We start from the raw sequence: 72,089 nt of genomic DNA, 5'->3' as shown, positions 1-72,089 counted from the left end.
ATATGACAAAGTCAGGGCCTGTTTTTTCACTCTTCAACATCATTATTTCATTCACATTCTGTGACGTGGGTCCTTGCATAAGCTGTGAGTGATTCAACCTGTTCCCATGTGTGTTGAAAGGAGCCTCTTAAGATGACAGGTTTGTGACGTTAGGCACGTGCTGCTCGTATTTAAAGCATGCTTTCACTTTTTCCCTCATTAGCACACGGTCATTGTCTGCAACAGCTGCGTTTTATTTCTAGACAAAGTTGAAATTTATATCAGACAATTAGGACCAATATTTGGAGCACATGAGGGATTTCATTAAACGATGAAGTGATTTCCAACCCACCAACCAACCATCAGAAAAGGGTCTGGGGAAGTTTTTCCATTCTTTCATGGCAAAGTCTTTCCATTGCATTTCTGGGAAGTCATGGAAAAGCCGACCTGACAGCAGTGACAGTAAAACGCCTATGACACCTGTGACATTTTCCAGTAGTCCCGGTGTCAGCCAGCACATGTGGCCAATTTGTGAGCACAACTGGAGGCCAGAATCTGAATATGGGTGTCGGAGAACATGGGGGGACAATTTTCACTGTGATATCCTTCTGAGAATATATAAGGACGTGCCATGAGTACTTCACACACAGCTGGGAGGAACAAAACCTGAAGTAAATGGGATCATTTTAATGTTTTTACAGAACGTCATTCATTGTAATCAGCACTGAAGGTCTGGAACGTTCTCTGGCGGCAAACGAGAGCTTAATTGGTGTCCTCAACTTCTGTGATGCACCCTCACACTGCTGCCTATATTATTCTAACCGTTATGCAATCGTTTGGTCTGTCAGCTCCTTCTGCATGCTTTTACAGAAACACCAAACTTGAACATTTTGCTAATTTGGGACATGTGCGCATTCCTAGTGTATGCTCGTGACGATCCTCGGTCCAAGCATGTGGATTTTTGGCGTTGCTCAGAATGATGTGTTTTTACCAAAAGCAGATATAAAAGTATTAAAAACAAGTATCACAACATCCTGTGATGAGGACAATTTTTTTCAGGTAGACGCTCATGTGATGACTTGTATTGTTTATTGGAGGAAAGTTGTGAGGCGTAGATGACACATGATGTCACCAGAAATAACTGCAAACTACTATCCATTCTAAAATATGAAAATCTACGCTCTGACTTATCATCTAAAAATAAAACGTTAAGCAAAGTGAGTGATGATGTAGGGCGTCACGGTAGTGCAGTGGTCAGCGCTGTCGCCTCACAGCAAGAAGGTTCCGGGTTTGAGCCCCGGCTCCAGCACAGGATCTTTCTGTGTGGAGTCTCCATGTTCTCCCTGTTCCTGTGTGGGTTCTCTCTGGTACTCCAGCTTCCTCCCACAGTCCAAAGACATCAAGAGAGGACGAGGCTGATTGATACTCTAAATTGACCGTAGGTGTGACTGTGAGTGTGAATGGTTGTCTGTCTAGTCTTTGATGAATCCACTTTACATGACAATATCTAATTAAATAAAGTGGTTGCTTCCAAAAAGGCAACAAAACACTTTTTTTGCTTTAACTGCACCGAGGCGTACTACATTTACATCATTTGACAACTGCAATGACGCTCAAGTGCACGTACTCCTGCTAAGGTGGTGTCAGTCAAACACAAAGTCCCAAAAAAAAAAGGTCGCCTGGAACAGATCTGCCCCAGAATTTTAGAATCCCCTCCATGCATTTATCAAAATGTACAAAATAACTTTTAACAAATAGTTTGTGTGTCCGACATATTTTTTGCAGAAAAACAAAAATCTTACAAATGATTTAATCTTCTTCCTCATGAAAAAGTCAGGAACATTGAATTTTGGATGAAGCTCATCTTCCAGAATATTTATAATGTCACAAATTCTGCTCAAATTTTCACGGGGCACATGAAAAATTTGCACCAGCGAATGTGAAAACAGCCTCCTAGTCACACACTGCACATACAGAGTGAAGCTCAAACATTCAACTGTGAGAACAAGTAGAAAAACACTCTTTGGTCCACAGGGGGATTTTAATGGGTTCCTCCTTGGCCCATGGTACGCCCCTTTGCTAAGTTTGGTGAAAATACGCCTCAATGTATTTTACATAATCCTGCAAGCAGACAGACAAATGGTAATGATCACATTACCTCCTTCTAAGAAAGCAAATACTCCAATTTTAGTGCCTCTTTAACAGATAAGAATATTCAAACTGTATTTGTATTCGCTGGCAGCGTTTCGATATTGTATTGCAAGAGAATGTATCACGATATGTCACTGACATTTTGTGCATTTGATAAGATTTACCTCGATGAAGCCAAACATTTTGAATGTGTTTCATTGAGTGGAGCCTTTTCAAAGGGCACATTCTGGAGGTCTTTACTGGCACATTTACAGGCCTTGTAATGAACAACTTTGCGTTCCTAAAAGCCGCGTGGAACGTGTTGAAAAGAGTTGCAGTCGTGCAGCAGAGAAAAGAGAGTTTTAGGTAAGCTGTTTTCAGTTTTAATCCAACAGCATTATGTTTTCTTCTTCTCTGTAAACACACCTTTCCTGATGATTTGTGGGAGAAAGGTGGGGAAGAAAGAGAACACAATAAAAGGTTTGGGCTTTGGCCATAATATGTCAAATATACAAAAGGGTTAGAAAAGAATGAAAGGATGAATTGTCTGCAGAAAAAGCATGATTTTGCCAAGACAGCTGTCTTATAAGTACTTTTGGTGCAAATGTTTCACATAATACAAGTCTGTTGGGCAAGTTCCATGTACACACTGTTCGGATGTTCAAGTGTTTGTACGTGAGTTTCTGGGTCAGCAGGTGTACGTCATGAATGATCTACTTTTGCGGTGAGTTCAACTTAGTCTGGCTGTCAAACAATAAAGTTGTATTGAAAAAAAAAATGCACCAGTGCCTCATTTTTGGCATTTAAATAAAACAGAAATTTGCACAAACTGTTGTCCTGGCTGATAAGAGCGGGGGAGGGTGGGGGCGAGGGAATGAGAGTGGATCTGGATCCCTCCTCATCTCAGGAATGTGTGCGGGTTCCTCTCCAAAAGTGCTGACGTCAGGAGTGGCCTTGGATTAAAAACAGCCAGTTTATAACCAACAGGAAGGGCAGAAAGTCTGTATTATATGTTACACATATTTATGGTTTGAGATCATTTAAATCCAGACTATTTATGAGTCATAGTATAGCTTTTAATGGGCTCTCTTTATAAGTAAATTGATTGATTTAAGGAGGTCTGAAGAATAGCTTTAAATGTCAGTAGCAGCTGTAGGTGAAGGAGACATTTGCTGCTCTTATTGTAAATGGAAAGCTTATATTGTCTGTACAAAAAAAAAAAAAAATCACTGCCAGGTGCTTTAAGGTCAGGAATTTAGTGATGTCACTTGCATTCCATAGTTTAGTGTCATCACATATTTATCTGCGCTCTCACCCCCAAAATTGTGTCATCAACCACAACTGCAGCGAACACCCCAGACTAAATTATCAGTTACAAATCTGAGCGAGGTTTTTTTTTTTTTTTTTAAACTTCATTGGATTAAATTTATCCATCACTGTCAACAAACCATATGCAGTGTCTCGTGGGATACCACGTCAAATAACACTTTAAAGGACTTTTTGCATGACTTTTCAACTCATTTTTGTTGTTTTCCATGAGTCATTTAACGCCCTATGGACTTCCATTGTGAAGAGATGGCGTGGCATGCACCTGTACAGCGACATCATCGGTGGTTATTTTTTTCCAACTTGGCGGCCAAGTGACAAAAAAAAAAAAAATCTCATTTTGCAGCCAAAAAACTGTGTTTCACTCTGAAGACATCTGAGGCTAGAAATAGGCGATGCAACAATCGCTTGACTGCATTGTGGTTAAAATCTGGTTTGGTTTAGGCACAAACACCACTAAGTTATGGTCAGCGTGATATCATAGTTTGAGTTAGTGTTAAAAAATAAATGATTTACAACAGCTGAAAATGTCCCGACATACCTGGTTTGTAGCTAGAATCACAACTAGAAATGTCCTGAGGTTTCGTTGTGTTGATTAGACGCTGGGTTAGTATATGGAGTGGATATTATGGATGGATATGGATATGTCAATTGTTTCTTTACAAGATATTTTGAAGAAGAATCATTTACAAAATCAATGTCCCTTAAGAAGGGACAAACACACACACACACACACACACACACACACACACACACACATTTGTAGAGCTATCCTTGTCAGGGCATTCCATTGACTTCCATTCATATAGACAGGCAAACCCTGACCCTGGCCTTAACTTTAACTTTAATTCACACATCAGCCACAAACTCAGAAATTTCATTTTGTTGCATTAACAACGGTCTTATTTGATCCCCCTGAGGACTAGAGGTCACACAAGAAAAGGTCTTAGAGAAGTAAAAAAAAAAACATCCATACACCTCTCTCTCTCTCTCTCTCTCTCTCTCTCTCTCTCTCTCTCTCTCTCTCTCTTCATGCGGCTGCTTTAAGTAAACATGTCTATACACACAGTATAGCAACTGCAGCTATGGACAACAAAAGCACCTGTTATGGAGCACTTGCAGGTCCAAACAGGTGAGTAAACCAAACACACCTATCTGGGTCCTGAGGGAAAACACTGTTCATAAAGGAGTGATTTAAACAGATTTTGGGTTCTGTTTTCTTTTAATCCCTCATGCAGGTTACGCAGAGAGAGAGAGGTCGATTGACAGGCCCACCTTTTTATGCTTTTGGAAGACAAATGAATTGCAGTTGTCAGGCCTGCCTCTGTCAGCCAAGACTTATGAAATACAGTCATTATGAGCTGATGTGTTTTCATTCATAAGGTCAGTTTGGAAAGCTAACAGACGATGTACAGCGTATTGAAAACGCACAGTTCTCCAAGCTCTGGCGCTGGCAGAGTGAAGGAGAGGGTTAATGACGCCTGCTAAGATGAAAAAAGAGAGACTGAATCAACATTTGAACTTCTTCAATCAAGAGAGCAGACAGCCAACGCCCCTACTGTGCAGACTCCTTACCTTACATAAGTCAGGGCCTGACGACACATCTGGAAATCAGCTCTTCCAACATGAGGCCTCACAGTGCCCATGGCAAAGGCTTCACAAATGGACCACACGTTGTACATCCATTTAGTTTGGGCATATTTTTTTTCAATCTGCAGGCCCCTCTCTTCATATGTCACATCTCTCTGCATTGGATATCTCTGCTTGACAGCTGCTCTGCACAGCATTAAAGGAATTATACCTCATTTTACTGACATGCGGCTACTGACCGAAGACTATTAGCTTTAATGTTGCTACAGGTGATCAGGCCAAAAAGTGAAATCAAGCCTTTAGCATTGTCTTTATCTTAATAAACAGCATGGACAATTTAGCAGAGTAACAGAAATGTCCTGAAAAAGACACTATAACTTGAAAACAGCTGCTGTTGTAAACAAAATAATGAAACTTAACTAAAACAGCCATGTTGTGGACTATAAACCCTGAATCAGTTTCAAGACATATTCTGTGAGGAATCCCATTGTCCTCGTAAAGCCAAAGTGTGCAGCGTTTGTTCTTAATTAGTGTGGTTAAAAGAAAAATCAATGAAGCAGCAGTACACTGAAGTCATGAAATCCCACAGAAAAAGGAAAGAGAAGTTGAGAGAAGTCAAGGATGCACAAGTGAAAGTTTGAAAGTGGTTACTTCAAACATAAAGCACAAAAACAGCTGCTGGAGACGAACAGCGAGTTGTCAAGAGTTGTCATATTCAGTAGCGGGTATATAGTCGAAAATGCAGGTACAAGACAAGAACGCTTTTGTACTTACGATTACTTTTTTTAGAAGAGTCACCTCAGTAGTACAATATTCGAAAAAAGGTGCAATGCAAAAGAATTTAAATTTCCCTGAAGGATACACAGCCCAGTGCAAAGCATTCCTTCAAACAGTCAGGTTTCTATCAATGGGTTTTGATATGCATTTTGAAATACGAAATTAGAAAAGATTGATGGAAATGAGTAAATTTAAAAAAAAATTCAGTTTAAAAAGATTTTACATCCACTTGTGGTGGCTTTGGACTTTTTCATAAAAAGGATAAATGTGCAAAATGGGAAACACAAACCAAGAACTTGAATGAGCTTTGACTCGCTTACGTGACTGACCTGCTGTTTTGGCTGGTGTTGCCTTCATGAATAAGCCTAAAATTTGTCTTCATTGCTGGAAAACATGCAGGATGTCCAAAACCCTTCTTTCTATATAGCCATCAAAGCCATTGGCAAAGTTCAATCATCATTTGTCTGTTGTTGAGTCCTCCAGTAATACTTTATGATCACTGCATTAGTTAGACTTCTTCTTCTGTGGTGCCCCACTTGTTTTCCACTGACTGAGTGGAAATAAGCCCTAAAACACTGGACAATGGGTGGCCTGCTGAATTAACGCGTTCACTATTCATGCTACTATCTGACCTCACACCACCACCTCACACAATATTGTGTATGTGTGTGTGTGTGTGTGTGTGTGCGCACGCATGCACATCAGAAGTGCCGCACAAGCTGGGGGAAAGCAGCACATTCTCACTCGTCAAGTGAAAGGGCAATATTTTTGGTGTGTGTGTTTCTGTGTGTGTGTGTGTGTGCTCACAGCTTGCCGCACAGCTGCCCTCTTCTTACGCACATAAGCACACACAGCCAACCTTTTGCCCTTACACACATTCCAACAGTTCTTACATTAATTCTGCTTGTACCTTTTTGCTGAACCTGCAGCGTCTGCTGACGTCTAGTCGCGCCGCACGCCGACCCCTGGGCTCAGCACCACACCAGCCCGTCTTTGAACTGAGGGCAGTCTGTCTGTGAGCTTGAGCCCTCTGCCACTGTACACTGTGATCCAGACTGGAGGAGTCATCAAGGGAATGTAAACATTTGCTTCTGCTCATAATCTCTTAATTAGACTGAAGTAGATGTATGAAAGTATGATGATCTTGCCCCGTCCACAGGAATTTTCATGGGTTGTGTGAAGTATAATAGCCAAGAGAAAATCACACTGTGGTGGACAAACTTAAATCAGCACTTCGTCAGGATCAAAGACGAGTGTAAAAGTGTGTAAGAAAGTTCAACAGTCACTGTGACCCACACAAAAAAACCTTTTTAAAGTTATCAAAAAGGACTTGATTGTTTCTTAAGACAACATAACTGGGCACGCCACTGCAAATTTGGAATATGTTTTGATGAATAATTGTTCAGCAATATCTGTGAAACCTGTACTGCTTGTATGTAGTCTGGATGGATTTAATCTAAATTGCTCACACATATACATAAACAACATGACGTCTGTTTATTTTAAGATCAGTATGGCTGGAGCAGCGTAGGGGGAGGACACATTATTGGAGCAGATTGTAAAAACTGCGGGAAAAAAATGAATTTTACTACCACAAAAATAAAACAATTAAATAAAAGACAGCGGGGATGTTTTGTCGGGTGACAATCAGGGTGAAATGATGGTTATAATTCTTGAATGGCCAGTTACATTCAAACTTTAAAATAATTCAAATTTGATTATTTCTTTTAAGTGGGAATAAAAGGTTCAGTTTCTTTCAACATTTTATCTCGATGACGCTGACAATTTGCCAACCTTTCAATAAGCGATTGGTACAAAAAGGATCACGGCTGTCGATGAGCTGTCCTCACTCCCACAAGCTCACGTCCGTCAGCGTCTCACGTTTGACCACAACAGAAACATTCAGGCCGCAATCATCAACAAGATTCACCCAACACCTGAAAACTGAAAAAAGGCTGTTTCTCTCTGTCACAATTTCAGTCTAGCCACACCCCCTCTACTCCCAGCAGAGATTGCTAGCATGCTATATCCACTTCCTGCTTCTATTTAGCAGTCAGTCCCTCTCAATCCCTGTCAACTACAGCATCAGGCAGGGCCAGCAAAGTTCCTCACGTTGCCAAATCATTCCGAAACCTTCATCCAGCTCAGATGTCTCATCCAGACTTCTACTGCAACGTCCAGAGTTCACTGACTTCAATTACTGCATCACCTTGTTGAACCACGGATGAGTTGCATGCGCAAATTATATTATATATAACCTAATATATTGAAATTTCTTTCTTGGAAAGTTGTGCTGTGCATCACAAAGAAAAAAAAAAAGACAATTTATTAAATCTCGTGTTTATACAAAATGCAAGGCGACTATAGTGAAAGCCCAGATACTCATGTCATCAACAGATTGTTTCTAGAGTTACTGAACACAGAGTTGACACACACCTACATGCTTGGAACACAAACGTGTTCTCAGAATGCTAGGAACTGTAATGACCCCGGCATTATCAGTATTAATTCCCATTGTTCTGGTCTCATATTTCCATGACTTGCTCCATCCTCCGCAGAGGTCTCTACTTGAATCTGTCTTGCTCACTGTCACTCCTACTCATTTAAAAAAGAGAAATTGTTTAGAAAGCGCTGAAGAAAATGAATAGAGTCCATTCATCTTGATGTGTTTCCACATGTTTGTCCAGCGGATACAATAATATATTGCTGTTTGGATTTCAGAGTACATCTCAGGTCCTCCGTTGCTCAAAGAAGTTGTCGTTTAAAATTCATGAGCACATTTCCATTTCACATTATAGTATGTAGCACTGAATTCATTCAAAAGTGTAACTTAAGCTTTTCATGACACAACGACTTCATGTTTTACTGGTGTTTGGTAAAACTGACCCTTTTTGTCAATTGAAGACCCCGGTGTCTGATACCTGGCAGGCAGGAATCAACTGCCAGTCCAGTCCAAAGACGTGGAACACCAAGAAGCAAAAAAGACGCAAGATGGAAATTCCGAATTGTCCAACTGTCAAAAATACAAGAAACATGTGAACGTTAAAACACGGAGAAACACTGGCAAACTGGAAGGGAACAAAGGGAGGCGGACAGGTCTTATTGGGAAAGTGGAAGCAGATGGACAAGGATGCTCATGACTGGGAGAGCAGGAAAGTTTATGGCATCTTGTGGCACAACAATTAATATGAATAAGTAATGCTGGGATGGAATATGATGGAGATCTTCATCCCCGAAGAGACCGAATGCTTAAATAACAACAAGTGTCTCTCCAAGGAAAAGATTCATGTGAGTTATCCTCCTAGTGCGAAAGTGATGTCAATATCTGTACAGGCGGGGTTTGAATAAACATTTATATTACCCCACTCAGCAAAATACATCTTCCAGACCCTCTGAAGAATTTAAAGTATTTCTCTCAAGTGTGACGAAGCACACTGATTTCCAAGAAAGAGAGAGTGGCCCAAGCTCAGAGACATACCAAAGCTTTACAAGATGGAATTCAGTTTTATGAGAATAATCCCTATATGTGCATGATACGCACAGGGACCACAAAGAATCCACTCCAACACAGCTTTCTCCTCCGTCTGAGCCACAGTGCTCTGTCCTCTGGAAAATTCCATTCAGAGATCCAAGACCATGTCCTGCGATAAGAAACTTGTTATTCCAAATGGTGACAGAGAAAATAACTATTGGGGATTTTTTTTTCTCCCAAATCCAAAATGAGTTATAAACATTACAAGGTACTGTTGGATTTGTTATTAATGTGACTCTCCAGCTACAATTGGCTTGAACTTGAGTCACAGGCTTCACTCCTACACACAGATTAATCAGGTTCTGTCTTGATTGCATTCCAAAGTGCTCAAAGAAGCATATTGTCTTCCCAAAGGAAACAAAAAAGAAGTGAAACTTTGGAGACAGAAGGCTTGACTGTTGTTCCTCAACACTGACTCCTTGTTATGTAACATGTAGCAATGGAAAAGTTAGGACAAACTCAGGAGCATCTCCTCCTCACAAAAGAGTAAGGAATTTGTTGAGTCTAGCACTCAGACAATATGGGTTCAAGAGTGTCATATGAATACTTATGAACAGAATGCAATTACTACTAACATCCAAGTGGTGATGTTGTTCATATCCAGATTCCCAAATTTCACATTGCTTAATCACAAGTTTTGCATTATACACTGTCTTGCAGACCAATCTCCTATACCAGATTGGACCACGGTCACCAATTTCCCAGCAAGACACTATGATGTGCACTGCCTGTCCAACACCCAGCTCTACCTTTATTTCTTATAGTGAATAGGCTACTGTACATACAGCACAGGACAATTATGATAGCGATGCGTACAAACAAGCTGCTCGCCATCCTGCTGGCACAACATGAGTTGTCTGCATTCAGACGTAGAAGTGAGTGCATACCCAAAATAAGATTTAAGAACCCACTAACGAATCTCACTCAGAGGCTCTGACAGGCCCACCAACCCATGGATACAAAGAAACACAAGAGATATGGTTTACCAGTCTGTACTGTCTAGGATAGTAGGTTAGGTATTTAATGTCTTATGACTGACAGAACCTCCAGCAGTATTTCCTCTTCATTTGGCAGTACTGATTAGCAACAATGTCTAAATAAAAAGAAAGCGATGTCTTAGCGAATGTTTGTATTGGCACTTACCCTACAGAGTGCATCGGTTTAATATCAATGCTCGGACAAGGTGATCTTTTTAAAGTAAAAAACTGTGTGCTTTAATGTTAACTTGTGGAGCACACCCTTCTGGTTTATTTGTTTAGAAAAATACCCCACGTGCAAGACCAAACCTATACAAATATCTTTGCTATGTTCATGCAGACATAAGAGAGAGAGAAAGGCAGACGGAGTGCAACAGAACTGTTAACGGAGATATCAATCCCAGTCCTGCGTGAGGATTTCTCTGGCACCATCACGGACACAGGACCCTCCAACCACAAAGGCCAAAGCGAGATGGCACCACATTCATGGAACCACTACAACTCTGCCATATACATATTCAGCAGGAGGAGAAGGAAGAACCAAGACTGGTTGCAAGAATTGTTACACTGGAGCCAGCTGCTGCAGCACAGTGAGCAGAACTACTCAACTGCAAGGCCCAACAGGTTGCTCGACAGTGGGCTACATGGATATTGGCTGAACCTTTTTTAAGCACATCCAACTCTTCACTGACTAGCAAAATCCATGCCATGTATGAGGGCTTGAAGAAAGCTTTCAGCCCAAGCATCATCAATATTGCAATCCTAACACATGATTCAGATGACTTCTTACAGACTGAGGTCACGGATGGAGACGTGAAGGAAGCATTACCATGAGTTCTACAAAAGAGGGAATATAAGCACAGAGTTGGGGTCAGGAATAACAACATTCTACCTATCATGTAAGAGTTCTCTTTAGTTGAACTCCGCAGGGACATCAACATCAGGAAACGACAATTTCATCCCAGAGGTAGTCACAACATGCAAGGGGAAAACCCTTCTCAAACATCTGCGTGATTTCTGTCTGCGGTGTTGGGAAGAAGCGAAGGTTTTGCAAGATGCCACCATCAGCAAAACTCTACAAGAGAAAAGGTGACTGCAGCAACTGCAACAGTTACCATGGAATACCCATCCTCGCCATTGTTGCCGAGCCCTTCACCCATGTGTGACTGCACAGAGTGCGGTCACTTACACAACACATAGTCCTTGAAGAATTGTGTGGATTCAGAAGAGAAAGATGATCAATGGACCTGAAAGTCTCTCTGAGGCAGATACAAAAAGAATGCTGTGCGCTGAGGTGTTCACTGTTTCGCGCCTTTATTGAACTAAACAAGGATTTTGTGTCTGCACTCCCCTCCTGAGGTTGATTACATTTTTCCATGATGACACACAGGGCATTTACCGGTACGACTGCTCAGCTTTGGACCTATTCTCAATATGGAGTGAAGTGAATCAAGGGTATATGCTCACTCACTGCTGTCGTGCACCTTCTACAGAAACTTCTTCAGACTTGTCCATCTCTATGCAAAGACCAAAGTGGATTAAGTACTGAGAGATATGCTCTTTGCTGATGATGCTGCCTTGACTGCGCACTCTGCTGTCAAGGCAAACTGAATCATTATGCAGGCTGCTTTATAGGCACTTGTTCTTGGCCAATATGTCTAAAGTATCCTCAACATCTTCTTCGGTGACTACAGCCTTGAAGTGGTGGAAGACTTCACCAAGCATCTTCATCTAGCAAACTCTCCCTCGACGCCGAGCAGAACACAAGGATCCGCACGGAAGCAACAAAAATGTTCTGCTAAGCAAAGAGGGTCCAAGATAAATCCATGCTGGACACCAACAACAAGCTACCTTATGGCAGTGAAGCACTGACCCTTTACCCCCACCAAGAATGCAGATAATATAAATCGCAGGAGGTCTTGGAGATATATATCGTATGTCAAGCTAACCACATTCTAAGCTAAGCATATTCTCTGCTACAAAAAAGATGTTTTAAATAAAACCCAAAGGCATGAAACATCAAGAAAATAGAGAACAAAAAGAAGAAAGAGGCTTGCCATCACTATTGCAGCCTCATATACAGCATATCAAAGTAAATATCAGAGTGTGCTGAATCTTACCTAAATCTCAGCAAGTAAGCAAATACATGCGATACCAAAGATGACCGAACTATTTGACCAGTCTGTCTTTGTATCTTGTGAAGAATTTTTGGCTCGAAACAACCGGCCCAACCAGGAAGATGAAGAAATTATGCTGGGTGTCGTATACCATCGTTGGGAGTAACAGTTGGCCTCAACAACATAGCGATTTCTCCCATCATTAATATGTAACTTTCTATTTTGATTTTATGGCCACAGGCAGGCAGACACGGTGCCGAGAAAAGCTTAAATATGCATACGGTTTCTTTGCTATTAAGACACACACCAGAAATTCTCTCCATCTTCCACCAGCAGAAGAGAAGTGGAGAGACTAAAATGCATCTGAATGTATCTTACCGTCAATCAGAGGAATGTGCTGGCTTTGGTTATTCGGTGGAGGTAAGCAGAAAAGAAGAAGCAGGTGTGGAAAAATTTTGGGAAAGACAGGAGTTTGGAGAGTTTTGGTTCACCGCGGAGTTACGGTTTCATGTTGATCGCTTCCAGGTATACTTCAGATTTAACATCTCCAGGATAATCTTTTCCTCCCGCGCCACTGATGTGATATACAATTTCCTCCTGCTAGATTACCTGCTACTGGGCATGTTTCATATAAGAACGCTGTGAGGATGGTAAATATTCTTAGGCACAATCACAACCCTCACACCACACAATGCATACACAACAAATGGGATTGACGGCACAAGGCACCGAGTTGCTCCTCTGACATTTGGGGGTCTTATGCTTATAAGTAATGACGAACATATGACATTCATTTAATTTGGGTTGAACAGAATCAGGGATCACACTAATTGACTGGGGGGGGGGGGGGGGTGTATCAGGTGTTCCCCCAGGAATAAAAAGAAGAATGTCTATTCATCACCTCCCCATAGTTTTTGTATGTGATCACCAACAGAGGAGTCAAAAATATAGTGGGGTAAATATTCACTATTACCTTTTGCAATTAAATAATTCTAAGCAAAAGTAAAATATAAATACCTTCTTAATAATTTCTTCTCTTACTGGGTGAAAACAAGCCCCTTCTAATTGGCTATGACCATTATTGGTATCATAGTTATAGTGGATCAGGAATATGAGCAATGTCGGTAGTTGTAGTTGTAGACACCCCGGTTGTAGCAGCAGTGTAGCAGTAGCAGGAGTTGTAGTATTAGTCAGTGACTGGCTGACATCCATTTTCCAATAAAATGCTCAGCTTGAAATATGAGCCTGACCTGAGCACAGTCTGTTCTTTGTTGACAGTGGAGGTTAGAGCAGCGGAGGAGAAGTGTGATCAGACCCAGCCTGAGATAAATCATGACTCAGCAGTGTAGCGTGATGAGCAAAAGCTGCTTGAATAACCCCAGAAGACTGAGATGAGAGAAGCTGTATTTCTTCTCCATTATCAGTCGGTTTTTTGAGTGACGATTTATGTTCACTAAGTCATAAATGAAAGTGGACTGTTCCATCCACCTGACATGTTTGTTCTTGATTTTATTTCCGGATACGTGTTTACTGGTTTCCAGTCCATCCACACACCTGAGGGCCACTGCTGTGACAGTGTGAGACTCCTGGCTTGTTGAGTTGTCCTTTACTGCCCTCTAGTGGATACATTGAAGCGGTCGTGATGGAAATCTTCCACTGGAGGTCAGCGTAGAGACACAATGTGTCACTGAATTAGACGAACGAGTTAGTTCTCGAGTAAAGGTTCTTTGTACTTTTGCAGTAATTTTCAGTTTTTATTTAAGGCTGCATAGATAAACCTGATATAAAAAAATACCAGCTATACTGCGACTCCTTGATTCCATCCTTACATTTTAATTTCGTAGTAATATAATGAAAATTGTTATGTAGCCTCCTACATATTTTTGTGTTAGTTAAAATGTATCGGTTTTTTTTTCATGGATTTTATTGAGTGTCATTAGACCCGTAGTGACACTAAATATGTTTTGTTTCATCACACTTCAATACACTGACAAGGTATCTGTAATTGAGTATTTATTTTTTAGAGGACTTTGAAGAGTTTGACTTTTTCGCTCCTCTATATTTCTCTGAAGCTATCAGTTCCGAGTTACTTTGAACTTACTTTTACTTTTTTCTTCTTTTTTTTTTGTGGGAACTTTTACTTCAGCCAGATGTTACATCCCTTGGTGGTGGTGGTGGTGGTGGTGGTGGAAAAGGGAAATAACATAAACCAGAATTTATTGGTGCAAATAAAAGTTGTTAACTTTTAGAACTCAAACAAGATCTGGGCATTTCCACTTTCACCTGTGTAAAAGATATATGTCTACATCTCCCATTCATGTAGAAAAAGAAACTTCAAAATTAACACGTCGAGGATACAGTACATCGGATTCTTTGTGTTGTACAAAGTGAATACATTTCAAATATATTTTGTCCCTATGGTTTATTGTATTCTTCATCATCGGGTAATAAATGAAGATTTTATGGCCTTTGAAGAGGTACGATTTTAACATTATGACATGTTTATCATGGTTTCGTTCTAAAATGATCACACACAAGATACGTCACTTCCACGTGGTTTTAACATGGAAGAAAACAAGCTGTCTTTTATCTACCCACAAAACCCATGTGATTTCTGAACTGTCGACAGCTCTCACATGACCTTTGTCAATACATGTAGGTGCACTTAACGTTTTGCCTGTGTGTAACCGTACCAATACAAACAGGAAATGCACTGGGTTCCCCCTCTAATCAACTGATTTGGACCAAAGTAAACAAAACATAGGTGATGCCCTTAAATGACATCAGAATCCACCTTTTTGAGTTCATCAAAATTCAAAAATTGCTTGTGACTAACTTTTTGGTCTCATACAGTAACACCTGGAAGGGTAGTAAGCCACTGTAATGTTTTTACAATTCAGCCGTTCAAATGTTTTCCATATAATGCCTGCAGGGCTGTCTGGCCCTGGGTCTGTGTACCAAAACGAAGTATAAACACAGGATAAATCGCTTACTTTTACTGCTAACAGAGGAATTTCCCTGGAAAAACTTGTTCACGCGATCAAATGGAAAAGTTTTCGAGGTAGAATAACTGTTGTGCCTGCAAGATTACATAACGATTGCATCTTAAAATAACAGCACTTAGTACACTGACAGTCAAAGTCGAGTCTTAATGCTCTGAATCCCTCACTGTACACGATGTAACTTTAGGCGAAGATGTGGAAAAGTGTATGAGACTTGATGGCGCAATGTCAAACATCACCTACTACGGGTGAACTCTGAGTCCATGGTGATGGCTTTCATAATAGAGAAACAAAAATTCAACCTCATCTGTTTCCAAGCCTGTTCTCTTTTCTTTCAGAATTGTGTGGTACCCTCATCGCCATGATATCAAGAAAATATTATACACCAGCGTCTTGTAATTACCACATTTGGAAGCAGGGGTCACTGTTGCCCCTGCTCAGCAAAAGTTAGTTCTACCCTGCACGCAGGAAGGCTGCATGAGACACTCAGTGCATTCAGTGCAGTTTCCTTCCTCTTCTTTCGCAGATGTCCGTTGCATACGAGAGCTGTGCATCCCTCTTATCTGTCTGTCATTAACTTATAAAAACTCCACACAGCTGTTAGCACACATGACATCATCTACTTATATGAGCAGAGGGAGTTCCTATATACTTCTGTCCACCAGAAAGTCAGAACTCTTAATTCACTGTTAACATGAAGCCTCGCTCACGGGTGCTGTGTTGACTCGGAAATAAATGGCAGACAGAACATGTTGGCGCCCATCCTGGATATGTCTATTTATGAATAAAATCCCATTTCCCTTCCCTTTTCTAAAATAGGGGCTACAAGGCTCCAAATAATAAAATAGTTTGACTCTTGACAGCAGGGATGTTTTTAAAAGTTGCTCACACGGGGCGAGTTTGCTCAGTGGTGAGCACGCAAGGTTGCTGAGCAGATATTTTATTGATTCAATAACAAGGAAGCACTGCTCAGCAATATTTCATTATTAATTTCACGTCCCCCGTCCGTCCTGTATTTGAGCAAATAATTAAGGTTCTACAGGAAAAATAGCATCAGTTAGACCAGTCCTTCCCTTACTGTGTCTGGATTAACATTATCATGGAATATAGTCATGTAGTCAACCAGAATAAAGTTAGGATCATTTGAGTACGGATGAAACTGTAGAGACAAAACCAAAGTACTCGATTGGGGTCTGTTTGATCTTTATTCTTACTTACATTTCACAAGACAAAAATGTACATGTAATATAATTTAATCAGAGACATGATTTCATACAAATAATAATTCCTGGACACAAATGTAAGTGTATGCTCTGTAGCAGTCCAGCATATGAAAACTGCACCGCACTGATAGGCTGGAAACGATCATGGCTGGCATTTGGGCTTGATAAGTCACTTAAAAATGACTTAAATGATTAAGATTTTTAACAGTTTTAAGAAAACCGACTATTAGCTTTCTTTTAGTTACATCAATAAAGAGATGTCTATGTAGTCAGTTAAAGTTTTTACCTCCTTATCTGCCTTCATGTATCAGCATGCACTGAGTCAGTGTTTTGCAAAGGTAAACTCTTCTTTATCTGGCCTTTAATGGGCTATAATAGCTGTTATCCATATAGTCCTCCAAGCAGCAGTTAGCCTAATGGCAAATCTGGCTAGAAAACAAATACATGAAAATGCAAATAAGAGTTGTTGTTTTTTTTTAAATCACTGCTAATAGACTCTACAGGCATGGACCTTTTCCTAAAACGTTCACGATACAAAGGTAACGCGAGCATCTGTCAAACAACATGTTTGTGTCATTTTCCTATGGCGTAGCCACCAAAAGTTACCGTATTTGGATTAGAAGATGGGTTGCCATGGATTCAAATTGGTTCATGTGCCAGCAGCTTGTCAGTGAAGAAGACACATGTCCTGAAGAATGCACTGTCCTACTTTATCATACCTGCTATTTTGCTCTTAGTGAGACCACAATGAACAAAAACAAACCAGCAGCATTGAGGGAAACTTGAAACTATTCGTTGAGACCAGAAACCTTTAGGACATTTTTACTGAGGTTATATATCAAGCGCGGCATTGATTCATTTTCTCATATTCTTTTGCACAGTCTGACTTATTTTTGAAACTTTGTCACCCTCTGCTGCCTATCCAGATGGCAGTCACATCTGGGCCTCGTTTGGGCCATGATTGGCACTTCTGGCTCTGATGTGGACCAAATTTGGGCCAAACATTAATTACATTAATTCTTATCTGGGTATCAAAGACAATGCAGGTTCAGGCTTCACATTTTAGACCTGAAAGTTATGTCCTCTTTTCAACATGTTTTTTTTGTTTGTTTTTTGTTTGTTTTTAGCCCGCTGTATCCCTTCACTTTCAGCTGTCAAAAATAACCCAAAATAAGGTATAAAATATACAGTAATCCAAATTGGCCTGCAGTGCATATTTTGTTGAATGAAAAGCCAATGCTCCTTCTATAACTATCTTGAACAATGAAACACACTGAACTCGTCCTGATAAAGACACAGGCATCTTGAAAACTGAAGTGTTAACAGAGCAAAGGTCTCCAAGCGTGACTCTGTTTTACCAAGAAAGCAATACATGTAAAAGTATTGTAAATAACGAGCTATGACAGAGTTAATCCCACATATGCAGACATTCTGGCTTTAAAGTTCTTCACTTTGTGAACATATGGAAGCACTAACTGCAAGTCCAAAATACATCTGTCCGAGGTTCTGAAACATGGATCACATGCCTGACTTTTGTTACATAACGTGTTGAGTTCAGACTCATGTCAACAGAACAAAAGACTTTTTTTAGGTGTTTTGCCAGTTGAGTCACAGTCACTGACTCTAGCACAAGAGACTTATATAAGCAGGCTTTATTTGATGTTGGGATTTACCGCTCTACACGCAGACTTGACCTGCTCAATAAACAGTTAAGCTCCATCATTGTTTTTCTTATATGCGAAACCATTAAGCTGCCCTCTGATGCTCACAGTTTACTTGACTGCTCTTTAACAGCGTCTCTGCGTGAGTACTTTCTGCTCCTGAGTACTGCAGCGTCACCACAACGTGCTGTGTATCTGTAATGACAGGAGGCTGAATGTATTCTGCTGTGGTGTCCGCTGTGTTTCATGTTTAAATACCTGAATTGCCTTAGAATCAATGTTATTTTGATTTACTTAAAAACAAAACTAGTTTAGTTAATACAGCTGCTTGTTATAAGTTGCTTTAATTTTATGGAGTAAAAATAGGGTGTTTTATTATAATTATAAAAATAGAAATAAGCTAATAAGTCAGGTTTCCCTTATTTCCTTTTCATAAGGTTCTCATTTGCTTTAACGGTTTTAAACAAACTTCAGCACGCAAGTTTGAGTTGCTCAATAATATAATTTTAGGCAAAAATATATAATTTTTTCCAAAATAATAATAATTTCTGGCTGGAGGCATCAGGAGGGCTGAGTCTGTCCTCTGCTTCCAACTTTTAATCTTGACTGTGAATGCAAATAGTCCCCCCCAAAAAAACGCCCCTACCAGACATTTGCATTTAAACAAATTGTCAAAGGTCATTTTTTAAAAAGCCTCCTCTTCATGGCTGCGTGAGGTGGCATGCTGCATGTGTCCCTGCCCTCCTGACGACGTGGTTAAAGCTCCAAACGTGGCACGCCACTCAGTATGGTGCTTCACACTGGGATTTAGCTACAGTAGGCAAATACAGCAGGAGAACAGAGAGGCCTCAGTGTGTGTGTTTGTGTGTATGTGTGTGTATGTGTTTGTTTGTGTGTATGTTACTGCTAAACAGTATCATGGACACAGGTAAGACCATTTTTTAATCATTCAATATTACACATACTCACATTGTTTTTATCCATTTAAATTGAATGTGCAGTGAATACGTGACAATTATCATAAAAATAATTTAAAAATTGACTTAAATATGTATTTTTTTGTTTGCTTGTCATTTTTGGTATAAAAATATAATTTGATATTGTTTAATATGCGCGTTAATGCCATTCTTTGCTATGAAATGTTGCATATAAATTTCCCATAAAACATAAGCTGATTTGCTAGTAATGACACAGAAATGATCAGCAACCACAAAGTAATACAACCATAATAATTAAAACCCTTGATATTTTGAAAGTGCACTGCCATATGTTAATTAGTAGCAGTCACACTACTTAATGACATCATTTCAATTTTATCGAGGAAATGTATTTTCAAGAATCTGCACTTGTAAAGTCAAGGCTTATCTAAAATATCACATATTCAAAAAGATAGTGTCTTTTACATAACACTGTTTGCATGCAATATCTTTCTCCATAATAAAGTTTGCATTTTTCATTGAGTTTATATTTCTGCTTCCCAGGAATGTCCCCAAATCACACCAGTACATATATAGTCATCTCTGTTTTGCATCATGTGCCATAACAACATTCATTGAGTCTATGTTTTATACCATGAAACTGTTATCGTTAATTGTCTCTTTTTAGCGACCTATTTGCATTGACTTGACCAAAGGCAATTTCCATGACATTTACACATGGATCCCATAGTGTCAGTCGCCTATGTGCATAAAACTGTGAAACATTCAAATGAACACACATTTTTGGGGACGGGTGAAAATTTGTATGGAGTTACGTTATCAGTGGCAATTCATACTGTTTCTGCATGTTTATTAGCTGTTCATCTGCTCCTTCTTGCTGCTCTGTCTAGAATATTCCAAGAGGGTCTACCAGGGCGTCCGAGTGAAGCACACAGTCAAAGACCTACTGGCGGAGAAGCGATCCCGACAGACAAATGGACCCAGATACAGTGTAAGCACAAAGTTTTACTCCATCCTGTCTCTCCCCACTTCATTTTTCTTCCAAACCAAACAGCGCAGCCACAGTTGACATTCTGTTAGTGACACAATTAAGAGGTCGCCTTTTAAAAATCTCCTCTGCTGTTGACATTTTGGCTTGTTTTGTGGACTAACGATCCATGGTTGATCCATTGACTACCTGTACCTCCCCCTGTCTTTCTTCACTCCCAAAACCCTTCAGGCACTTGCAAAGCCAATCTGTAAATAGCTGAGCATGGTGTGTAGAGAGGGACACAAAGCGTCCCATCCTGAACTCACAAAAGATCACTGACACAATGCTCGCAGTGGCGAAGGCCGTGATCTCCGAAACCTTTCCTGAGGTGGAGGAGGGGGGACTGAGGTGGACAGGTACCATAGACAGCCGAGAAGGAGGATGCCTATGCAAAGTTAGATCCATGCACACCTGCCAGCCGGCATTGTCCTCTACCGTGTTCAGGCCACAGACAAACCTCCCATTGTTGATCCAGAAACACGCACACACTCGGTCAGAGAAATCAGGCTCTGCTTTAGACATCTGCCTGCACAAGCAAGACCGGCTTTTCATTCCCAAACTGCCTGTCAGAAGGCTTTTACAGGACAGTATTCACTGTTTGTTTTCTGTTGGAATTGCCATGTCCACTCTTTGCAGGTTACTCACGACTAGGGGGATTGCGAGAGAGACAAAGGAGAGAATAGCTTTAGACACAACAAAGAAGAAAGCTAAAATGTATCACTTCTAATGCAAACTCTTTTGTTGATGGGAAGATCCAGCATGTCCAAAACACAACGTTGGACTTTATTTAGATATCTGTGGCTGAGCTCTGAACAGTTGCATAGGGTTGCTAACCAACCAAGTGACTCTAATAACCTGTCATATTCATTACACGTGATTTGTTTTTATGTGTGAATACAAGCCTAGTACATCATGAGGCATACTGTTAATCTAGGAAGACCACGTTCTTAGTCTGGTCTTTCAATGGGATTCATTGTCTATGTCAAGGGTCGCTGAAGACAGAGATTCTGAAAGCTCACACACTGATCATGTGATGGATACAGAAATAGTGTATTACAGAAAGCGGTCTCACTCCCCTCCACACACTCGCTCGAATAACTAAAGCAAACCGCGAGAGATATGGCGACAATATCTATAATTAGCATGGCTAATAGGCTAATGGCTAGAGGTTGAGTGTCTGTTAGCAACCAAAGGGTCGCTGGTTCGATCCTCACTTCCCCCGGTGACCATGTCAAAGTCTCCTTGAGCAAAATACCGAACCCCTAATTGATCCTGATGGCCCTGCGATGAGCTGCCGACCCGTCCAGGGTGAACCCCGCCTCTCACCCAATGTCAGCTTGAATAGGCTCCAGCCCCCCGCGACCCCGCGACCCTCAACGAATAAGCGGTGTAGAAAATGGATGGATCCACAATTAGCATTAACCTCCCCGGGGTTGTTAGATGGCATTGGATGTTTATCACTTCTCATACAACTAATCTTGTCCGTCACACCACAGTTGAAAACTCAGAGTTTACTTCTAGAATATCATCAAACACGTCTTCACTACCAGAAGGCAGTGGTTGATAAATCATCTGTAAGGCATTTTGAAAATGTATTAATTTGGGGGGGGGGGGTTATTCTGTTTCCTCTCCTAAATGGAAACATTCTAAATATGATAATAAGTTTTGTCGGCCATTTAGAGAGTTTGAAGAAAATCGGATTCATTTTTTTTCATTTACCAAGAATTCTGTTTAACGCAGGTATCTACAACATATTTATGTCGTTTTTTTTCTGTGTCAAAATAGTCATTAAATCCTCAGATGAAATAAAACACAACATTGAATATAATTTGTGTGACCTGGACAAGCTAGCGATTTATATTTCTCACAGCTCAGCAGGTTGTTGCATATGACCAGCACACTGACATAAAAATAAACATGGAAATGCTACATTCTGTAGCATAACCGAGAACTGTCAATTTACCGGTTAATTTACATTGGAACTGTCTGCTATGGTCATGAGCTTTGAGTTGTGACTGATTGATGATGCAAGAGGCTGAAATTAATTTCCCCCAAAAATGCAAAGTTGCTGCCCTGCTTCCTCATTTCCCATATACAAAGGTGCCATGTAATGCATCACTATGAATTACCAGCATCTTCTCAAACAACCATTTTTGGACAGTCTTCACAGTGTCAGCATGCCTTTGATGGCTAGGGAGCTAGCCAGCTAATGTTAGCTAGTTGTGGTCAAAAGTGGTTCTTGAATCCATCAGACAAACGAAGAACCCCCCCCCCCCACACACACACACACACACACACACACACACTTATATTTGTACACAAGTTCACTGTACAGTAACTGAAAGAGAATTTGCAAAGCTGCAAAGTTTGATTACTTTCAAATGATTAGATACACCTGCAGTACAACATAAATGCAACAACTGCAATACATTTTAAGGCCGTTAAAGACATAGAAGTGTCTTGAATGTTTAGTAAATACATTGCTAAAGCAGTTTTATATTTCAAACTACAAGACTCAGCTACTCCAGTATGTTCTGTTGCGTAGAGCTGTCTGTCCTGCACTAATTCTGACTAAGGTTTACTTGTATGTTTATAAATGATACTGCACAGACAGTAGCTAAAGCCATCCAAAGCCATTGTTATAGTTATTGGTATCTTTTATCCCGGGAAATGTAAGTCCATTGTGAGAGCAGAGCAAACCCTGACCACAGAGTGAGTCTCGACATGCTGGGACATGAGAGGGCGACCATAAATATATAAAGCTCTTACATCATTTGACTGTTTGCTAAACATTTCCATGGAAGTGGTCTGGGATACACACTGGATGATTTATTCACTGACAGAGTGATATTGCTATAGAAATACACGCAGAACCAGAAATTTCAATTCTCTTCTAGAATCATTGAATAAAAACTAAGGCTGACGTTTTGGACCGAGACAAATAAATGCACCGACAACATTGAATAAAATAATATTAACCCAGAAAAACAGCACATGTTTAGTCATCATTGTATAAAAACATAACTTGTATTTCCCCCCAAAGAAAAAGGAGTACACAATGACAAACGCACACTGGCAGTCTGAGCCTGAACAAGCTCATTTCCATCCGCAGCCTTCAGAGATGCACTGAGCCGTACCTCAGGTGTATGAGGAAGTCTTAGCTCTGGCAAATCACATTCAAATTCTACACTCAAAATTTGCTTGCCTCCCAGCCAACGTGATCTTCAACTATCAACTCTTTCATGTTAGCAATATGCAAATGAGAGCGCCTGTCCTTTGACACCGTATCTGTGTGTCTCTACCCTACAAGCTTCTGAAGAAACACACAGGTGGACAAATGAGATGATGAGATCGATAATTAGACAATCATATTATTAATATTACTTTCGCAAAGATCATTTGAGCGAGCAAACAATACCAACCTGTGCCATGTGTAGATCTAGAATGAGCAGCCAAATGTACCAAATTTTGAATGCAAATTGTAAAATAAAACCCTGTTCAGTTTCTCCTTCTTGGTTCAGGTCCTGGATGGGGGCACCACCTGGTGACTCCTGGAAGACTTAAATGTTCCTCTAGGGAAAAAAAACCAAACAAACTAGGGGGAGAATGTCATGTCTGAATTGAGCCATGATATAGATCTTTGTTGGACTCTTTTTCTACTTCCATGTTTTAAAAAGTCGGGTTGAGCATGTTTAAGCATAGTGGTTCATACATGTACTTGATCATCCGTTGGTCAACATCCAGGGGGGAGACTTTGGGTCATGGAATCTGAGGGAGCCTCCATTGGGGAAGCTGTTCGGAGGTGCATTCAAGAGACATCGGTGTCTGAGGTGTCCGAAAACTGACTGCATGGATACTCTGAAGTGGCACTTCATATAAAATATTCATAGACATTAGAAGAAGAGGCAGTGGAATCAAAGGAGGTGTCTGTTATTCTTAAGTCTTGTAAAAATCTAAAGTAGAAAAGGATTCATTTGAGTTGTAGTGGACAGCAGAACATGGAGGGAGAATGCTGTTTCTGAGTTAAGCCACACACAAGCTTTGCATGTCCAATCTCAAGTGAGTAAAATCAGTCTTGCAATCACATGACAACTGCAGAGCAAGTTTTCACTGATTTTTGGGATATAATATGGTTGAAGTACAGACCATTACACCATAAACTAGTCAAACATTCAGTGCGGTTTGTCAAAATTGTGTTTTTCATTCCAAATGGTGTTCACGGCTTTAAATAATCAACCTGATTCAACCACAGATGAGAGATGAGAGCGCACAAACCTCAACAAAAGTTATTATTTGAACACAAACCACCATCTTTCCCTGAACCTTAATGATGTGGTTTTGTCTTAAACCACTTATGCAAGTATGCAATTTCTGTGTACAAATCAGTGTGTGACCTGTGAGTGTGTGAGGCGCAGACAGTATCAGTCTGTCTGTAAACACACAAAACACACATTGACTTAGTTCCACTTCCACTGATCCTAACTTCTGAGTTTTAAACCTCATTCCTGCTCCTCTCTTTGGTGCCTCATTCATTTGTCTATCGTAAAGTTCCTACAGAGCGTGACTATTGTCTCCTAACCCTCTGCAACCCATGTAAATGTCAGTGAACAAAATATATCATTTGAATACATTTTAAAGGCCTTCAGAGGAGATGTTACCCAGTATTTCACAAGAAATTGAAGAACTGATTAAAGGCAAATTACATAATAATTGAATATATGATATGTGCCCTCTGGCATTTTAGTCCCATGTATGATCTTGTAGCCTCTCTGATCAGTTCATCTCATATTGAGCTCACGCTTGTTTCATCTCCCTTTGAAATTCTACGCTTTGCTGTCTATCAAATGAATTCTGTCGTTAAGGAGCTGACAGTATGTCAGATGGTTCCACATGTTATTTGCATGTCATCATCCGTCTGCAATGTTTATGGCTGATGATGAAGCTGTAGACACACGTGTGAATTGAATGACCGTTTGACCTTTTAATTTAATATAAAATCCATGTAGTGTTTAATGTGAAATGAATTAATGTGAAACATGCATATTGGTGCCCAAGCCTACATTATAATACTATTATTATGTAATTTTTCAGCAAAATATCAGTACTTTAACTTCACAACAATCCAATGGGTTCATACGAAAATATGTATAGATATAAAAAAGTAACAATAAGAATTTAATTTAAAAAAGGACTGTCTAAACCGAAGGAGCACTGTACTTTTTCGCAAATGTTACTGGAACAGTAGGAAATCAGCAAGTGCATGGAGCAGATACATCCACGTAATGCTGCACCGACAGCAGAACATTGTATTTGAAAACAATAAGCTGTATTTGCAGGTTCATAAAAGGACATAGGCTGGTTCAACAGCGCTGCAGTGTTATTGTTTAGGATAAATAGAGGCTAATAGGGGCAAAGTTATGTTTACTCTGTTTCTTAAACACTCATGGGTGGGCCTGAGTGCCCTCTAGGGGTCTACAAAAATGCGCTAAAATTGTCACTAATTTTTGCGAGGGGAATTCAATCCATCCATCCATTTTCTTCCGCTTTTTCCTATAAAGGGTCAGAGGGGGGTGGAGCCTATACCAGCGGCTTTTGAGCAAGAGGCGGGGTTCACTCTGGACGGGTCACCAGTCCATCACAGGACCAACACATAGACAAACAACCATTCACACTCACAGCCACACCTACGGTCAATTTAGAGTATCAATCAGCCTCGTCCCCTCCTGATGTCTTTGGACTGTGGGAGGAAGCTGGAGTACCAGAGAGAACCCACACAGGAACAGGGAGAACATGGAGACTCCACACAGAAAGATCCCAAGCTCAAACCTGGAGCCTTCTTGCTGTGGTTTAGTCAATGAAGGTGACGACACACAGCCCAAGGGTGTGTGGAACTCGGCTTGATGCTGTCAGACTAGTAGCGACACCCTTCAAACTAGAGCAGCATCTTGAGGTAACATACAAACCTGTTATTGGGTTTCACTGATAAACTGGAAATGGATTTTTAGATTAGAATAGATTAGCCAAAATATGATGGGATCTTTTTGAATAGTAGCAGGTATGAAGATGTAGTCACCAAAGCAGGGATTAGGATACAGCTCCCTCGTGTCATTCGTGCCTCATAAGAACAAGTGAAAGAAAACTTGTCCATATGCACAATCAGCACAGGTCTGCTATAAAAGACAAAACTTCATCTTGAAACCCAGCCATCAAAAATGTCAAATAATCTTCTGAACAATTCCTCTACTAAATCAATTCGATCACACACCCCTCTCTACCAAAATGCACAACTTTGCATGCAAAATAGTGTCCAGTCTGCACGCTGTCACTCCAAGTTTTACACTGTCATCCTCACGTCTGTCTTCTTTTTTGTAACAGGGAGGATCAACAACGCCACCTTCTTTTGTCCAGATGTCAGGTGAGCCAGTAAATCAAGTCGCACTGGGCTGGTTCTGACACCGATGAGACCCTGGCAGTTCAATCCCACCGGGAATTGAATATTGTTAATGTTGATAATGTTGTTGTTGTTGAAAAAAAACCATTGAATAATAAACAGAAGGTCATTTACGTTGTGATTAATTCACACTGTACACTGTGGCGTGTCAATTTGCGGGTATTCTTCAACAACTCTTCAAACTCTGAACTAAAAACAAGCCATAACACTTATGATTCACACTTACCCATTACACTCTCCGACTATTGTATGCAGTATAGTACAGTATTTGGAGCTAAAATAGCATGCCAACCGACCTTACTTTGCTTTGGTTTTCTAAATGCCTGCTTTTAAAACATTTTTCAAGTTTGTGCTGACTTTGTCTCCCTCCTTCCAATACAAGAACCCAGAGTTGTTGTTTTTTTTGTTTGTCTTCTTTTTTTTTACTTGCCTGACTCTGTTCAGAGCAAAATTCAAACCACCCAGTCCTGCAAAATCTTTACTGGGTAAATACAGTCCCCCACCCTGGGACATGAACCAGCCCTATAACAGGGTGAGACAAGCAATTGAGGCTGCCCAGCATTTTCAAGACTTGTTTTTTTTAAACTACCACCATGACAATGAGAAAGATTTGTTTGTAAAACTCCCTTTCTTCCCTCCAGGGTCTCACATGCTGCCCAGCTACTACAGCATGCGACGCTCCTTCATCTCTGACTCAGACTTCTGCCCATCCACCAAGCAGTTCTCCCCGGAGGTGTACTCCTCCACCTTTGGGGGTAAACCCCTGGGTTGCGAGTCTTCCACCATGACCAGCTATTCCTCCCTCATTGACAGCTACTATCCTGAGACCTTCGCAGATTACCGCAGCACCACGGCCTTCTCCAGCTCTGGAGGATCCTTCCTACCTTCTTCAGCCCTCTCATCTCTGCTGCCTCCTTTCAGTGGAGAGTCATCGCATTTATTTTTGGTAGGATTTAGGATTGGGTTTTTTTCCATTGTTATTTAGGAGGAACCACTTCTGCGTATCAGTGTGTAGACCTGATGACATCTTGGAATGAGACTGCAGATTGCAACCCTTCACCTCACTCCCCCATTTCCAAGTGCAAGGACGTACAGCTGTTTACAAGCTATTTTGCAGATTCGTCAAAATTTGGTTTTTCAAACAGAAAATTGCTTGCCAGCATCCACTAAAACCCAAATACATTCTTGGTTTTGCATGTAAGTGAATTTATTAGCATACAAATGCTCAAGCACGGTCAGTAAGGGGGGCATAATGACCCAGCATTCCATGACTGAAGTCCCACAGGGTGCAGAATCTGTAGTCCCTGAGGGCTTTTCTGGAGGAACATGGACAATGTAAGCAAATAAGAGTGATTTCCACTGGTGATCAAATCTATTCTGTTTATGTAGCTCATCACTCCGAGTGATGATTTTTGTTTTCTTTTTTTATTGACTGTAGCTTTTCCAGTGCTATTATATTGACTTGGACCACTGAGAGATACTTAAAGATCATTATACCACTGTAATTGATGTAAAAATACCAGCTTGAGTGAACTAAAACACAAATGTAGTATGAATGCTATTTGATGGGATTCTTGACATTCTGGGAAGTGAGAACTGAGTAGAGGAAAAGATATGAGGTACATTGTGTTCTTTCTGAAGGTTCCTGGTGTGATATGGACCTGACAGTGCGGTGGTAGCTGATAGGCGATGCTTCTCTCCCTCTGCAGAAGAAAGACTGAACTCTTCCTCTGTTCTCTTATCTCTAGAGAGATTCATGGGAGCAGTCCGTTCCAGAGCCAGTATCCCAGGTGGAGGCTCTCTGTTCAGACAGCTTGGCTTCAGTCAGCGTCCCACCGTCTATGCCCAGCCCAGAAGCACAGGGGAGTTCCTCCCAATACCGCTCCCCTGGGGGCTCCTCCATGAGCCCGGAGTCCAGCAGCCAGCCGTACACCCTGCACTCCCTGGAGGACACTCACTATCACCCTTTAAACAGTAGCAACACCTACCTCGGGCCCTCCACCTCCTCTTCCTCTTTCCCCTGCGCATCCTACATGAGCAGCCCTGTCAGCGACCTGCTTGCCAAGATGGTGACGGAAGAGGGACCTGACAGCCATCCTGGCCTCCCCACCAATGAAGAAGCTCACCCCTCCTGGGCTAAAGAGGATGGAGTGAGCTCCTGGTCCTCCTATGAGATCAGGAGAGCCTACTGACTACATGAGGGGCAGCCGATGGCGAAATCAGAACAAGGTGGAGAGGAGACCTCTCTTCCTCTGCTGGCAGCGGTCCTATGAACTCAATAAACATGTGACACTAGAGAACATTTAACAGCAGGTTGCACTCTCTTGACCAATATTCACCAGCCTGAACAGATGGGGATGAAGTCTTATAATGAAAATGAACCTTTACTGATTTGTAGGAATATTTGTGGTTATGGTAGGAAACTTGAGTGTGCATGTTAGAAGCTTTAACTGCTTTTGTTTTCCTCAGAGGTGTTGTTTTATGTCTGTGTCCAGAATTACAGCAAAAGTTGAGGGCGCAATTCTTTGAATTCTGTTGAGTTACGTCTTGTGAATTAATTTCTTTTCACTATGGAAACAAAAAGAACACCAGCATCAAATTTTACCATATTGAGAAGACTTTTTAACACCAACTAAGGTGCCGTTTTGTAAAGTCCAGTTTTAAAAAGATAGGAGAATCATTGCTGTGTTTAATAACATCTCAGCATCCACCATATAACTCTGCCATAAATAGCCATAATAGCCATAATAGCTGCCATAAAAAGTAAAATATAACTGACATTGTTTGTCAATATGAGGACTCCTTATTTATGAAATTGCATATCCTGTCACTCTTGATAGGTATACAGAATGGAAGTCTATTTTATTTCAAATTAAGCAGTTTAAAATGATTTTAAAAACAATCATACTAACTTCTGGAAATCATATTAATCTGCTAAATTAGAAATTTTATTTTTTTGTATAACCCATTAAAGGTTTGAAGTTTCTATTTATCTTAGTTTTGTGTTTTTTTTAAATTAATTTACTCTCCCATTAAAACTTTAAAATGTGTAACAATTAACTAATTATCAACTCTGCATGTCCTAAACCATTTTTTTATAAGTCTATATGAGTGGGAATCCAGCTGTTTAAAATGATTATGCTTCCAGCAGCTTGTATTGGCATCATTATCTTTTTCGTGAACCATCGGACCAGATCGAACGCAGATAATATCCGAAATTCCTTACTTCTTATGAGTTGTTGTCGAATGTACAGCAATTAAGCAGCTACAAACATAATTATCCCATCCCAAGGTATCGCAAAAAGTTTATTTAAATGACTGTAATTTTTCAGAGTGGAGATCGTGGTGTAAAAATTCGGTGTGTGTCAGTTACCTGCAAGCAGAAAGATAGTAAACAGAGAAATCTCAATTGACCGATGTGCATTTTAATCAGGAATTAAAAATGAAATACATGTGGTAAAAAATACTTCAATACTGGGCCATTCCCGCGATCATTAAAGCGACTCCGTGCACTGCTGAACAGACTCGGAAGACGTTCTCGTTTTTGACCACGAGGTGGCGACACCGCACTGCTGGATGAGCAGAGAGAGAAGGGACGGACGTAAAGCGAACTCGTGACTCCATATGAAACACTGAAGCTGAGTAAGGAGGAGAGAGGAGGGAACTTCATGAAACGCAGCAAATAATCCGAAATATTTTTTTATTTCAAATTCAGATGCATATTACAAGGTTTTGTTTTGTTTCTTTACAAATTGTAGTGATAACAAGAAATACTACTACAAATAATATCATTTTACCGTATGTACATTGTCCTGATTTGCTGACCTAACAGGCAATTATGATACATCGGTAGAATATAAAAGTAACAATGTGGTAATGAATTGATAATAACTTGATATACCATCTCACATTGAGGGATCGCTGTGCGTCAATCATGCAGACATATGTGAGGATATTTTTCTGCAGCAGAGAGAGAGATTTTACTGTTCTTAATGAGTCCTGCAATACGTAAAACCGCCTTTTTCAACAAATTAAACTAAATACAAAATAAATAGCAAAGGCAAATGTGCACTGGAGTGACGTGGTTCTACATAAAAGAGTTGGATGCTCTAACTTGTAAAACCCTCAGCCAGACGGAGAATTCCTTCACTATCCTGCATTATTCCATTAATTAGCAATATTTTCTAATCAAAATTGTCTGTATGGAAGCCTGGACGCGGCGGAGTTCTCTCCCTGAGTCGTTAACAGGTGGATGCTCTCAGAGCACTTGCTGGAGAAAGCTGGAGGCCTGCGGTGCCAAAGATGGCTACTGCCCTTTGCCACGCCCACTTCTTTCCTACTTTCATCCGTTTTTCTCCAAATAACCCTTAAAAAGTATATTTGAATGTATTCTTGGCGTGCAGAATGACTCCCTGAATGTGTGATCAATGATTACCGATCAATCCCGGAGTTTAAATTGCGCACAAGGAGCCCCAGTGCTGCAGAGCTTAATGAGGGGGTGTGATGCTGTCATATTGCAAAAGGAGGATAAAATTAATAAAAGTATGGTTTTCTTTCGGTCCAAATGTAAAATACTATCATAATACATTAAAGTAGAACTTATACAATGTCAGTGCGTAGTGAATTTTATTGAAAAATCGATATAAATCCGTTGCCTCTGAATATTCAAATTGAAAGTAACGCGCAATCAAATCATTGTCAAATCATTGAGTTCTAGGGGTTTTAAATAGTAGGCATGGAGGGAGAAAATCTCAAACTAATATGTCCACAGCTATATTACAATATTGTTGTATGCTCTGACTCGGGTGTGAGGCATTTGGGTTGACTTTTTTGGAGACTTTTGTACAAATTTCGTTCTTGGTCATTTTTGCTGAGGCAGAAAAGGACGGTGTGGAGTCCCACAGGTGTTCTCCAGGGAGCTTCTCTTCATCTTTGCCATCATGTCTGGTAAGTTTCTCCTCAGATTTTCTTCTGGAAATCAATTTGGAGCTTCTTTCTTTTTAAAAAACAAAAAAACAAAAAAACAACCTTTTAGTTAGAAAAGAGAACAAAGGATAATGTGAAGAGGAGAGATTAAAAATGCATTGGAGTCAAGGGGCCAAATGAGGAGCTCTCTACGTGGAGCTGGTCAGTTCGTCACACATTTAAATAAAATATGTAATAAAAACCGTTCAGCTCCAAGTGATGCAGTTTAATGTCACCTGTTTCCTACGTGATGGGTGGATCATGACTGTCTGATTTATCAATTCAAGCAGCCACATGAAACTTTAGCGACTCTAAAGGAGATATTTCTCGCGTTATTCTCACAAACTCTGTCTTCTGACACGCGTGAAGGCGTGTAAATCCTCATTTAAGACCGTTTCATTTGATCAAAGATTAAATATCACTAGAAGCAACATTTGAGCTGCTGTTTGTTCGGGCTGCTGCTGCGCAACAGGAGGTTTTGACTAACCTTGTTCCAGTGGGATGTGTCTGCACTTACATTTTGGCCCACTATTTGCCACTTTTAAGACAAATCATGAAGAACCACATGGATGTATGAATATTTATCAGATGCCGTTTCGCGGCTGAGGTTTCGTCTCTTATCAAATCGCCTTTTTCCAAATACGGCTCACCAATCCCGAGTACGTTAAATTTTGCCTTTAGGCCAGAATTACACGCACCTATGCAATGCCTTCTCTCTGGGTCGAGCTTCATATATTAGAAAATACGGTGACTTAACGATTGTTTTGACCCCAAAACGGTCTCGATCACATTTAACAGACGTGGGTTGGTTGATTTTAATAAAGTAAAAGAGATCTAGACTAGATTTGGATTTCAAACGCCATTAAAACAACAACAACAACAATGATTTAACCAAACAACCAAACGCGGCTAACTTGAGGCTAGAATGCGTAAAGAGTGGCCATTGTTTCAGTTGTAGCGTTACATTTACACACGCGAACCGTCCGGAACCGCTTCATAAACTATGATAGCTCAGATCGGCAACTTTTACAGCGCGACCAAGAAATGAATCCACAAGTCATCGGTCTCTTAACAGCTTTTTCTCCGGCTCTTTGCTTGTCTGAGCGTTTTGCACGAAAACCCCTACCGCCTTTATCCAAATTTACCAAACACAAACAAATGGTAAACTACGATCGATCTGGTTCGACGTTCTATGAATCGATCAATCTATTCAATACGAGTTTATGAACAGAAACATGTACTTACAGAGGCGCATTTGGTACCGCTTACCTTTGTTCCTGGTCTGGGCGGGGTGGCCATGGAACGCCGAGCACATACACACGCTGCTGCTCAACAGCGTAATAGGAAACGCGGAGCCGGAAAGAGTGGGTCCCGACCCGTAGCACTGAGGGGCTCCGAGGCGGGATAACCGGCTGAAGCGAGCCAGCGATACAGCGCGCTTTGAAGGGCGCATCAATGAAGAACTTGAGCGCCGCGGATCCGGAACAATCGGAGAGACTCAAGCGCTGCATGAAGCCCTGAGCGTGTTTTCTTTATGTATTCTAACATGTTACTTACATCAATAACCATTCACGTAAAAAAAAAAAAACTAAAAAAAAACGATTTGTCCTTAAAAGTTTATTGGAATGTGACATTTTAATGACACATTACAAATGTTAAAGAAACACAACAACAACACAGGACCCTTTTTTATTTGAGAAAATGAAATATACCCAACGTGGACTGAGGGAGGGCAAGGGGGGTGGGTGAAGAAGAGCGGAGTATCCGCTATTGTTTGGTGCTTAGTAAACATGAGATCATGCTGTTCTCCTCCTGCAGATAAGCCGAGGGTGTACCTGGGCGTCCGGGTAAAGACTACCGTCAAAGAGTTGTTGCAGAGACACAGAGCCCGGGAGGCCAACAGAAAAAAACTTAAAACGGTAAAGCTTCAATACCCACCCCCCTTCTCTCTCTCTCTCATACACACACACCCTCTCTCTCTCTCTCTCTCGCTGATACATTCTCAATGTCACTCTGCTATTGTCTAAAAACCAACGCAAGAGAAGGGAAAGCTCCCAGCAGAAAAATAAACTGCCTCTGTAAATGACTGACCGCACTTCCAGTAAAACGAATAACCCAACGTTTTTTTGCACAAAGCAACACACACACGCACACACGCGCGCGCACACACACGCGCGCACACACAAAAACCGTGGGAGTTGGCAGACAGAAATATTCACATCAGCGTCAAATCCAACTGTATCTAAGTCTTACTGTCTTTCTCCCTCCCTGATCATCAGGTATCTCAGGCTTGCTTGGATCCTCCTGGTCTTTGCGTGTCCACCCTTCCAAGTAAGTTCGCCCAAGTACATCCAGGAATGGTGTCTGAACATCCACCAAAAAAAAACTACAAATCCTCCTGTCTAATCAAGCCGGACCCAAAATATCAACAAGCTGCGCCAACGTCAAAATGAAACCTGTGAATCTGCATGCAGTTTGAAATCATCCAAACCAAAATAAGGCCAATCATGAATTTAAAAACCGAATTCTACAAAAGGCTGGACGCTGCTGGAGGAATCAGCGGTGGTTGATTGATGTCAAGAGTAAATACCCTGTTGTACTGTACACATGGCGCTTGATTACAGGCAGCAACTCGCACTGACAACAAAAACACGAACAGAAGTACTTACATGAAAGACGCAGTCATGATCAACTGCTCAGAAAAGTCAAGAGGGAACGCCATTCTTGTCAACGATTGGCAGCTTCGTTCCAAAAGCTGCTTAGAATTAGAATATAATATTCCCTGCTTTGAAACGTAGGCAACATTTGTGTTGACTGGTGTTGTGATGACATCACTCTCCGAACTTATAGGCCTATTTAAATGTCTTCCTGATCCGTTCCTATGACAAACCAGTACTACTCCTTTATTAGGATTCGCTCTGATGTCTGTTTCTCCTCTCGGGCTGCACGTGTGGCCTTTGCAGGTTTCATATTTGCAACATCGGCGTCATTGACAGTATTTGCAACTTTACGGCGCAGCGTACACAGAGTAAATGTTGCCCTTTTATCTAGTTTTTGCATATTTTTCATCTTGATCCAGGTTGCTACGTGGACACTCCTCCTGCCGCCGCCGCCGCCCCACCAGCAAACGCCTGTTGCGAACGTAGCGCCCCTCTGCGCACCGCCTCGTTCCCCTTTCCTGACAGCTCGTGCAACATCCAGCTGCAGGAGAGCGCCTTGAACGACAGCCAGCAGCAGCAGCAGCAGCAGCAGCACCAGCAGCACCAGCAGCAGTTTGGGGACACGATGTTGCCCATCGACGGATTCAGTAACAACAGCAGTGGGAGCGGCAGCTGCTACACTACCTCCCTCCCTCCTCCTGCTGGCGCTGCCGCTGCTGCAGCTGCTGCCTTCCCGCTGCCCTGGAGCCATGGACTCTCCTCAGACGCGGACTTCTATGGCCCCGGGATGGTAGGTGTCACCCACACACTTACTGACAATAACCACACTCCATTCAAACACTGTACTTTTGAGAATTTCCTTTTTCCAGTATCTCATAAGTTACGCATAGGTGATCATTCCAAAACTTATACAATAAAATGGCATTCATAATACCATTAAGCAACAATCACACTTCATGTGTGCTGTGTTGAAATATTTGGCATTGCAGTTATTTTCTCCTCAGATATACACCTTGAGTCTTATATGGGCAGCCTGAAATGAGAATAACTACATTTTTATTGATTTTTTAAATTTACTTTTGCCGATTTGTATTCTGAAGAACAATCCAGTGGAATTACCCAGGTAGATAATGATTAATTTTGTTGCCATAATTGAACTACATGCAAAAAATACATTCTGAAATAAAGCCTGAAGTAGAACTGTAATCAGTACATTGTAGACTTCAAGCAAGGACGAATGGTCACAAAATAACAAGATTAAGAATAAATCTTCAGTCATTCTCCTCAAGGCTTCATTAAAAACCCGTCTAATTTTTGAGTTATCCTTCTGAAAGACGGACAAGAATATCGAAAAAAGAACATACCAGGTCAGTTTTTGTAAAACAAAAGGTTATATGAATATTTGTACATCCGACTCCTCCTATGGTGCCAGTATAGAAGCTTTTGAACTGGATGCAAACAATTCTCCATCTTACCTTCTCACTTTGTTTTAGCATCATGGCTCTGACATGGAATAAGGATATATGGCCAAATTTAGATTGATTTAGATAAGTAGTAAACTGCAAGTACTCTAAATAACAGGAAGATAATAGGCCTATTTTTAGTCCCACATCAGCGGTGGAGCCAGTAGTGAGCAGGAATGTCTTAATGCAAAATTATGGAATTTATGAAGACGCAAGCAATGAAAAAGCAAGAGCGCTCAACCGAGGTGGTGAGTTTTGTCTGTCTCTCTTAAGTTCACAGGACATAGCCTCATGAAAAGTCGAAACCACTCTCTGAGATGTCAGAAAGAAATAAAAGAGCTAATGTGTCAATTTGATCAAGAACGAAGCAGATCTGGGCCTAATCTGGAACCCTTTTGCCACTGTCTCCCTCTCCCAGGCTCCCTGCTCCCCAACAGAGTCCCTGAAGCTCTGCAGCCCTGTGGACCACAACAGCTACTCACCACAGGACTCTTTCTCCTCTTCCTCTTCCTCATGCTATGACTCACCCACCAGGATGGAATCCAGCTTCACCAGTCTCACCTCAGAGCACTACCACTACCAGCACTGCAACCTCCAGGACTATTACTGCATGCCCCACTGCTGGCCGGGTCAACAGGAGAGCTTCTCAGCCCCTGAATATCCACCCTACTACCCCCCGACAGACTTTCCTTACACCTGCCCCATGGAAGAGAGTTACTTGAAGAGCAATTTTGCTGTGAGCTCTGAAATGTGTTACAATGTACTATGATGAGCAGTACTGAGCTTCCTTTGACTGCACAAATGATTCTTTGCTCATTTCCTGTGTGCTCTGTTGCCCAGGTGGACATATGAATGCTGAATGGATGGAGAGACTGAAATTATTGTATCAGTTATTCTTTTCTACTTCTTAGATTTATTTTCATACATGTGAGTTGTTGGTATACTTAATAAAAATATTAAAAATTGTTGTAACGCACTCATGATTTATTTCGGATAATCCAGGATTCACGGCAGTTTTCTCAAAGAAAAATCAGAGCTAATCTGTAGTATATTTTACATACAAATACTAGTTTCATGAGATAACTTGTGATTTAGAGATATACAAATTAATTGACTTGAAATATTAATATATTATTATACTAGGAATAATCAGGCCATGGCTACATTCAATGTGAAAAAGGAAATGGAAAACATTTCATTTCCATTGACCCTGTTTATTATCATCCAGCAGGTTTAACCCTTGAACAGTTTTAATGATAACAAATCCTTTGTATATATTTTAATTGCATTTCCTCAGATAATGGGAAATTATGAATGGGTTTAATTTACAGTATAGCCATCAATAGCTATCCAATATTGATAAATTGTATGAAATTTGTATCTAAGAGGTTAGTTAGAAGCGTATTTGTAACTCTTGCAGAGTGGCTATATGCTACCACCCGGGATGCCGAGGTCGTGCCTTTGTAACATTTCAGGTACATTTTTGATGTAATTTCTATATATTCAACATATATACAATGCAAAGTATTGCCGGGGGGGAAAGAAACCCACCCAAACAAATTAGGGTGCAAAATAGGGCGCCTCACCCACCTCACCTCTTTCCCTCCACCCTGGCTCTTCCTCCACTTTGTTCATTTCCTCAATGCCTTCCTAATTCTTCACTCAGACAGTCTGGGAACGTTTGAAGCAATGATGGCTAATATTCCTGATCTATGTAACTTCCGACTTCGGCAAAACACACACACACACACACACACATACACACACACACACACACACATGCACATACGCACACATGAAAACCAGTAAAATTCCCCCAAAACTAAAACTATATCAACTCCAGAACCCTCACTGATTTCCTGTCCAACGAAGAACCAGTCTCCCCAGTTTCCACCAGTCTCTACTGCGCTGAACCAAGCACCAGCCAAGAAGGACAATCAGATACGCAGTTGGATAAAATTCGGTCATTTTAAAGAAAAAAACCTCATAAATAGGACTATACCGTGCAATCCAGTCGTAGTTTTAAACCTTAAAATATGTTTAACTCAAATTATTTAATTGGATTAGAATCTTAGGATTTGATTCTGATCCCAGCAGAGGGGTGGTATTCAGGGACAAAACGTTTTGATAAACTTCCGTACTTCTTTTTCTAAAGTTATTGTATAGATTGTTTAAATAAATGCATAATTATGCCTACAAATCATGTAAAATGTTTTGCAAACAGTTTAGAGCATAGCTGCTATGTCTTCGATGAAGTTTATCTGTTTTTTTTAAAGTGAGACAGTTTTTTTGAGTTGGGAGTAAAACACTTCTGTCTTAACTTGATTGAGTTTTACCTGTTTGTGAGTCCTTACCGAATCAAACCCTCATTATCTACCACCAAGCAATCACTTTCCCCCTTAAGCCCAACTGAAGCTGAATGTCAAAGCTCTAATCCCCTGTGAGGCATACAGTGAGCTGCTGCAGACCCAGACAAGGTTAGGGCTCTCAGGCATCTCGGTGAAAGGACTCAGGAATGTTGGCCTGCCAACTGACACCAGGGAAGTTAAAGCCGATCATGATCTGATCCACCCTCACCTTATCTGTCTGCAGCTCCTCACTCAGATGTCTTACTGTCAACAATCTGGTGAAGTCCCTCCATTTACCTCCGGGTCACACCAGCGGCATTGTCGAGAGCGGCGTTATTAAGTGGTTGAACAAGACAATACGACAGGTGTGGTGTGTGTTGACATGCTTCATCCCTCAGGTGTCTGATAAGGCTTTAATGGCCTGCGATGAGAAGGCAGACGGTGATTGTATAATTTGTAAAGAAGCTTCAGTCCGCTTACCACATCAAGACACATCTCATTTCTCAGTTATCTCTCAGTACTGGAGGCTACGCCGCAAATTCTTTACCGTATTTTCAACTGGTCTGTTAAAGGGGAATCCAGAAGTACACAGACAAATCCTCCATCGAGAAACCACAACTATTGGTGGTTGACTACGCAATCCTCTCCTCTCCGCTCTGTTATAGTTTATTTCTCATCATCCTCTCTTTAATAAGAAGAGTTCCACTAATATACAATATCTGTTAGGGAAGCCTGGTACAGATGGACAACAGAGTTGAAAAAAAATGTTCCTATTGAAGTCGTACGTTGATATAACACAAAATACCACGATGTGACACAAAACATACAAGGGCTCAGGGGCTAAAAAGAACAGGTAGAAAATGAAATGACACGTTGCAACAAATGTAACATTGTTCTGTGAAAACTGATTTTAAAATATTTCCGAACATGTCGGGAGAGATTCCGGGTTAAGTATGCCTTGCAGCTCATTCCAGGCTGAAGGTGCATAAAGGCAAAAGGCAGATTCGCTCACTTCTGATCATGTGATCGGGCCCATGAGGACAGTTCAGCTCCGATGCTCTAATTCTCCAAACTCACAGACACATGAAATGACCAAGACCTCTAACACTGAATGTTACTGATTTAACAATAGAAGTTCAAGGATCGTTTGGGGTGGATTCACCAAATGTCGGGTGGTGGGTACTATCAATTTACTGAGAGAAAACTTGGGAGTTGCAATTGTGTTGTAACTCCAAAAGGACTTCTACTGCAAAGTCAATTCTCTACACCAACTTAATCGCAGTGACGCCGCCGTTTTTATTTTGACTTTTTCACCTGAGTTATCGAGTTTGCACAATTTCATTCAAGGGCACTGATTGGCTATCTGGAACTCCAACCAGGAAAAATTCAATGCAGGGGCTGGAGCTCTGGTATGTCAAATCAGCACTTTTGAGATGGTGTAGCTTTGTTTTGTATTTTTTTTCTTGTATCAATATCAAATTTGGCCTATAGAAGTGAGTCCCACACACGCGAGGGTGTGTAGCTGTTCTGTTCAGAGTGAGAGGAAGAATCCTGAACTGTAACGTTTGGATATTTGCGTGAAGGAGCGCTGTATCTATCTGCAGATATCACTTTCTACATCCTCCTGGTGACGCTAGAGAACACACAATTACTATATATGGCACATGAAGGCAACATTGTGTAATTCTGATGTAATTCCTTTTGGGCCTGGCCTTAAGTGTAGAACCGCACGGGCAGAAATTCGTCCACAGTGACTTATCAAAAGTGCCATATTGATTGATGAAATGAGGGGTGAAATGATCAACCCTGAATGTGTGTGTGTGTGTGTGTGTGTGTGTGTGTGTGTGTGTGTGTGTGTGTGAGAGTGCATGAATAATGTGTTTTGTGTGAGTGTATGCATGTTTTTTGTGGGTGTGTGTGCGTGTATGTGTGCATGTGTTTTTTGTGGGGGGGGCATGTGTGTGTGTGTGTATGTGTGCATATGTTTGTGTGTGGAGTGCTTGTGTGTATTTGTGTATGTGTTTGTGTGTGGGGGGTGTGTGCATGGATGTGTGCATGTGTTTTTGTGTGTGTATGTGTGCATATGTTTGTGTGGGGGGGGGTTGTGTGTGTGCGTGTGTGTGTGTTGGGATGGGAGGCGGATGTACTGTTATTGTGCATACCTTCTTGTGCATATCAATACATGTTCACACACGGCCTGTTCCTCTTTATTACAACACAAGATGAACAGACTTCACTTTTCTTCGTGAGGCTATAAACTGCGCAGCCTCCTTCCACTGATGGCTAACGGGGGGCTCAAACTCACCCAATTATCTTTCTTCTGTCTCTTGGCATTTTTCCCTTAGAAACTTGGCTTTTTCTCACCAACATGACTCATTATCAGATATGAACGATAAAGAAATGAAGCACGGAGCAAGTATTGAAAATATTTTTCCTCTGGTGTCTGCCGTCATTAAGATAGCAAGTTTGAGCTCGTTACGAAGGCTGAAGTGTGTTTTAATTTCTTTTCCAATTTAAAGCAACGATGCTGCAAGGGCATTTGACGAAGTTAAAAGATTACAGACATCTAAAAAGTATTTAGTTTGCTTTTTGCACCTCATTCATATGTGTTTGTTCGTGTGTGTGCGCGCGCGTGAGTGTGTGTGTGTGTACCTGGGTTCTACTTTACATGCCCTCACATGTAGAGGTTGCAGCAAACTTTCGTGAAACCAATTTCTGCATTGCCAGTGAATACTTATGCAGTTGCTTTTGAGTCATGGTCCGTTTTCTCTGCCTGAGGAGAGAACTCCCGTAACGCCGCCCCCTTGAAGATTTGTTACTGCCTCATATTCAATCTTGCAATGTCGTTTTCAGAAATAAACTTAAAAGTCCAAATAAACACTGAGTTCACATGGATAGAAGTTGGAACGCTTCCTCTTGGCACGCACGGAGGTCAGCATTTTTTAGACATATAAGTCAGATTTTCTGGATGTTGTTCAGTCGACTCAATCAAACTTCCCACACCTGATGAACTAATGCTGAATCACCCACAACTGAGCTATGACTAGTTCTTACAAAAGGACTACATATTTCTATGTATCACGTGTCAGATAAACACTTTTTTAAAAAATTCATTACTTTACCTCTCCCTCCCCCAACTGGAGGTTTGTTTGATTGTTCAAAGAGTTCACAGTAAAAAAGTAAAGGAAATATGATATCATATTTTCATTAGGATAATAATAATTCGGCAAAATAATACATCACATTTGATTAAATACTCATACAAAAATGACCAGGGTTTAAAGAAGTAACGTAATTAAAGGTATCATCTATATTAATTTTGTCTGACAAGTATTCAAAATATTTCAGATTAAATAGATTCAAATAGAATTTGTTAAACGCATGAATCAATGAAAAGATACAATAAAAAAATATAAGCCCATATGATCTATGATCTTTGACTTTTTGGCAGTCCGGCTATCGTCAAGGCGTAATGCTACTTTGTGTGATATAATGTGAGATGCTCTTCCCTTTGTTATCGTTCCATTTATTGGAAAAATACAAAGTAACCATTAAAACTAGTGTAGAATAATGCAGAAAGTTGGAAAAATCTTTTACAGAAGAGAAGAAGAACTTTAGTACGGCTCAGTTTTCACCTTTAATAACAGAATAGAGGGCTAATTCACAGCAGCATAGGTACAACTGTTCTCTCTGCTCGGTGAATTTGTATGATTAATTGGGGACAGTTCCAAGGGAAGCTGATGTTTAACTAAGACAGACGGTAAACACACCTGGGACAGTTATCTCATGTTCCTGCACACAAACCAAAAAAGGGAAGTTCCCCAAGCTCCTGAAAGAGAAATATTATTTATATATATATATACATATATATATATATAGTGTGTACGTGTGTGTGCGTGTGTGTGTGCATGATGGACTGTTACATGGGTTATGTTGTGTTTGTTTAGTCATTGTCACTTTGTTTATTTGATTATTATCTTAGATGTTGTGTTTTTTGACCCATGACCCTGACTCGGTAAGACGGTAGAAAATGGACATTTGTATCCTCTGCTCTTCTCTCAGATTTGTAGTAAATAATCAGGTTCCTTTAAGCTATAACTGATGCATTTTGTTTTAGGAATTTTGTACATCTGTTAACAAAATGTGGTAAATTTAACTATCTCGCATTCAATGAACCCATTTAGACAAAGTATTTTAACAGATATTCTGCTAAAACCTGAAGGGGTTTTGAAAAACTTGATAGAATTTACAACATCCACTTAAAACTGTGTTTTTCTGTCCCTTTGGCAGATAAAAATGAAGGTACTTTTTTAAAAAGTTTAGACTGTTGGTTGGTATTTATCATGACTTTGTCGTACTTCTTAATAGTCCATAAATTAATAAAATGACATGGAAGTTATCCATCCATTTTCTACCACTTCACCCTGGACAGGTCACCAGTCCATCACAGGGCCAACACACACAGACAGACAACCATTCACACTCACAGTCACACCTACGGTCAATTTAGAGTATCAATCAGCCTCGTCCCCTCTTGATGTCTTTGGACTGTGGGAGGAAGCTGGAGTACCAGAGAGAATCCACGCAGGAACAGGGAGAACATGGAGACTCCACACAGAAAGATCCCGTGCCTGAGCTGGGATTGAGCTGGAGCTCTCTTGTATTTTTTGTATTATGTTTTCAACAGGGCTGCAGTGGTCAGCACTGTGGCCTCACAGCAAGAAGGTTCTGTGTTCGAGTCCCGGGTCCATCACGGGATATTTCTGTGTGGAGTCTCCATGTTCTCCCTGTTCCTGTGTGGTTCTCTTTGGTACTCCAGCTTCCTCCCACAGTCCAAAGACATCAAGAGGGGACTAGGCTGATTGATACTCTAAACTGACTGGAGGTGTGACTGTGAGTGTGAATGGTTGTTCGTCTCTCTGTGTTGGTCCTGTGATGGACTGGTGACCTGTCCAGGGTGAACCCTGTCTCTCGCCCTTTGACGCTGGGATAGGCTCCAGCCCCCCCCGCGACCCTTAATGTGTAGGAATAAGCGGAAGATGACGATGGATGGATGGAATGTATGTATGTTCCGTAATGTAAAAGTCATGAAATTTAATGTATGGATTCATATACGTGGGCGACTTAGAAAAAAAACCAAATCAAGGCTTTGAGCAGCAGTTACTGTTTTTGTAGTTATGTAATTTAAATCAGCTGTAACACTGAGCACAACCAATTTAAATGAAATTTACTGACAAAAATAAATGTACTAATTATATGAGATTAAGTCTTACAATGCCTCCGTTTTGGACTAGTTAGGTTTATTCCAAAACAATTAGCTAAGTCGGGAAAAGATTGCCGCTTTGGTACTCAGGGTGGTAAAAATTCTGAAACACTGTTTTATAAGTGTGACTCCTGCTGCAAATTTTTTTTTTTTTTTTTTTTTTTGTGGACCCACCCTGCCTCTTAAGGTGGAGTTCCACCTCTAACCACCTCCCACATCATGGGAGAAGATTCAGTGAAATATACTTCCACATGATATGCATTACTTAGAAAGCTGTGACATGAAAATCATGGACAACTTGTGTTCAGGCACAAATGTACACAAATTACATTTCCAACTGCATCAACTGAAGTGAGCCTAAGCTCAAATGTCCTTTTGCGGCTTAACTATGCTACCAGTCGTGATTTAAAGCAAATATAATTTGTATTTTTTTTATACTAAGGTTGCAATATAGCTGATTAAATTCAGTGTCTCAATTACAAAAAAAGAAAAAAAAGAAACAATTAATTGTGTCTCTTTTGCTCGAACCTATGCATGGATTTAGCTTGTAAATGGAGAGCCGTGAGTAACCAGTGGAGGGCAGCAGTGCACCTCAGCAACACCTCGTCAGCCAGAAATTTAAAACTGAAAATATCAACCTGATAAATGTAAGTCTTCATTCAGTCGCTTATTTGCATAAATCTATTTGAACTGACCAACTTAAATTGCTTGTGTTGGCTAAAATTCAAATAAGTGATTCATTTCAATAATTAATTTTAAATGATTTGCAGCCCTTATTTTTTATTAAAACAAAATACAAAACAAAAACAAAAAAACAATATCAAATACTAACCAGAGCACATGAAGGTTTGTTACCATGAGAATAAATCAGACTGTTGTACTGTCAAAGCTCCACCCTCTGCTCCCCTCATGTGCAATCCACTACTGACCTTTTATCCCTTTTATTCAACTGTTTTTATTGTTTTTAGTATTTATTGACACGATGCACTTTACTTTACACACACTTTTTATCAGACTTTTTTTCATCAGGCTCACATTTTTATCCTTTTATAATGACTTTTATAATGACTGTATGTTGTGGTGTGTGTATTGTGTGTATGTGAGCTGTGGGATACATTGAATTTTCCCTGAGGGGATAAATAAAGTATCTATCTATCTATCTATCTATCTATCTATCTATCTATCTATCTATCTATCTATCTATCTATCTGTCTGTCTATCTATCTATCTATCTATCTATCTATCTATCTATCTATCTATCTATCTATCTATCCATCCATCCATCCATCCATCTATCTATCTATCTATCTATCTATCTATCTATCTATCTATCTATCTATCTATCTATCTATCTATCTATCTATCTATCTATCTGTCTATCTCAACTGTCTGATGGAGGGAGAGTTTAAAACACCACTCTTACACAATGGGGCAATAAATGAGCAAACTGGTCTCAGTAGAGAGCTTTGCCTGGAATTCAACTTCCTCTGTAATCAAGACAACAGTCAACATGGTGTTCACAACGGATTTCTGCCGCCCCCAGAAGGGCAGAACTACAGTGTATAAAGTGGAACACCTCGGATCGTAACCTAGTGAAGAGCTGCAGCTGAGTGTGACATATATAGTGCTGAGTGTGACATATATAGTGCTGAGTGTGACATATATAGTGCTGAGTGTGACATATATAGTTCTTCTCTCGGTCCATGTTTATCTACGCTAAACAATGCAGCGTACGCGAGCGATTAGATTACAATATCTTACATTCCACTGTGAGTTTAATATTAATCTAATCAATCACATCTGAGACTTTTCCACATTTTTGTGCTTTTCCTTGATCTTGATATGGTTGATCCCTTAAAGTTGGTTAAGTGCCACAGACATTTACTGTATTTAATTCTGACTTAATTGTATCATGCGGCCTTGTATGCGTTATCCAAAGAATATGTCCACAGCTACTAAAATCTTTGTGTTTGACAATTCTTTAGCAGCAGCTGTGCAAGCACTTTTGCCTCTCAAAGAATTTCTCAATTTTGAATCTGCAGTATCGGTGAAGGGCCAGCACTGTTCTCCTTCTCTACACACTGACAACAAGCATCATGCGTGTGTGTGCGTGTGCGTGTGTGTGCGTGTGCGTGTGTGTATGTTGACAATGCATGATTGAACGAGTGAGCAACATTAAGTGAAAGGTGAAAGTGAAGCTACAAGTCTCAGAGCAGATTTGTTTGCCCTGCAGGTTGAGGCGTGTTCAAGGCTTGGCATGTTCACACAGGCCATGACCAGGTGGTGCAGCTGCCTGGCATGCACGCGCGCACACACACGCACGCACACACACACACACACACACACACACACACCCCCTCTGGCTGACTATCTGAGATTACTATTCCTGTCTCCCAGTAGGGAGCTTGCAGCCTGCATGACTGGAGGTTGCATGTGACTGACACTCATGAATCTACTCCACTTATTTTGCTTATTGTGCTACAACTTATGTTACAATGTGACATTCTGGGTTCCAGTGATGCTTGAAGAGCCAGAAGTCAAATGTTCATCCAAGCAACTCAGCCTCCCGGTCAAGATCATAACGAGGGCAGTTGAATACAGCCTACAATGAGCGGTGCAGCACATTGACTTGACCTGAGACCTCTTGAGCTCGCAATCTTCCTCATTTGTCCTTCAGTTGAGTTCTGGTCACAAATCTTATTGTGAAAGCATATAAATCAGTCCAAATCAAACTCAACAAACACCACAGTGAGTTAGCCCCGTGAAGTACAAGTCACACATACGCCCACACACTTCCAGGAATAATTAAATCAAGCTGGCTTGGAGGTGTCATAATTGGATATCATCATCATCTCCTTCATTTGTTGGGATTCCCGCCACCGCCAAAGAATTTGGACAGGCTTTTATTTGTATATAAGTAAATAATTCTAAGCTAATTGCTTTGTTAGTGCTTGCCGAGTGTTGATGTGGTTTAAGGATGTTGGGTAATTTAGTTGTAACAGTAATTGATGTGGATAAACAGGAGGTGCTGGCTTGTGTGTGGATGAACGTGTGAGAGCTTAACGTTTACACAGCGGTAGTAATTTGTTCTTTTTTATAGGATTGGTTTCCTTCATTTTTTGGAATACAAAACCTGCACTGTATATATTACAGCAGAAGAAAACAAAGCACATACACGTGATGAAGCGGCCATAGCGCCATTAATTGCATGAATTTGATTTCGATGTGTTTTGCCTTTCTATGAATAATTAATCCCAATGAATCTGTTACTATTAACCTGAAGCAAATATTATCAAGTACTTTGAACTTTCCACTTTGAATCAGCCGCGTCTTGACTGCACTCATGAATTCATTGAAACACAACAGCCATTGAGGACACACTTTTCAAAAAAAACATCTTTTTGAAAGTAATTTTCCTTTATTTGAAATTTTTTTAAAAAAATGATGGCGTCAGTTATGATTATTAATAAAGGTGAGAGATATTAAGATTTGAAATAGAAAAAAAAATACTACTATGACAGCTCTCACAACCCCTCTGTTACTTTAACATGAAAGTAATTTATGTGATTATTACAACAAATGTGTTTGATGTCATATCTCCATGACAAGAATGTAGATATTTATCCTGATATGCTGCAATGTTATGGACCACCGCACCTGGAAAAGCAGCGTTGTGGAACAAAAAAACATTACCAAATGCAACTTTCTTTTGAGATATCTCTTTTTGCCAGTGTTTAATTGATAAATGAAATGTGGCGCTACATGGCTCACACTGACTGTGCTGTGTCGAAATCATTCGACTTAATAAATCACTTTGAATTGCCTTGCCTTGTCGAGGGGAGCTACAAAAACAAACTTCACCAGGAGAGATGCGGCACATTTCAGATTTTTTTTTTTTTTTGGCCACTTGGGGGCAAATTTTTGGGGCAAATATTCACCAATTTACTTAATTCTGCAACATGTGTAACATGAATTTGGAGTCATGTTTCTGACGAGTTAGACTCCTGGTGAAATAGACGCCGACTGTGTTTGCAAATCAGGGTGTTTCATGCACAGAACTAAGACAGAAGATCTACTGATACAGTAGTTCTCTGAGAGTTCAGCAAATCAATCAAGTCGTTCGTCCAATAAGTCATTGTTGACATTAACTTTTCAACATTTGCGTTATATGATTAAATGGTATTTGTGACAACATTGCTACATTATCATAATTTTTATGTTTGATTTCCTGATCCCGGTTATAAAGTCAGAGCCTGTAAACAGGAATAATTGTGATAAATTACATGAATGAATGGTCTTCAAAAAGCTCTTCTTCTTTTTTTCGTCTAGAAACTCCAAGATACCCACATCATGGACTTCTGGACGGCTTCTGCAGGGAGAGGAATAAAAGATGGAGCTTAATATTACATCAGCTTCATCAATGAATGATCTTCTGGGGTCTGGGAATCCAAGACAGCAGCTGAAGTCAACCTGCATTTCAGATCTGGATGAGCGTTGCTAGAAAAGGGGAACTGGAAGAGATGAATTCACATGAAGGGGTCGCAGATCTGAAGTTATAGTAAAGGTGTTGTTTGCTGGGAGAAACCATCATGATTCCATCCACAAACAGTACATGTAAAAGAGCGAATAACTCATATGAATCACAAAACCTCTTTTGAAAATCTCTTTGCATCAGCTAGCTACAAACATCAAGCCACACTTTGCATCACTCACTGCGCACATTCAAAATCCAGCAACAGGAAAAAAAAAAAAAAAAAGTTTATTCACATAGTGGAATGGAAGACTTGTTGGAAGCTGCTGCTGCGATAATGTAAGTCCTGTATATTCTTTTATACATTGGTTAGCCACTTAGCATGCTGGTACATTCAAGAAGAATCTGACCATCTTTGCAGGGTTTGCAGAAAGGTGGGTCAGAATAACAAAATGCATTTTTTTTTTTTTAAGTGCTGGTATACCAGCTGAATAGTTTCAATTACATTTTTGACACAGTTGATTTTTTATACATCACATTTAAATAGAAGAAATCAACATTTAAAAAAGAAAGTACTATACAGTACTTCTGTGCAGAAACACGTAGGCGTGTGGAAAGGCTTATTCTGCTTTTGGTTTTCATGCGTTGCTGGTCAGTGAACCTTGAAGTACATGCAGGTGTTTCCCTTGTGTGCTGTTGCTGTACATGAATCAACACTAACCAGTTTCAAAACTGACTTCAGGCCTCAAGATTTCTGCAGCTGCTCTGAATGACAGTTAGCAGTGGTGCCTGACAATCTTGTGACGTCTTGGGAAATTGATATAGAAACTCTAAGAGTCGGCTGATCAGTTACCTGTGTTTAGATTTCCAAATGTACTTCTGTGTATCTTCTGAAAGAGTGCATGTACTGATGTTTTTTTTTTTTAATTTCGTAGAACAAATGGTAAAATATCTTAAGCTAATGTGAGACACAGACCTTATTAAACTGAAAGCTCGTTCAAAAGCCCTTCTGGCTATGAGAGAGGGAACAACATGTTTAACAAATCATTTCTAGGATTTACTACTCATTCCCATGCCACTCTAAAGTAGAAGGGTAGCAAATTTGCAGAGCATCATCTTTTCAGATTCAGATTCAGAAAACTTTATTCATCTCCATGGGGGGCAATTAAACTTGTTTTTATCACAAAACAATTACATGGTACCTTCTTATATCACAATTTTTTTTAAGGAGATCAAGGCTGAGAGATGTATACAAAACAACATTATTCCCAATAGGCAACCCTGTTGTCATCATGCTATTTTTTTCTGGAGATAAAACTGCTATTGCAGCCCAAACTCTACAAGAGGGGTTGTTTTCCAAGAAAATAGAGTATGCTAAACCTACCGCTACAAGGTCCAGCAGCAGTGGGTCTGATTACATGAACATTGGGCCAGACTTCAGAGATGACCTGCCAAACATGAGCGTCAACTTTGGTGCCAATTGGTCTATTGGTGGCAGCGTTGCACAAAATTGCATGATCTGAACAATTTTTTTAATCTCCCCTAGACTCATTGTCCATTTTATAAAAATAAAAACTTTGCACAATGAACATATATAAACTGTAGATTAAAAGATATTCAAATAATATTGGTTACCCATAAAGTGGTAAAGTCATATACAAAGTAATATTACAGTCAAAACAGGAACTTCTGTGTATCGTGGCAAATTGCGCAATATGATTTTTGTTGTTGTTGTTGTTGGACTCCTCTAGGCCCATTTGTCCATTTTAGACACAAGTTCGCACACTTCATTTTATTAGAAGGCTTCAGATTACCCCAAAAATGCAAAAGTTATAAACCAAAACATGTCGCATTCCAAACAGGAAGTGTTGAGCATCTTGGCAACACGATGCCCGGTACTGCGGCACAAGGTCCAACTCGCATCGCATCCAGTGAGCACTTAGATTTAGACTTCTGCATGGTTTGGACTCTGCTTGTACTCGCTTGCAAGTCTAGATGGATTGGGATTTTATCGGTGCTGAATCTTGATACAAACACTCACTTCCAGCACCAGGCGAGACAGAATTCAGGGAGTCTGAAAATGACTGGGGGTTTCATTAAATAATTAAAGATTAAAAGTGTCATGCCATTCATTCTAGAAATACTAGCACACTCAGTGTACATAGATTTATGCAACCGCAGACATTTTGAGGTGTCAACTCAATTATCATAAACACAAGACTGGCAATATGAAGCCTGGCACCTTGCATCAGGTTCTGTGACACATTTGACACATTTTAATAGATCGTGCCAAAAGATCACATTTAGAGGGGACCATGTCAGTTTGGTTCTCCAAGAAAACACCCATTAACTCCTGCACGGGGGGGGAGGCGGGGGGGGGGGGGTACCATAGGCAGCAGAGACACCGAAACTGTTGGATTTTAGATTTACAACAAAATAATGATGATGCACAACATGACAATATTGATTGCACTCACAAACCAAACTTTTAGTGTGTGTGTAAAAAAAGCATATTGATGCCTGATTGCATCATGTATGTTGGTGTTCTTCAGAAAAATAAAACAAAATTAACAAAGATAATAAAAGAATGTAGATGAAACGTGGGTGTATGCTGTTGATGGGAACATACTTTGGAATATTGGACCAAAAAGGAGTTCTTTTTGTCTTCTAAACAACATCATTTAGTCATGACATCATTGTCTCTTATCAAGATGTTCTGATGAGACTGTACCCCAGACTAAGTTTCTGTTCAAGTTGAAACAAGCCAGGATTGGTAAACCTTTTGAGGATGTCATTGACAGATATAACAGTGAGCTGTAATCTTTAGGGCTTTTCAATACTGGCACCACTCCTCTGGCACAGAAAGATTCAGTATTCATTTCAAAATGTTTCTGATTATATTTCCAGAGTAAATCACAAACAGGTTCTGACTTATCGGGGCTAATTCTTCTCATTTCTAGGAAACATTGCATAACTGTCAGACTCTCGGTGGACGGTCCTTTAGGGCTTCTGCAAGTTTCAACAATGTCAAATTCAGACTCTAGAAGTACGTTTAAGATCATTATGAATGTGATTCAAGATCCATTCGCATTCCATTCATCCAAAAAGTGCAATGGATCTATTCTCAACAATATTCAAACTTGCTTCATATCAACTTACCCACAAAATATAAAAGCAATGTTAACCAAAAAATATTCTAAGGGTTATGTAGCCTTGATGAGCAGCAGCGACTTCTGCTTATACATGTGGTTCATTCTAGTCTGTTTGAATTAGCGAATTAAAACGCACTATTGTCACATGAAGAGCGAAAACTGATTTTGCCATCAAAACTGTGAGAGAAAGGAGAGGAAACATCTGTGGCGGTTGATTTACATTCACAGTCGGACACTGAGTGAATCATGAGGCCTTTTGTTTTCTACTTGTTCATCTTTTCAACTCTGTCATGATTTGAGCCAACAGTTCCAAGCTAACTTCTTGTAACTGTAGCCAGCGCTACTACAGCAGGAGATTTGTGCCCAGCCAGTCAGTCACATTGTGTGGAAAAAGATGCTTGGAGCTCAGAGGAGGAAATAAGCAGGCACTGTCCGTCAGTGTACCTTTAAAATTCAATTGAACCTGTTAGTTTAAACCAGAAATGCAAGTGTGCATAATGTTGCTTTAAGACGTTTAATACACAGGAGTAGGATTTGTTGTTTGTTTGGTTTTTTGTTGTTGTTTTTTTATCTGAGAAGATGGCATATTAGTTTTTCCACTGGGTGTGCTGACATCAATTCTGACCAGGTTACAGAATTTCTATGTTGGTTTCAATTAATTGTTTTGTTGCAGAACGACCAAAACACATGGAAAAGCAAAACAAGAAAAGCATAAGGTTTGGATTTTTTTTTTTCTGGATTAGACGTAGTATCTTAAATATTGAATACCTGATCCTTCATTCTTCCTTTTTGCAAAAATCTGGCATGTACCTTGATTGACAGATTAGTTTGTGTTGTTTTTACACAAAAAGTGTGAATTTGTGTGTATGCACAATACAAATGGCACAAACAATGCAATAAGATTAGTGCAAATATGCAGAATTGCTGTCATGAAAGCTGTAATTGTGGAGATTTTCCCATCACTAATATCAGAAAATCTGAAGATAAACTGATTGTTGTACTGTAAGTGTCCTTCAAATGTAGTTGTCGGTGGAGTAGATCAGAGTACAGCGTTATCTTTTAGAATCTAGGATTTAGGTTTTTTTGTTTGTTTGTTCGATTGTTTGTTTTTTTTTTGCCAGAGTGGACTTTTTGTTCGCTGTACATTAGGACATATTCATCGCCGTTATCATAAATCCCTCTCTTTTTTCAGTTGCAGAATGGCGCCAATTGATGTCATCAACACTGAAAGTAGACACATGAACTGCGGTTAGAGAAGCAGTGACATCCCAAGGGGATTTATTCAGCTTTCCGCTGTTATAAAGCACGTCAGTCAAGCGACCACTTTGATTTTCACCAGTTTAACTACATGTTATTATCTAGATAAGCAGCATGCACTGGGAAAAATGTAAGTACGTTTGTTTCTTTATGTTTCTCATGCCTTAGGTATCCCTGCAAATTTATGGATATTGTACATTATATGATCCATTCAGTGGCTATTTGTATGTTTTAAATGATTAAATCTCTGTGATATTGGTTAGAAGGTTTTGTAAAAGTTAGACAGTCGCACAAATTCACGATTTAATAGTACAGCAATGTCAACCTTTTCTTCAGGATCTCACTTGAAGGAATGTGTGAATGTTCAATATAAGTTTGGTCTTTTGCAAAACTTTAATGCTGGCTTTCTTTACTGCATGTCAAGAGTTTTTTGTGGGGGCAAATATATAATATAGAATTTGAGCCAATTACCAGTCGACTGATGTTTTCAGTGCTCACTTCGCTGCCATCCACAATGTAAATATTAAAATGTTCCTTTTGGGACATCAATATGCAACGATTTTCTTTTTTCTGGTTTAAAATGCCAGTATTAATGAAACTCTTGTTGGAATCTTTTGGAAAGAGGAAGGTGGTCATTTGGAAGTTGGCTGGGTATAAATATTGGGATGTACTCTTGATATGCAAAATAGTAGCTGACCCTTTCAGTAAAATACTGCACAGCTGTGGAGCTTCCTCTTTCCTGTTTTGTGAGTCCCTGTGTGTGTGTGTGTGTGTGCATGCGGCGTGGCATGTGTTTTTCTCTGTTTGTTGATGTCTGAAACAAAGGGACGAAAGACGACATCATGGTTCAGAAATTCACGGGTTTAGCGCACACTTCAAAATAAAACACTTCAATTCTAACATATGCAACAGATGCTTTCTATTGCGCATTATCAAAAACTTATCCACCTCTGGCTGGATCATAAATGCTTAGCCCATGCCTATGCACACCCCACACGCCTGATGCTGATGTTCAATTCTTTAAATAAAAACTACTATTAAATTACAATTTAAAAAAAGGCAAGCAGGGGGAAAAAAATGAAAGTGCATTGATGATATGATATTGATAAAACACTTCAGTTTGTCTTTAGCAATCGATGAGTCAACACAAAAGTTCATATCTGGTCAGGTTGGGGCAAACAAAGATAAGGCCTATCGGTTCTGAAAAAAAATGCACTTAAGATTTCTCTAACGTCACATAACAGATAAATAAGAAAAAACAAAAAAACAATTCTACTGCAGCTGCAGATGTGAAACTCAAAGCATCTGTAAATGAGTCTCCTCAGAGTTGGTGAATTCTCTATGTTCAGGACTATTCCGCATGTTTGCTACCATTGTTTTTCAATTATCTCTCACTCTTTTTCTGCAAGAAAGCTAAAACTGTTTGTAAATCTGCTGCATCCAAAAATGCAAATTACATCCGTTTCCAGGAGCTGTCAAGCTCAAATTTGCGGCATTTACAGAATTAGCGTTCGTATCAGAACTGAGAACAGAACTGAGATCACCTTTTCAGCAGGATTCAGTTCGGCTGTTGTCTGCAGTTAAAAATGTAATGTTTAAGGTTCAGTTTGGCAGCTCAAACATTTGACCAAAGTTGAAATTGGTTTTGGAAACAGTTCACAAAGACTTAGTCAAGGGAAGATCCTGGAGCACATGATTCACTGTAGTATTTTAAAGCAAAGGTGAAAAACTGTCCTCTTTAGACCCAAAAACTTACCTTAGCAGTCCGGATATGCAGTTCTGATTTTGAAATTGTTCCTTATCATATCTACATGGCAAAGGCTTAAAATGTCGCGGGCTGCAATGTATTATTTCCTTGTGTTTGACGTGACGCAGCAACAAAAGTTTCAGTAGCGTGTCCAGCCTGTCTCTGCTAATCATCATGGACTTGTCACATTGCCCTGTTTATCTAGAAGAGCCACTTAGCATGTCTGACCTCTCGATGTAAATCAGGCAGCTGATGATGGGAATCTGTCAGGAGACCCTCAGACTGACAGCAGAGGTTAAGTAGGGGACAGATGCAGGCAGCCATCTGTACCACTGGTCTGCCTCCATCACTGGGAGCGGTGAGAACGACAGTTAGGGGTTAAAGGTCAGGAGGGTAGGTGGATAACTGGAAGGAAATTCTGAGCAGTAAAAGCAAACAGCAGAGCGCTCCTGTTCTCGTTGATGGTTACCTCATCAGGTCAAGGTTTTGCTTGAATTCAGCAAGCTGGAAAGCCGGCTTCTTTAAATGTGGATTAACTTTGTGATCAAGGCATTTTCAATTTCTGATGACTTTATGAAAAAAAAAAAAAAAAAAAAAAAAGCGAGAATTTCCTAATAGTATTTTAAGACGGTTTCAGTTGTGGATGTGCTTGTGATAGAGGAGAGAAGAACTGTAAATACACATTCACCTATGAATCAATAAGAAACATACATTTTAAAGCAACTGGGATAAAATAATTTCTGTGCAATGTTTATTGTTTATGCTTGGCTTTTGTACGGACTGGACTAATGTGCACCATAGAGCAAATATCACGTCCTGAGTCCAGAGGGCGACACACACTTACTATCTAGAATATTTCTGTACATCAGGTCAAGACAAGATTGTCGTTTAAATGTAATTCAGTTGATGCACATACATCATATTTATTTACCTCCTGTAACCACTGGGTGGCTTTATGACTTCTAAATGCCTTCAGGCTCAGATTCTCATCAAATCCATTCAGAATGTCAAGAGTTTAATTAGAACAGATTAATTAGAACAGTCCTTGGCAGTGGTACTGCAACAAATACTTACCTTCATCTACATTCTCACACAAACTGATTGAATAGTTGGCTCCTGGTCAGTGGATGATGGACTTTCTTCAGTAATTCTTCAACACATTTTGGCATTCCTGCATTACCAAAACTTTGATATATATATGCCTAAACCACATCTATGGTCACCACATTCCCATAAGATACGGCAAATTCAAGATGAACTAGTAACTAGATGTGTGTTTGGATCGTGTCCATCGACTTTTTTTGGAAAGAATTTAAGCTCAACTTGAGTTTTCCTGAATAGGAGTAGTAACCCTAACCCTACACGTGTCAGTTACCACAAGAAGCTAAGCTAAGTTAGCTGTTGTCTGCAGTGCTTACTCACTGTGGCGCCTGTGGGAATGTAGAAAGCAAAGAAAGATCTCTATGTACTCAGCAGCAGTTACAGAGCCTCCATTCCTCGTTTGCTTTGACCTGAGTGTATGATAAATCCTACTCACTGACTGCATTCCAGGCTCAATGTGGCCCTTTTTCTGTTTCTCAAAACCAACATTTTGCCTGTGAGAACATGTCAATTTGATTTAATTTGGTTTGGCTTAACTGTACGGTCTTTTCAGCCGCAACTCTGTAAGCCCACCCCAAAAGTCATTACTCAGGAGGTCAAAACTGACTATCATATTTCACGATTGTCATCAATTGCGTTTGAAGTGTTTTAAGAGATTTCCAATCAGTTTTTAAATTCTGGATTTCATATAAGCAAGCACATTTAAATTGGATGGGCCGGACAGTATCAGAGAACTCTAGAGGGGTTGATTATCCACCTGCAGATGGCCTGTTAGCAGAGCACCGTTGAACTGATGATCCTTTGAACTTGATTACTATATAATCATGTCACAGAGATTGAAGTGCATGTGTCTGCATGTGTAGCATCAAACCACCGTCCATTTGAATTTTGGAGTGATAGTTTGTGGGAACTGCTCACATATAATTCTAGTCTGCCCCAAGAATGGCGGAGTTCAGTTAGCAAGACTGGGTGTGTGATATACAGCATGGCATATGCAGTTATAAGCTTTTCAGAAGCTTTTTTGTTTATTTGAGGCATACAAACAAACAACTGACGGATCCATTTATTAAAGGAATACACCAACTTTTGGACGCACTGTCCTTGCTGCCTGTCTTCCCCAGAGCCACATAAGAATATAGGGACCATTTTCTCACAGACTGTATGACTACTTGTTAGCTTAGCAAAATGAATTGTCGTGAGTGGGCAGTGTTAACAAACCACTGTTAAAGATCATCAAATACACTGCTCCAGGGTGTTCTTTCCATGCATTTAATGAAGCAGCGTTGTACGTAACATTTGCTATGACATGACAATTTAAAATTGTGAGATATTTTGTAATATTATTATTCCCATAAACGGATTTGAAATGAAAATTCAGAATGTGCCAGGGAGAAAACTAGGGGACAGGGAAATTTATGGTCTCCATTTAAGTGGCTTTGACCAATCACGGTTGAGGGGGCCTCGGCTGCGTCCACCTAGCAAAAGCCCAGTCCTAGCAAAATAGACATAAAGCATAACCTGCTAGCACGCTGCAGTATCCATCATCTTCAACTCCATTCAAACGTCTCAAATTACCATATGGGCTTTGTGCAATGAGTGACAGACAGAGCAGAAAGTCCTAGTCCTTGGCTCTTGTTTCCAGGGCCAGGGGCTTGTCATCAAATATAGCCAATGGGTTTCAAGATTGGTAGTTTTGGAATCTGATACCAAACTGGAACTAATTTCCTGACAAGATGCGGTGATTTGAGACTGCACCTCATTGTCATTTATGTCAACAAAACACAATGTTTGAGGAGTTTGGGGGGTAGAAGTGGAGTTGTTAAAAACATCCCATCGTCGTCTTCCGCTTATTCCTTACTAGTAAGGGTCGCGGGGGGGCTGGAGCCTTTCCCAGCATCAACGGGCGAGAGGCAGGGTACACCCTGGACAGGTCGCCAGTCCATTGCAGGGCCAACATACAGAGACAAACAACCATTCACACTCACAGTCACACCTACGGTCAATTTAGAGTATCAATCAGCCTTGTCCCCAAATTGTATGTCTTTGGACAGTGGGAGGAAGCTGGAGTACCAGAGAGAACCCACACAGGAACAGGGAGAACATGGAGACTCCACACAGAAAGATCCTGCGCCCGAGCCAGGACTTGAACCTGGAACCTTCTTGCTGTGAGGCCACAGTGCTGACCACTGCAGCCCTGTTAAAAACATAATACAAAAATACAAGAGAGCTCCAGCAACTTCTTTAAGAATAAAAATAATATCACTTTATTAATCCCACACGGGAAATTTAAATAGTTTCAGCAGCATTTACAGAGGGAGGAAGACGAAAATGGACTTTATTATGTCCATAAGATGTTTATTGACAACATTACTTGCTTGTGAAAGCAAACCAGAGCAAATTAAAATTTGCCGCACCTTCTCCTCTGAACCACACCGAATCAACAAACTCCATCCATTGTCTTCCGCTTATTCCTACACATTAAGGGTCGTGGGGGGGGGGGGGGGGGGGGGGGGGCTGGAGCCTATCCCAGCATCAACAGGCGAGAGGCAGGGTTCCCCCTGGACAGGTCACCAGTCCATCACAGGGCCAACACATAGAGACAGACAACCATTCACACTCACATTCATACCTACAGTCAATTTAGAGTATCATATAAATATATATGCCTAAACCACATCTATGGTCACCACATTCCCATAAGATACGGCAAATTCAAGATGAACTAGTAACTAGATGTGTGTTTGGATCGTGTCCATCGACTTTTTTTGGAAAGAATTTATGCTCAACTTGAGTTTTCCTGAATAGGAGTAGTAACCCTAACCCTACTCGTGTCAGTTACCACAAGAAGCTAAGCTAAGTTAGCTGTTGTCTGCAGTGCTTACTCACTGTGGCGCCTGTGGGAATGTAGAAAGCCTAGTCCCCAATTGCATGTCTTTGGACTGTGGGAAGAAGCTGGAGTACCAGAGAGAAGCCACACAGGAACAGGGAGAACATGCAGACTCCACACAGAAAGATCCCGTGCTCAAGCCGGGATTTGAACCCGGAACCTTCTTGCTGTGAGGCGACAGTGCTGACCACTGCACCACTGTGCAGCCGAATCAACAAACTATAGTTGTGAAAGCAAACAGGAAAATAGCTTTTGTGTTGTCCCCAATCTATAGCTGAAATTCAGAAAATGGGCCTTCAGCTGCCTTCAGTGGACAGAAATCAGAAATGCAAAGCTTGATGGATAGATAGAAAATGCATACAAACATAGAATTTTACTCTATTTGGAGAAGCGCTGAGGCATAGCGTCAGGACCACCAACCGTAGGTAGCCCACTAAGCCGTAGAGCTATGAGGTAAACACTGATACACTAAATGATTTTGTAGCCTGTGGCCATACTGACTGAGGGCATTAACTGCAGTGTCACATATACTGTACTGTTACTTTGAGTTTATTCAGAAGAGGCCCCATCTGTCAGATCAGATTACTTCTCATGCTGATGCTTGCAGGAGTCAACATTTCACATACTGGACAACCATTTAGGCTCAAGTCTGTCATCAGCTTGCCTCCAGAGGCTCATGTCACAGTATCTACAGCTTGTGCCACGATGATGATTAAATTGCTGTATGCAAATACAAACGCTGAAGTGGTTCAAGGAGCGCTAGGAGTGCTAGACACACGCTTTGATTTCTCCCATTGTAATAAATGTATTTATTAGGATTGGGTAACCTTCGCAAGCCAAAATTGGCACCAGTATCCAATGGTATTTTTGGGTGTCCTTTACCTCTTCCATAAAACAAAAATGGAATTCCACTTGCAAAAACGAAGTCCAATTTCTCTGTTTCCGTACGCACTATTAATGTTAGCAAATTAATTACAGTACACACTCTTCATCTTTCAGATATGCCTTGTGTTTACTGTACTCACAGTATTCTTAGTAATAATTCACTAGGTGGACAGCACGGTGGTGCAGTGGTCAGCATTGTCACCTCACAGCAAGAAGGTTCTGAGTTCGAGTCCTGGCTGGAGCACAGGATCTTTCTGTGTGAGTCTCCATGTTCTCCCTGTTCCTGCGTGGGTTCTCTCTGGTACTCCAGCTTCCTCCCACAGTCCAAAGACATCAAGAGGGGACAAGGCTGATTGATACTCTAAATTGACCGTAGGTGTGACTGTGAGTGTGAATGGTTGTCTGTCTCTATGTGTTGGTCCTGTGATGGACTGGTAACCTGTCCAGGGTGAATCCCGCCTCTTTCCTGAAGGCTGCTGGGATAGGCTCCACCCCCCCCCCCCCCCCCCCCCCCCCATGACCTGTAACAGGAAAAGCTGGATGTAATTCACTTGGTGGTTAGTTTGTATAGATAGATGACTAAAAAATCTTTAAATTGTATTATAAGTTTGTCCACAGTTATCCTGGTTCATGTACTGAGCTGAAGAGAAATGAACTATGTGTGTCTCCAGCTCAATCTCTTGGTCTCTGTTTCTGACCTCTAGCACCCCAAACAGCACTGGCCAGGTCCAGGCCATACCAAGGTGTTCGGGTCCGGGATCCTGTTAAAGAACTGCTGAGAAGGAAAAGAAGTCTTGGGCTGCAAAGTCCCAAGACAGTGCCAACCACTGTGGTGAGGACAACATCACACACCACATTTAAGGATGTTAGACGTTTTATGACCCGTTTCATGATGTTTTCTTAAACATAGTTTGGTTATATTTGAAATTGAGTGTAAATTGAATTAAAACTTAAAATGACCACGATTATTCATTATACAGTCCATAAAGGTATAATTTTGTAACCTTCATTATTCATTAAGGAAATGAACATCACATAATGTATTGTATTCAAAAAAGTACACTCTCAATTACACTCTCCATATGCAAACTGTTCCTAAGGGCCAGAGTGCAACTACGCAATTTTTATCAATTCTAACAGAACAATTCTAAACAAATAAATGTGAACCCACTAATAATAATTCATTCACATGCATGTAAACATTTGTACGGTGACAAATGTAAGAAATTAATTGCAAAAAGTGAACTGCGAAGCCCGTGTTCTGACTATTGGACTGCAGCTAATAAAACAATTACAGGCTACATCAAACCTGACAGTATACGACACGTGGACTCAGTATAGAGTACAGTACAGTATTATAGTATTGAATAATTACTTTTCTTTGGCTTTGTTGTTTTATAACTATAAAAGATGTCCCAGCCAGCCCATTGTTTGGGAATTGTTGCTCTGTACTATAATCTTCCTCAATTACTCTATGTTACACATTTCCTTTAAAATGTCTCCTGATTAAAGGTCATGGGGGGCTGGAGTCTATCCCAGCCGCTTTCAGGCAAGAGGCGGGGTTCACCCTGGACAGGTCACCAGTCCATCACAGGGCCAACACATAGAGACAGACAACCATTCACACTCACAGTCACACCTACAGACAATTTAGAGTATCAATCAGCCTCGTCCCCTCTTGATGTCTTTGGACTGTGGAAGGAAGCTGGAGTACCAGAGAGAACCCACACAGGAACAGGGAGAACATGGAGACTCCACACAGAAAGATCCTGTGCTGGAGCCGGGACTCAAACCTGGAACCTTCTTGCTGTGAGGTGACAGTGCTGACCACTGCACCACCGTGCCAGAATAAACACGTTTATCTGAAAAAGAAAAAGCTGAAAAGGTGGCTTCACTTGGCTCTTCAAAACAACTCAAGTTCTTTAATGTTCCGGAGGTATAGTTTAAGAACTGGTCCAATGATCATCATCATCCACTCCAGGATTTTTTTTTTTTTAATAATCTGCTGAATAATACAAAGATAATGTGTTGCGCCTCTTCGTGCTTCATGATTATGCTCTGATTATATTATCATCCATCTCCAGGCTGGCTGTTTTCACTCATCACATCTGTCAAGAAGATAAATCTTGTGACTGATCTTTGCTTGTTCTGCAGCTGGAGCCAGGGGCCCGCTGCCTAGATCAAAAGAAATGTACATATAGGCTGAACCTGGAGACGTATGTAAGACTGAACATTGGCTGAGGCGTGACACATCGAGATCTATTTTCTGTTTTGTCAACTAGAATATTATTCAACAAATTACAGATGCCATTTACAAGAGCAGAAAGAAATGGCCGCCGGCATGTGTGTAGTCAGGACCCAGGGCCTGTCCCAGAGCGCAGGGGGATTTTGTCCTTATATAATCCAGGTGTTTTTCCATGACAGTTAGAGCCATTCTCAGTATGGCTCCAGGACTGGGCACACAGCCCTATGCAAAATAACTTGCAGCAGTGCCAAAGAGCCCTCCCACTGCCTTTTTACACCCACTAGATCCAGAGGAAATAGACACACACATGCAGGCACACAGGATCTTTCAAATGTACTCTGGTAAAAAGACTAAAATATGAAGCTTTAATTTACACAGGCCTGTGGTGCAAGATCTCCCAATAGGTTGCAAAATGTACGCGATACAGTCTCTCTGTCCTCTACTGTCCTGCCCTGACCCCCATGTGAAAGACCAGCCCAGCTCATCCTCACACCGGCGTGAGACACATTGACTCAAATCAGTTCCTCCTGCCTCTGAGAAAAGTGTGAATTATTACCCAAAAATATCACTTTCCCTAAACTTAACCACTTGACTTTATTGTGTCTAAAACAAACCAGACCTTAAACCTTAGCTTGATGCATAGCACTGGCACTCTTTAGTATTTTTTTGCAGATTTGCTTGTGTATGAAATGGAACTGCCCCCCCCCCCCCCAAAAAAAAATTTCACAATTTCTTCCTTGAGTCATGCTACACTTTGCCACCACGTTTTGTGAAATATGGCCCAGTAGTTGACAAGTGGACAGACAAGCAAACAAGCAGAGGGGGATGCAACTGTATTTACATCCTTGGCAGAGTAAATATAACTATTGAAAGTGGTTTTCTTTTACTGTTAAGATAAGTGTTTACACTTTTGACTCATTTGAAAATATAGCATGTGGGATAACTTAACAGTGGTGCTCTGCTGAGTCACTTGATCCACTTTATCAGTTATTTACTGACATCGGCAGTCCAGTGCAGTGCCTTCATCATAGTCTGCTCAGCCTCACTAGAATTCCATCCACTTCAATCTTGATTATTTATAGAGTTTACATAAAATTAAATACTTTAGCTTGAACATGGATGAATAATTTAATCATCCAGGTCTTGTTGACTTTTCAAATGTTACTAGACTGAATTAATCAAATTGTGACAGCAGAATAAGTCATTTTATGTGATGCCAAAAATTAAATTAACCGCTGTTTTACAATCGATACCGAAAAAATACACTATTCCTGTGGCACTCTTACAATTTACCTTTTTCCATCCACCTGTAGTCTTTGTATTTGATTAAAGCTGCATCATGGGTTATGTTGGAAATTATAAATTGATTTAGGAAAAGTGGAACGATACAGAAACGAATAACAAAGGACTCCTTCCTTATCGATAAATGATTTCTCAGGCAAGAAGGCCTGGCCCAGTGTCTCAGTAAACGCACACTGTTTTGTCAGACTATTGTTGTTAACTAGTTATTAAAATGAAACTCTTGATTCTGCGACCACATGTCACCAAACTGAAACAAAAGTTAATTAGTGACACTTTACAAATAGAGCAGATACAGAATCAAAGTTTTTATTCAATTTAGTGTAAGGTGACCCACCACCTGCACTTGGTGATGATGGCGATGAAGAACTGCCATGAATGTGCGGTGACTAGATTTGTTCATACTTTTACTGATCAACTTGCATCTCTGGGTGCAGCCATACTCGACCTTCTCTCTCGCGAACCTGAGCACGTCTGTTTTGCCTTTGGGAAGCATCCCATCCTTTTACGTAATTTAATCAATTATGTCACTGCAGACTGGAATTTTCCAGTAAATTTTTGTACTTGGAAGACATTTTTTCAGTGTTGAATATCTAAACCATAATCTTCTGGCTCACGAATACATGCCAATGAGAAAACCCATTTCCAAATGAACCTTTACCGTCACAGCACAAGACAGAGTCACAAGTTACGACCTGTGTTTCTGTGCGCTCATCCTGCCATTGGAGTCAAGCAGTCTGTGTTATAATGTTTGCGCACCAACCCATTTAATTCATTTTTATTGCATCTTTAAATATGTTTTCATTGCTGAAAACTGACTCAGTGTTCAGGAAGCTGATTCTGCACAAAAGTGTACCGTAGTTTCGTATAAATACACAAACAACTTCAGGCTTGTGTCTTAATTATAGTCCAGTTGCGTCTCACACCTGCTCTCCATCGGTGCACTGTAAATACTGCTTATTTATACATCAACATGACTGATGGACTGGATTGAATTGCTGTCTGTTTTTATTTTTCAGGATGTGATTACAGACACCACTCAGTCATCATACACACAAGGTACTTCTCGTCTCTAATCTGGAGACACACTTATCGACCCAGTCCCTGTGAGTGTAGCATGTGTTCTTACATGTTTTTCACTGTTCTCTCTGAACTCAGGCGTCTTTGGCTCTGACGTTGCCGGCAGCTCTTCCGTTGACTCGTCAGCTGCAGCCAATGATGGAGAGTTGCCATTTGTGGACTGGAAAGCTTCGCTAGCTTCCTCCAGCACCGGGCTCCAACCTGCAGTAACATCCTGGGCTTCATCTGACTATCATCAGCCGGACACCTCAGCTCAGACTCTGACCTACCCAGCAGCCCCCACTCTCACTGCTGATGTCTACATGCAAACCCTGTGTCCCAGCTACACCATGCTGACCTACACACACACGCCACTTCTCGCTAACTTTGGGGTGAGTAGTTTGCAAAGTACACTTGAAACTTCGTCAGGAGGACCTGAAGAGAGACAGAAGGAAGGGGTTCAGGGAAGGTTGCATGGTAGGTTTTTTTTTTTTTTAAGATCACAACGTCACATGAAAGATCATCCGGTCATGCCTCACGTTACAACCGGTGGTTCGGCCTAACCGTGCTTTAGGTGTGACTATACAGAGAGATGCTGATGGTTTAAAACAACAATAGCAAGGTTAAGAGTTTAGATAGTTGCTCTCTCTCTCTCTCTCGCTCTCTATCTATCTATTATTAGTTACGTAAGAAAGAAGAGCAAAAATGCCACTGAAGGCTTTCTCTAAAGAAAGGACAGTCTCCCTTCTCTACCGACTGCCTTTGGTTGCCACACGTGGTTTTTCTGATTAACTAGCTCATGATAGGCGGTGATAGACAACCGAATCGTCCAGTCACCCGACAAGGTTTTTTGTTTTTTTTTTGAGCGTCTTCCTTTTCCAAACACTTTATAAGGGAAACTTTCCAGGTGGTTGCGACGCATCAGGTTAGAGTCCAGCATCATCAGTGAATCAAACCTTTGACCTGCACCTTGCTGACTGTTTCTGATGAAAGAAATCCTTTGTTTTTACAACAAGTAAAAACACACTGATTGTGCACAAGGAAGAAGAAATCAAAGAATAGATGTTCCAGCTACTGTCTTGTTTTCTGGAATTGGCAGATTCTGGCCTAAACTTATCTTTAAAAGGCAATGTTTTACTTTGCGTCCAACTATTTATCATATATAACAAACAAACTCATTGAAATACATGAAAGCTAGAACAGTGGGGGAGTTAACCACGGCTCGTTTTATTTTAATAAAATCAGGTTTTATTTTGAAACGAACGATATCAGTGTTAAAATTCCAGTCATATTTTTGTTCCAGACCATCCCTGTGGCCCCTGCACCATGCCCTATTCCTCAAGTGGAGCTGCCTGACTCAGGGCTTACCTACTTTCCCTGGGCCCAGCCACTCACCACTATATCTACTGTGCCTAGCACAGGGGTCCAGTTTGCTCCAGGCCCTGCAACCCTATCGGGGTCTCCTCTGGTCCACATGCCTTTGTCCATGTCTTTGACCACTATGATCCCTCAGAGCACAGAGCCTCAGCCCCAGATCTTGGACCAGCCACATCATTCGGACCAGATAAACCCAGAACCACAAGATCCAATTCTGGATGAAGATCCAGGGATAGAGTCTGAGACACCAAATCTGCTAGACAAACTTCTGGAAGATCAAAAGGACAGCAGTGAAGAGGAGGGCCGGGACTCATATAGCAACTCACTCTTTATTCAAAATGTCTAAAAATACATGTCATATTTTATATTCTGTTTCTTTTTCCCAACATTTTCACTTTTGAACAGTTTATTGTACTGTAAGTCAAGACTTTAAGCTGGAGATGCATAGGTTCTGTTGATGTACTCAATAATATCCAGGCTGAATTTATAAACTGTCCCAGATCATCAGACCCTCAAGGACCCAGGTTGTCAGTGTGACGGTCATGAACAACATATTTTTATGGTAATGTGCAGTATATTTTTATAAATATTTATGAAATGATGAGGAGGAGGTGTCCAAAATCTCCTCCATTACCACTGAACTGTTCTTTTACCCCAATTTAAATTGTTAAATACTGAAAAACCCATTTAAACCCATACAAAAGGAATGCATGAATAAATGGAAAGTTTGGTAAGTGCTTCTTAAGTAGAAGAATGACCTGTTTTGAAAAACAGGAAAACCTTCGTCGGCAGCACTCACTAAAACCCCAAAGCATATCGATCCATCACATGTTAACCCTTCTATTTTCTTTAAGGTCAGTTTCATCATATTCTGTGTTTAATATCTCTGTGTAAATAACTTTTTAAAGTTTCTTTATATCTCACTTCATCAGCACAACTGGCAAAACAAATAATCGCGACAACATGTTCTTGTAATACTTCTGGCACAGCTCTGTTATTCAGAGTTGGTTTAACCCCAGGTTGTTTTAACTGTAAAATAGATTAATAAAACATTTTACACACATTTGTTGTGCTTTTTTGTTGAAGTCACTATTGCCATTTTACAATCTTGAAAACCCTCCCTTAGCCTGAGGGTCTTAGCCTGACGTAACTGCTCCTGAAGTAGCGTGAGAACCACTGAGGGGAGACAAACAAATATAAAAACCTTTACAGCTACGGCCTTCGGAACAGTTTCTATACATGCACTCAATGTTCTCGCTCGACTGAATTGTCCTATTAGACAGTGGAAAACGTCTTCGGCAGGAAACAGACAAAGCAAAAACATGTCTTTTGGATGATGACATTGAAAACGAAATATTTCCAACCACCGTATCTCTAAACATATTCCATCATATTCCAAAATATCCGCCCCCAGCTCTTTTAAATGTTCTTTTGCACCAGATGTTGGAAAAAAAACAAACCCTGAATCATTTTAAAGATCCTCTAAGAGACAAATATCCAGCCAAAAGGTAAATTATAATTGTTAGTGTTTCATATTGAGTTTGCCAACAAGCAACAGCTGTTGTGATGATGTGTGCCGAACAACAGCTACGCGTGCTCTTTGAACATTAGTCACAACATTCGTCAGCAGGTGTTCAAAAAACAGCAAACAAACAAGTTTTTAAGTAGAAACCCTGATGGGGGCACGCTGATAAAGGCGGAGTAAAACATTTCGAAGGCAGGTTGGGGTACTTTCCTTTTTGGACGACCACACCAGAGACAGACATACACAGGAGAGTTTCCAAAGACACGGCTCAATCACAGCTTGCTGATGGAGAACTGTTGGGTGTAGCTTCATTGAAGGAGTGTGGTTCTAGACCTGCTCTACTTGGAAAGGGTCACGAGAGAACTTTTGTTGTGATCCGGCGCTACACAAATAAAACTGTCTTGACCTGAAAATGAGACATTGATTACAATTACCACAAGCCACAAGCACTCGCGTAATTTGTCATATTCAATGAAAATTTGAAAAAACAAAACCGTAACTTCATCTTCTACAATCCTTTGTTTGCTGCACCTGCCAAAAACCATTCCATGATCCTTTGTTCTGGCGGGTGCCCAGTGGAAGACGGCAAGATGGCGAGAGCTCTTATTTGTTGGGAGCCAATCTAAATTCAGATGGTTTCATTTTTTTTCCACAAAAATAAAGCAATGCATTCACATTTTTTCCTCACTTTGATTTGAAGAAGTTGTCTGTTGTCATAGTAACAGAGACACAAGGGAGGGCAGGTGGGCAGCTCCCAACGAACTCGCAGTAGTATACGATATGTGAGGTCAGTGATTTCATATTCACCACGAGCGCCGATGACAACACCAACTGGTAAAAACAGTCAAACAAAGCCAAATGTTTGAAATTGTGTCTAAATCCAGTCTGCTTACATCAGCCAATCAAATTTTTATACCTGGCATTTTTTTCTACTTGCTGAGTTTGCGCTGAAACGTCCTCCTTCTCCTCGGGTCCACTTTTATTTAAACAAACAAACAAACAAAAAAACAAACAAAAAAAACCTCTGCGTTTTCTCAAAAGTCATTCCTCAAGTTAAACTTTTGCTTTTCTTTTAGAATTCATGGCAAATTTTTACGTGCATAGTTTGGGCCTCTTTTTTTTATGTTTTCTTCCGATCTCTTTACGTATTTACACATTACTTTTGTTTTACAAAAATCATTAACCTCCCTGGGTGCTGAGCTATTCCATCAAAGTTAACTGATAAATACAGTACCTTCTGAAGATTCTACAAACCTGTAAACCTGTGTCATGCGGCGTCGGCCTTGAAGTGTTCATATTTTTTACCTTCACCTTTGCCTGGATCTCCTCGACCTTTCTCCCCGTTAAAGGAAGGTTTTCATCGCTGCTGTTACAGGATGTGCTTGCTGATGGAGAACTGTTGAGCTTCATTGAAGGACTGTGGTGCTGGACCTGCTCTACCTGTAAAGTGTCATAAGATCACTTTTGTTGTGATTTGGCGCTAAATAAATAAAACTGACTTGACTTGACTTCCCGGGTGGGGGGGGGGGCTGACTTACATTGTGAGAATGGCTGCAACGCTGCTCCACTCACAACACCTGAAGATATTAGCGATCATATCACAAGACGCAGAAAGTACAGGGCCTCTTCTTGTGGTCAAAATGGGATGGAAGGCTGGGTTTGTTTTTGTTTCTTTTTAATGCAGAACCAAAATATTGGAGAGATCATAGATCAACATGAATTTGTACGGATTCCAGGAAATCAAGTTTATGAGGGTTACATAGTTGAATAGACACCTGCCACCCCCCCCCCACCAACGTGCAGCATTTAAACATTTCATCACTCTTTAACTGAAACCTTACTCTAATGTGATACATGACATACAAGCCATTAATTAGGAAAGGATAGTGCTCGACAATGTGCCTGTTATCAGGAATTAAACTTCAATTGAAAAACATACAAACGGGATGTAAATACAGCACCAGCAACAATCAGTGTACCTGAGCTTGGTTCATTATCTCCATAATACACATTAATTTCGAAGAAAATGAACAAGCAATTCGTTTCTTCAGTGACCAGGAATTAGTGAACTCCAACCTGACCACTGGAATTTAATCAGAATGCAGTATTTTCACAGACTATGGTATAAAATAAAAGTAATGAATAAGGTTGAAGTTTCATTAAAAAAAAAAAAATAGTTGAGGCTCAGTTTGAATATCGTCACCTTCTTCAAATAATTATTAATAATAATTACCTGTCATTTTTTAACAATTTTTTTTGCCTAAAACAATTCCTTATGATACTTTGTCTCCAGTTTTTTACTTTTTGTGAAAAACTTGAAAAAAAAATGACACAGGCGATTATTTTAAGAAGGTGACAATATGGAAACTGCACAACACAAGCTTTTAACACCGAGACAAATGCCACACGTCCGTTACACTGTTCCAAACATCTTCAGTCATTCCTCTTTTATTCTCCAGTTTCCACATCCAATCTCCTTTCCAAATTTGTCTTCCCAACTGTCAAAACCTGGTCTTCTGAATCACCAATTGGTGATCTTAATCGGAGTCGATCAACATTCAGTTTCATGGTGATTTCTGTCAGTGCAAACGTTCCTTCTATTTGTCAGCAAAGCCTTGCCTCCAGAGACCTCACTTACCAGAGTTCGTGCACGACTCAACTCATGTAAACTCTGGCAGATACACTTCTTATCGTCTAATCATGGCAAATGATTTATCGAGTGACTAAGTTGGTTAGCATGTGCTCCTGCCACTTTATTGCAAACAGTGAAACTTTGCTAGGGTTCAGAAGCAGGCCAGTTGGTCCTCTGCTGACTCGCTAATGTGGCAAACGTTCCCATATCCTCAGGGTGCCTCGGCAGCTTTGAGAGAGACAATCGGTGCTGAAATCATCTGTCAGGTGTGGCTCTCCGCTGATGATTGTCTGAACAGCGGGATTTAAATCTATCGGGTTTTGTTTTTTTTCCTCATCAGCTTTCAGTGCGTCAGCTTAACAGTTTATTTTATCTCAAAGGAAGAGTTCAGCTTGTGATATCTGAGCAGATACGCCCTGATTTTTCAGTATTTCTTGAATCACAGTCAGTCCATTTAAAGCTTCTTCTTAGATCAAGAGACGCTGCTGAAACATGTCTACCTGTGCAGGGTGGAGAGGTGTTCATGGAGCACGCGCTGGGGCTTCGCCTCAGGTTCTCAGAATTATGGCATCCTAAGGGGGCTGAAATACCGATTTCACAATCAGACAAAAAAGGTTCCTTTTAAATTTGCTCTGCTGTCACGCTCACTCGCAGCACGTTACCTTTTACCTTTTTGCTTACCAATCAATCGATTACACGCTTATATGCCCTTTTTTTTACAGCTCTTTTTAAGTGAGCCATCACAGTTGAAGCAATACACGCTCATGTCATTTACTGAATATTTGTAATCTGTGAACACAGTGTATATTCATTCCATATCAACAAATCCTTAAGCTTTATCAGTTTTGTTGTTTCAAGGTAAGCAAAAATGTGTGCGAAACATCTATATATTTTTACTATCGTTTTAACTGCCAGGACGAACATCAAAACTGAATACCAATCATGTAATCGTTCCCTTAGGTCACAGTCTCCAGCGTCCTTGATTTCACTGTTGCAAGTTGTAAAGAAAGAAAAAAAAATCATCTACAACCGCACGCACAGTCCACAATAACAGGATCAACCAGTCAGAGCTGCTGTTGCTCTTCTCTTGATCTCTTCTGAGTTCAGAATGTGATTACAGCATTAAATTGTAGATCAGAGAGAGACTTTAGAGGTTAGGATCAGACTCACGCTGCAGAAATCGGTGGTGTTTATTTAAGCCACTTGAAGAAAAAAAACAGGCTTGTTGTCAGGAGAGATTTCGAACTTTCGTGATTGTGTTTTGCAGATGGAGTTTAAGTGAAAAGCAGCTTGGGAGTGAAAGAGTCTTAGATTTCAATCTGTTAAACCAGTTAAAGTATTCATATCTGTGGGACATGTCCAAGATATCGATTCTGGCAAGAGGGTTTCCAGTTTATTGCCTGCGTGGTTGCAGGTTAATGACCAGCTGGGCCAGACCGTGAAGCCAGCAGGCAGGTTTTTAATAAACTCATAAACAGTAAATAGTTAATATACCTTAAATCTGACAAGTAAGCTGTGTGATGTTGCCATGGTGATAGAAGGCATGGCAGTGACTCTGAAAGAAAACAATGACTCACTTTGTCAACAGTTTGTCGCTCGAGTGGCAAAGAGTCTTTTTTCTCCAAAGTGGCAGACGAGGTTTGTTCGTACGTTAACACCCTTCACACTCTTCTTAGTACTTCAGTAAGTGAAGTATCCTTATCAAGCAGGATGTAACATATTTGTATGTTTTTGGCATGATGCTATGTTGAGTGTGAATGGTTGATTGTCTCTATGTGTTGGCCCTGCGATGGACTGGTAACCTGTCCAGGGTGAACCCCGCCTCTCCCCAGAAAGCCGCTGGGATAGGCTCCACCCCCCCCCCCCCCCCCACCCCCGCGACCCTTAACAGGAATAAGCGGCAGAAAATGGATGGATGTTGTTGTTTTTACATTTTAGGAGAAAATCTGTTCTTTCAAGTCCTTACATTTTCAAAAGTATTCTAATTTGTGTTTCAAAAACCTTGAGTTGAATTATTTTTGTTTTACATCGTTGCACCTTCTCATCAACAGTGATTTCACTCAAAACTCATGAGTCGATGTTATGCTTAGAAATGGTGCTCACACAGCAAAAACATCCATCTAAACATGTTATTTATTCTTATTTTGATCATAAAATTTCATTATCAATACTTATATTGAAAACTGATTGAAGTTAATGTTCTTTATATTCAGTACATTTTTTTTTTTTAGATCATGTGATGTAAGAACAGTTTAAAAGTCACGATTGATGTCATCAGATGCAATACAAAATGATTCCATATTTCGAGTGCATTGTAGAGCCTGAATTATTTCACCTTGTTATCTAGATTTTATGCTTTGGGCTTCTGGCTGGCACCTCATATAGAGAGGCAAGACAGTGGTGTCGCACACCAATGAATAGGAGTTTTATATGCACAAATACCCACGAATCAATGTGAGAAATAAACAAAATAACACCGCTGATGCAACTTGGATAGATTGCGCTAAATTGATCAATATCTAATTTCACTTTGTGCCAGAATTCATAATTACTGAGGGGTTTGGATTTAATTCATGTCGTGCTAGTAATGCTCGTATGGTAATATGGCATCAGTAGCTATCTGGTCGGCACTTTAACGCTGTAGGTGCCGGTGTTGCTCGTTAACGCTGTTTGCACACTCCTTACTCACTACAGTCATAGTTTTTGTGTATTTCATTTCTTTAAAAAAAAAAAAAAAGAGACCAAACCCACAAATTGAAAAAAATGAATTTGACCGATAGCTTTATGTTAATTATACCTTTCAAATTTTATAGAGGTACTGCGATAAAGTCATTATCGACAATTCTTATGGCCACAATAGTCTGATATCGTGACAGCCCCAATCCAATTTTTGTATCACTCGGTGACTTCCCAAAGCTGTTTCTGTAAGCCCTGGGGGCTGCAAACATGTTGCCTGCACATCTGAATTATCTTTATTTTTCATCTGCAAGACTAACCGCTCCTGCAGGAGGACAAGCAGG

General features: G+C 40.5%; 3 protein-coding genes across 3 annotated transcripts; all 3 read left to right on the top strand.

Annotated features, from left to right (window-relative positions):
- The first annotated feature begins 19,155 nt into the window (after positions 1-19,155).
- LOC147254387 (POU class 2 homeobox associating-factor 2-like) lies at positions 19,156-29,125 on the top strand. The gene is made up of 5 exons (XM_086215134.1): positions 19,156-19,242; positions 20,143-20,243; positions 26,658-26,697; positions 27,375-27,679; positions 28,482-29,125. The coding sequence occupies exons 1-5, from the start codon at positions 19,194-19,196 to the stop codon at positions 28,923-28,925; spliced, it is 939 nt and encodes a 312-aa protein (XP_086071260.1). The 5' UTR covers positions 19,156-19,193; the 3' UTR covers positions 28,926-29,125.
- Positions 29,126-32,995: 3,870 nt separating this feature from the next.
- On the top strand, positions 32,996-36,782 carry pou2af3 (POU class 2 homeobox associating factor 3). Its single transcript, XM_086215779.1, has 5 exons — positions 32,996-33,062; positions 33,517-33,617; positions 33,978-34,029; positions 34,778-35,148; positions 36,240-36,782. The coding sequence occupies exons 1-5, from the start codon at positions 32,996-32,998 to the stop codon at positions 36,588-36,590; spliced, it is 942 nt and encodes a 313-aa protein (XP_086071905.1). The 3' UTR covers positions 36,591-36,782.
- A 15,225-nt stretch (positions 36,783-52,007) lies between these two features.
- On the top strand, positions 52,008-65,946 carry pou2af1 (POU class 2 homeobox associating factor 1). The gene is made up of 5 exons (XM_086215133.1): positions 52,008-52,442; positions 59,637-59,764; positions 63,496-63,535; positions 63,635-63,927; positions 64,839-65,946. Exons 1-5 carry the CDS (start codon positions 52,427-52,429, stop codon positions 65,256-65,258), a joined length of 897 nt encoding a protein of 298 aa, XP_086071259.1. The 5' UTR covers positions 52,008-52,426; the 3' UTR covers positions 65,259-65,946.
- The last annotated feature ends 6,143 nt before the right edge of the window (positions 65,947-72,089 follow it).

This window comes from Aulostomus chinensis, chromosome 10 (assembly GCF_037954235.1).
Source record: "Aulostomus chinensis isolate RoL2024-O1b breed Wild chromosome 10, RoL_Achi_v1.0, whole genome shotgun sequence".
In the NCBI taxonomy this organism is placed as follows: Eukaryota; Metazoa; Chordata; class Actinopteri; order Syngnathiformes; family Aulostomidae; genus Aulostomus; species Aulostomus chinensis.
The sequence above is the reverse complement of the archived record's forward strand: the minus strand, read 5'-3'. Positions and strand labels throughout refer to the sequence as shown.

What these genes read in the sequence shown, in the direction of transcription:
- pou2af1 (XM_086215133.1), top strand. An exon ending in AGACAGTGCCAACCACTGTG is followed by an intron (nt 59,765 to 63,495) that starts GTGAGGACAACA and finishes TTTATTTTTCAG; the next exon opens with GATGTGATTACAGACACCAC. An exon ending in TCAGTCATCATACACACAAG is followed by an intron (nt 63,536 to 63,634) that starts GTACTTCTCGTC and finishes CTCTGAACTCAG; the next exon opens with GCGTCTTTGGCTCTGACGTT.
- pou2af3 (XM_086215779.1), top strand. Translation starts at nt 32,996, where the DNA reads ATGGAACGCCGAGCACATACACACGCTGCTGCTCAACAGCGTAATAGG. An exon ending in GAAACGCGGAGCCGGAAAGA is followed by an intron (nt 33,063 to 33,516) that starts GTGGGTCCCGAC and finishes CTCCTCCTGCAG; the next exon opens with ATAAGCCGAGGGTGTACCTG. An exon ending in ACAGAAAAAAACTTAAAACG is followed by an intron (nt 33,618 to 33,977) that starts GTAAAGCTTCAA and finishes CCTGATCATCAG; the next exon opens with GTATCTCAGGCTTGCTTGGA.
- LOC147254387 (XM_086215134.1), top strand. Translation starts at nt 19,194, where the DNA reads ATGTGTTTGTTTGTGTGTATGTTACTGCTAAACAGTATCATGGACACA. An exon ending in AAACAGTATCATGGACACAG is followed by an intron (nt 19,243 to 20,142) that starts GTAAGACCATTT and finishes TGCTCTGTCTAG; the next exon opens with AATATTCCAAGAGGGTCTAC. An exon ending in AGTCATCGCATTTATTTTTG is followed by an intron (nt 27,680 to 28,481) that starts GTAGGATTTAGG and finishes TCTTATCTCTAG; the next exon opens with AGAGATTCATGGGAGCAGTC.